The sequence below is a fragment of the Elephas maximus genome, chromosome 3 (genome assembly GCF_024166365.1).
Source record: "Elephas maximus indicus isolate mEleMax1 chromosome 3, mEleMax1 primary haplotype, whole genome shotgun sequence".
Taxonomy (NCBI): Eukaryota; Metazoa; Chordata; class Mammalia; order Proboscidea; family Elephantidae; genus Elephas; species Elephas maximus.
The window spans coordinates 198103228-198175316 of record NC_064821.1 but is presented as its reverse complement, the minus strand read 5'-3'; the positions used below and the strand labels follow the sequence as shown (position 1 = coordinate 198175316).

General features: G+C 39.7%; 2 protein-coding genes across 2 annotated transcripts; one reads left to right on the top strand and one right to left on the bottom strand.

Moving 5' to 3' along the window:
* Positions 1-7553: 7553 nt before the first annotated feature.
* On the bottom strand, positions 7554-8324 carry APCS (amyloid P component, serum). Its single transcript, XM_049880914.1, has 2 exons — positions 8261-8324; positions 7554-8161 (listed from the first exon to the last, which is right to left on the bottom strand). Exons 1-2 carry the CDS (start codon positions 8322-8324, stop codon positions 7554-7556), a joined length of 672 nt encoding a protein of 223 aa, XP_049736871.1.
* Positions 8325-55850: 47526 nt separating this feature from the next.
* LOC126071524 (olfactory receptor 10J5) lies at positions 55851-56780 on the top strand. Its single transcript, XM_049875712.1, has one exon. The coding sequence runs from the start codon at positions 55851-55853 to the stop codon at positions 56778-56780; it is 930 nt and encodes a 309-aa protein (XP_049731669.1).
* Positions 56781-72089: the final 15309 nt, after the last annotated feature.

The following is a 72089-nucleotide window of genomic DNA, read 5'->3' as shown; positions in this document are numbered from 1 at the left end:
CGTTTTTGAGTCTTTGCCCAGCAGAAGTGACTGCAGCTGGGCACAATAGCAACAGCCCTTCTACCGCCCAAATCTGTCCCCCTCTGTATCTGAACCCTAAGGGTGGTTCTTTGTAGGGAACACAGCAGTAGATAATCTCTCAAGCACAGCACAGAACAGAAAAGAGCTTTCAAAATGATTTATACATTCCAGAAGGATAAAAACCCTGTGGGAGAGTAAGAACACTGAAATGTGCTCATGCATCAAAATCTTAGTCATGAAGCTAATATTTCTACAAGAGGAAAAAAGAAAAAGTGAAGGAAGAAGAACACAATTTGAGGATGCCGAAGAAACACCGCTTGCAAAGGGAAGAAATTGTGACAAAAATCATGGATTCTTACAAATACTTAAATCTTTATAAGCAAAATCTGTGTCTAGAAACAGAATCTGTGTTTTCAAAAATTATAATAAGACAAGGTAGGCTAAACGCCTCAGTAACTATATTTTGTGTGTCAAGGAATTGTGCTGTTAAAATTATTAATAAAAACTTGTCTTTTTGCCAGTTTTCTTCCTTCCAGCTTTCCCCATTCTTTCTTTCTTTCCTTCCTTTTTTTCCTATCTGTCTTCCTTTCATTTTTTTAAACAAAATTATCTAAGGAGCCAGGGATAGAGGGGTTGACTTCTTAATAAACAGACGGTTATGTGAACATTAAAATCAGTAAGAGGATGGTGACTTTTCTTTGGAACGGAAGTCTCATCAGGGCCAGAAAGAACCTACTCACCTTCTTAAGTCTGCGGAATCTGTCTGTGCTTTTTTTTCTGGCTTTAGAAAATATTGAAAAGTTGCAACTTATTTATTATTTAATAACTGCAAAGCCAAGAAATCTGATTGTCATTGTTTGGTAAAAGAAATGACAGAATCTTGGTGTCTTTCAAAGCGCAGCCTTATCAGGTTCTAGGTCAGCCTTATCAGATTATAGGTCACTTACGTTTCTCTGGACTCTGGCTGAAGCACAAGGTGACACATTCACAAAGAGCCCTTCTAGTGGCCTGGTGGGCTTTGCCTTTAGAGCAGCTGCCCCTTTAAATCCTATGATTGGGAAGGGACTCTCAGGGGAGAAGTTCTGTTTTCTGCCTTCTGTCTCCTGGGTTAATTTGCCAAGAGACTATGCATCCCATGGGTCTGCATGGAGTCAGAATCCAGGAATGATCCAGGGTATATCATTACAAATGGAGCACATAAGGGATGCTGGGTAAACTTTGCTCCCACAAATCCTGGAACTTACCTTTCTTCTAGGGAAAAAAATGGCTCAACTCAGATGAAGGACATTTTGAATGTCACATGGTACCATGCCAGGTCTTTTGAACCCCTGTTAATGTTTGTCATTGTTTAGTTACTATCAGTGAAAATAAACCTGTATGCAAGTCAAATGTGGTGCCCCTCTGGGTGTATAGAAAGAGCTTACCTCATTTCTCCTACTAGCAGGGAATATGCATGGATTTGGGTGGCGCAAATGGTCTGCCCTTGACTACTAACATAAAAGTTGGCAGTTAGAACCCACCCAGTGGCCATGGAAGAAAGGCCTGGCAATTTGCTTCAGTAAATATTACAGTCAAGAAAACCCTATGGAGTAGTTCTACTCTGTAACACAAGGGGTTGCCATGAATTGGAATTGACTTGACAGAAATAGATTTGTTTTTTTGTTTTTTTGGTCAGGTAAGCTTTCAGTTTGGGGGCAGGTATTAAAACGGAACATGAGTATTTCCTTTTTATTTGCAGGAATATATCAAGAAGTTAAGGCAGTTCACTTAAAGCTTTAGGTAATCATCCTCTTCCTCGTCAGAACTAACACTCGCTGATCTCTTACAATGTGCCAGAACATGTACTGAGTAGGTGCTTTGCATGTATTATCACATATAATCCTCACAGGAACCCCACGAGTTGCAATGAGGAGAGAAGCTGCTACAGTAGCTGGAGCTCTAGTTGAAGTTCTTTGCATTTGCCTTTGGTCTGTCGCCCTAGCTACAGCTGTATGAACCTCTTGTAGACTAGGTCTCGGTGCACTATATTAACAAGAATGGATTAGCTTTGCTTCTGGGTCCTGTGGTTGTGTATGACATGATGCAAATGCTTTTTGACACTGCTCGAACTCTATGGTGGTGCCTCTAAGCATCTCTCCTATTGGACTTACAGAAGAAAGGCCATAGCCAGACAAAGAATGATTGGAAAATCCTGGTGCCCAAATAGAGTTTAGATTTTAAGCTAATCAGCTATTCAGGCCTGTAAAGATAAGGATTAAAGGTGAATTTTTTTTTTTTTTTTAAGTCATGTTGTGCTTTTCCTTCTGTTCTTTGAATGGTCTTGGACACTTATTTTTCTGAACAATAGACAGTCCCATGACTTCCTAAAAAGCCTCCATGTTGTCTTCCACATGTGACTACACATTGGTCCTCTCTAGTCCAGATTAGAGAAAATATCTTTTTTCATCCCAACTCCAACTCATACCTGAGCTAAGTCATATCCTAAGCTCAAGGAGACCTCACTGCTGTAACCTCAGGCCCTCCACAGAGTTTTCCATATAAAACCCAGACAGAACGTAAATCCTTCTCACCCAGGAAAATGTATGGACTTCTTAGGTAAAACCAGTTTTGGAGTTGGAACATGTAGCTAATATTTCTCTGTATCCAGGAGACCCGATCCTTACTTTTACAAGATAGAGGCTCGAAAGTTGCTTTTTGCGTTAGAGATGACTTCTGGTTTTAGCCGCTCATTGTGTATTTTGTGAACTCCTTGTTCCCTAAGTTCTACCAGCCTAGTGACAACGACAGGGGGGGTGGTAATTATCATGATCTTTGACGTTGAATCAGTACCCAGTCATATTCCTCAGTCATCATACCTTCCAGGTCCTTCCATTTTCCTTATGGTTTCTGAATGACTCAAGTCATTTTCTCTGACATTTGTTGTTCTCATTGTTGTGACTAACAATGTACCTGTGAAAACTCCCAAAGCAAGTCACCAGAAATCCCAGCTCTATTTTAAAAAAAAAAATGTAGGATTGGAACTCTTCTTTGCTCAGTTTTGATTTGATATGCCATTGATATGAGAGATACGAGAATATAAAAAGAGTATTTTATGAGATAGACCCACCCATTTGCAGAATTTACAAAGAAAATGATTAAGAACCAGCTTAATAACTCTTGCATCCCTCAGCCAGGACAAGGTGTGTAGAGTGTAGGGGTGGGAAATAATTTTGTGTAAAAACTTCTTTAGAGAGAGCTCTTGGTTTGCTACAAGAGAGAGGTAGTGTTCCTGCTATTCTGAAAGGACTAGTGGTGGTCTTTCTAATTCTACCACCTCAAGCCCAATGAGTGGCCTATATGGAATCAAGAGATCTTGAAATATACTCCTTGCTATTGGGATACTCAGAGGACATGAGGAAACTAAAGCCACCTTGGCAACAGCAAAGTGGTGTCTACATTCAAATCAGCCTGAACTCTTTGAATTTATAGGGACAAAGGTTGTGGTGCATGAGTGTTTCATATGGACAAGTAGGGGGCCACATAAAAGAAAGAGCTGACGCCCGGTCATCTTGGGTTATTTCCAAAACAGGCATCTCAAGGGGCAAAGGGCTCCCAAGACCAAGAAACAAGACATTAATACCAATCCTAATGGCCATGGAAGAAGTTGTAACTGATCACCAAGAATAAATGATACTCTAACTCGGGTGGGGTTGAGGTGTGTAGGATATAAACTTGAGGTAGAAGAAGGACTAAAGATGTGAGGCAGGGTAGGCAGGCACCAGGTTATGGAGGGCAATAAACAATGTTAAGGGGTTTAAATTATATCCTGTAAAAAAAAAAAAAAAGTTTTTTTTTTTTTTTTAAGCTATGGGGACTCAAATAGCCGTAGAGGAGTAGTGGTTAAGCACCCGGCTGCTAACCAAAAGGTTGGCAGTTTGAATCTACCAGCTGCTCTGTGGAAGAAAATAGTGGCAATCTGCTTCTGTAAAGATTACAGCCTTGGAAACCCTATGGGGCAATTTTACTCTGTCTTATAGGATAACTATGAGTCTGAATAGACTCAATGGCAACAGCTCATGGGGAGCCATGGAAGCTATTTAAACAGGGGATTCACAGGAAAAAAATTCAGAATATAATATTACAGCCTGGGTGACAACCCAGGCTGATTATTGTTAGAAATAATCCGTCTTTATATGACACGGGTTTATTAGAGTATAAATTCCAAGTAGGAAAACAGTTTGTTTCACTCAATGTTGTATTTTCAGCATCTGACATAGTACTTGGCACAGAGTAATTGCTCAATAAATAATTAGATGAATGAAAGATACCACTTGAGAGTACCCTGGCCTTATTCCTGAAAATTTAAGTTCCTTGGCAGAGGGGGCTGTTAAAACAAAATAGGTGGTAGTGTACCACTGGACAATGTTTCGGCAGACATTATATTCACATGTTTTTGGTGGAAATACCTGTTATACAAGGATGTTGTTGTTAGGTGCCATCGAATCAGTTCTGATGCCATCGTCACAACTGTTGCTATGTTTGAGCCCATTTTTGCAGTCACTGTGGAGAGTTTCCAAGGAGCTCGACGGCAGCGGGGGTGGGGGGTGGGTGTCAATCTATCTTGTTGAACATCTTCCTTTTATTCTCTGACCCTCTACTTTACCAAGCATGATGTCCTTCTCCAGGGACTGATCCCTCCTGATAACATGTCTAAAATATGTAAGACGAAGTCTCACCATCCTGGCTTCTAATGAGCATTCTGGCTGTACTTCTTCCAAGACAGACTTGTTAGTTCTTTTGTGTAGTCCATGGTATATTCAATATTCTTCACCAGCACTGTAACTCAAAGGCATCAATTCTTCTTTGGTCTTCCTTATTCATTGTCCAGCTTTCACATGTGTATGAGAAAACTGAAAATATCATGGCTTGGGTCAGGCACACCTTAGTCCTTAAAGTGACATCTTTGATTTTTAACACTTTAAAGAGATCTTTTGCAGCAGATTTGCCCAGTGCAATACGTCATTTGATTTTTTGACTGCTGCTTCTGTAGGTATTGAGTGTGGATCCAAGTAAGATGAAATTTTTGACAACTTCAATACTTTCTCCATTTATCATGATGTTGCTTATTGGTCCAGTTATGAGGATTATACAAAAATCGGTCTTTCTAATAGTCATAGTACAAGTTTATGAAAAGAGTGTTAATACTAAGAAATCATAAAGCAAGCTTTAAATCATGAGATAGCAATTGGAAACAAAAAATTTCCCACATTGCTAAAATCTCTGTTAAACAACTTACTGTCCTTAATGATTTCTACCTTTCCAGAGATGAAATTGGAATGTTCTGAAGAATAACAAGGGATAAAGATAACAACATATTAATCAGTAAAATCGCTAACAAAGTCAAGCAAGGCACAAGGTAAGGAAATCTAGGGGAGACTTGTTCTGCAGTCTTGGATGGAAGTTGTGTACTTTCGTGATGTTCATCTATTTCTGGGGTACAGAGGCCTCAAGTAAGTTTGAATTTTAAGTCAGATATTTGTTTACAGGACTGTACTTGGGAGGGGGGCCTCTTTAATTGGGAGATGTGTACTAAGGGGTTTATTCCTTTTAATTTGGGTTTTATTTGTGTGGTCAGGTAGGATCTGGAATGAATCCTGTCCAGTGTGATTGGAGGGCTGATTTTCCCTGACATCTTCTAAGGCACTGGGTCTAGAAGATACAATGTGTTTTTTCTCAGAAGCGGGTCCTGGAGGGCTGCTTTTACCTGTTGAGAATAAGTTTGGGAATATTCCATTAAACCTTGGCAGTACTGAATCAGGTCAGTCTTTATGTAAGGGCAGGGTCTGTATAAGGTACAGATATTAAATGGATGGGGCCTCCTATTACAATTTTATAAGGTGGTAGCCGATGCTTCCTTGATGATGTTGATTGAATAGTTCTGATTGCTAGAAAGAGAACTTTTGGTGATGGCAAGTTCAGTGACTGAAAGTTTGGCTAGTTTTTTTTTTAACATTTCATTAATTCTTTCTATTTTGCCAGATCGCTGGGGGTGATATGGACAGTACGACTATTGCCAAATAGGCAGAACATGGCAAATTTTTAAATAAACTTTTCCATGAAGTGATCTCTGGAAAATTCATAGGGCATACCCAAAGAGGAGATATTTGTTCTAACAATTTTTTGGCCATTGTGGTATCATCTGCCTTGTTGTCTCCCTGGCTTAATATCAGACCTCATATTGATTGATTTATACCTGGAAATCCCAATAGAAGAATTTTTATCCCAATTCTACACACGTTTTGAATTGTTAATAAAATGATTATTTATGGGAGTTATTTATTAGATCTTTTAAGTGTTATCAGTGCTCCACTCATTGAGTGGTCTGGTTTGTGATATATCTTTTTAGTTACTTTAAAGTTTCCATCCCCATACTTTGTTGTTTTTAGTTGCTGCCAAGTTGGCTCCAACTCACAATGACTGTTATCGACTGAATAGTGCCTCCCTCCACCCCAAACTATCTACTGAAATCCTGGCCATCTGATGTTACGATTTAATCATGAAATTAAATTAGTTGCCCTTGGGTAGAGATTACCTTCCACAATGCAACCTAGTGTGATGCAATCAATAAATCAATCAGTCAAGGTCATATTAACATAGGGTATGCCTTAAACCTAATCACTCCTGAGTTATAAAAAGAGCAGTGTAGACACACGACATGCACGCACTGGGCAAGACAGATGCCATATGCCATATGAAGACTGCCAAGGAACCAAGGGTTGCCTGGGGCATCTAACAAAGAAGGAATTGTGGCCAAAACCATGTTTTGGACTCCCAGCCTCCAGAACTGTGAGAAAATAAATTTCTATTCTTTAAAGCCATTAATTTGAGGTATTTCTGTTACAGCAGCTCTGGATAACTGAGACAGAGACCCTCCCTCCATGTATGATAGATCAAACTATCATCTGGTCGTGTGTCATCTTCACAATCATTGGTATGCTCAAGTCCATTGTTGCGGCCATAGTGTATTTTGATTGACTTCCAAGTTAGGTGGCTCATCTTCTAGCACTGTGTTGGACAGTATTGTATTGTAATCCATAGAGTTTTCATTGGCTAATTTTTGGAAGTGTATCACCAGGCCTCTCTTTCTAGTCTGTCTTATTCTAGAAGCTCCACTGAAACCTATCCACCATGAGTAAACCTGCTGGTACTTGAAATAGCAGCAGCATAGCTTCCAACCCCACAGCAATGCTCAAACCACCACAGGATGACAAACTGACAGACAGGTGGTGGCCCCATACTTTACAATCTGATTTTTCTGGATAATAAAACACCAATTACCAAATATGTAGATGTAAGGCAAAGTGTTTGGCTTTATGACAGGCACTAAACAATTGCAGATGGCATAACACAATATTTTGTTTATTACATAGACATATAGTCAGGGAATTCAAAGAAGAGAGACATCAGACACAGGATCTGGTATCCAGTTGCCTTGAACAGGTCTCTTCCATATTGGTCATTTAATTTGCAAGTGATTTTGTTGGTTCAGGACCTCAGCTCCACACCAGGGGCTTGATGATGACATATGCTTTCACCTCATAGTTCAGATCCTTCCAGCTCAGGATATTAGGATTGAGGGGATTGCCCTTGTATGTAAGCTGGATCTCTTCTGGAGACAGCACGGAATCCCACATGTACAAATCCCCGATTTCTCCCACAAAAGACTGGTTCTTATCAAACCCACCCCCATAGGTGTCCTGCTCCTGTCCCAGGATAATCTTGGGGTGAGCCCCCACAGAGTATCCCTGCTTCAGACCCTTCCTCACCAAAGGCTTCCCATTGACCCAGAGCTCGGCAATGCCCGAGGAGGACTCCCAGCTGGCACAGACGTGTGCTGGGGCAGGGAACAGCTCAAGAACTTTAGCAGTAACTTTGGTGCCTCCAATGTACAGACTGTACTCTCCAACTTTACTTTTAAAAATTAGTAGCTCATTATCCTTGCCCTGGATGTTGTACGAGAAGAGGCTGTAGGGTCGGAAGAGGTCACTATAGGCTCGAAAACAAACGGTAAAGTTCAGCAGAGGTTTCTCCAGTTTTGTGATCAAGCTCACGTGGTCACTAGAGGATTCTCTAGGAAACACAAACACTTTCCCACTGAGGTCTGCAGGGGGAAAAGAAGAATATAAATGCCGGGAAGAAAAAACACAGATTGAATCTCTTTTCTCACTCCATGCTCCTTGACCATCTCTGACCTCCCTACCTGTTTGAGCAAAGGCTTCCGGGAGAGTGATGAGGACAGAGACCCAAAGCAGCAGCTTGTCCATGTTTTTGGCTTGAGGCTGTTACAGCAGTAGCAGTGACCAGGATGAGGGTAGCAGATAGCACAGTGGCTATGTCCACTGGGGTTCTGAGCCAGTTATGTAGGAATTCGCATTCTTGGACTTCAGACTTTCCAAGGTTTACATACACATATGGGTGAGGGGGAAGGATGGTGAGCACCAGTAATATGTGAGTGAATTTCAGGCCTGCCTCCCTGGTACTAGCAATCAGAGCTGCTGAAGGGAAAGGAGGGTGAGGCTGTGGGCTGGGAAATCAATGGGAGTTACTTATTAGAAAGATGTCAGTAACTGCCAGAGTTACAAACCCTGTGACCCAGAGTCTAGTGCTGGGGCCAAGGGTCAGGAAGACAGTGGTTCCAGAGTGCATATCAGGGGGGCCTGGCTGCACTCTCCAGGGTCCCTCTGTCTGATGACCCTGTGCTTTGCCAGGAGCTCCTCAGCCATGCAGCAGAGCTTCCTGACTCAGGCATCTACTGGCTTTTGGGTGCACTTAATGTTTTTGAAAATAGTCTCCTGTTTGTAGGACACCCTGGAATTCTGTTTTCTGCTGAAAATACTGAAAAATCCCTTTACCTTTGATTAATTTATTATCGAGTAATATGTCCATGCATTGCTAAAGGGAAAGAGGGAACTGGAGTACACATTTTCTCTATCCTTGAAGCTTAGTATTTTTCTGTTACTATTCCTCAACTCTTTTTCTTCTTTTAAGTGTCATGGCATTCAATTATCCTAGGTTTTCCCATTTTTCATTATGATATATTTTTCCTGGGTGACCTGCCTACTCCTGGTGACTTCTCCTTAAATGTCAGCAGCTCATTCAGTTATCTTCTCCACTTCTTTGGGTCCCTGGTCATTGAAGGTGGACTTAAAGCCATCTTTGGTGTTGGCCAAATTAATACCTTACACTCATATTTATTTAATTATCCCAAGGCACTAAGTTAGATGCTGAGGGCTTATGGTAACTTGCTTCGGTGCAACTCCTGTGATCTCATTCTCTAATTCCTCTGCTACCACTGGGAATATCATACTTTATTAACCATCACTCAAATCTGCTTTGCCTTCAAGATATCAAACTGAAGTTCCTCTTTCTAATCACCTTTTTTCCTTCTCTTCCATTCCCTAAATTCTGTGGACGCTTCCTTCTTCTCCTACTGTCCAGTCTCTTGATCATTGCCTCTTCTCTCAGTTCACCCCAGACCTTATGATCAGCTTTTTCGATGACGCAATAACTGCCATCAAGAATTCTTTTTGTCTTCTATTCAAATTTTCCTTATGATCCCCAGGTCTGGACAGTTTCCGTGCTCTAATTTTTTTCTAATTTGACTGTCAGGTTCTAAAGCCTTATCTAGCTTCTTGGGCAGTAAGGGTTAGTGTTCGAGTTAGGATTATATACTCTGTTACTGCCTTTAAACAAGGATCCCTGGTGGTGCAATGGTTAATGCTAACAGAAAGGCCAGCAGTTCGAACCTACCGCTTTGAACCCACCAGCCACTCCTTGGGAGAAAAGACCCAGCAACCTGCTCCAGTAAAGAGTACAGCCTACGAAGCCTTGTAGAGTCACTGTGAGTCAGAATCCACTAGAAGGCACACAACAAAAACTTCTTTTAAATGCAAATTCTTCAGCCTGGAAGCCATTTACAATCTGGCTCCAACCTGGCCTTAGCCTCTTAAACAAATCTTATCCTTTAGTCACATTATTGTTCTTTAATTATTAGCCTTTAATTATTGTTCTGTACATAGGCATGGCTATTGCTTCTATTTATTGCCTTCTTTCTCACTTGAATTTCTTGCTTATCCATCTCTGTTTCTCAAAATCCTAACCATTTTTCAAAATCAATTTCAAAAATGATCCACTTCATGAATACTTTCTTGATGTCCCAACTCAACATTATGTTCACCTCTTCTGAACTTCTCATAAGGGTTAAGAGCTAAGACTTCGGGGTAGAATTCCAGCGTTGCCGTTAACTAGTGGTTAACTATTGTGCAATGCACTAAACTCCTCTGAACCTTGTTTTTTTCATTCTCTGCAAAAGAAGGATAAAACAATCCACTCTTGTATTTTTGTGGGGAATCAATGAAATATTACTATGTGTGTGTGTATGTATATATATATGCGTGTGTGTATACACACACATGCACACACACACACTCACACACAAAAGAACTTATTGCTATTGAGTTGATTCTGACTCATAGTGACCCTAGAGAACAGAGTAGAGCTGCCTCATAGGATTTCCAAGGGGAGCTGGTGGATTCCAACTGCCAATCTTTTGTTTAGCAGCCGAGTTCTTAACCACTACACCACCAGGGCTCCATATAGACACATAAAAAGTATGTGCATAAAAAAAGTTTATTTATAAAACAGAGGTTTTGGAAGCACTGGAACCCTCATTCATTGCTGGTAAGAATGTTAAAACAGTGCATCCACTGTGGAAAACGGTCTGGAGGTTTCTCAAAAAGTTGAACGTAGAACTACCATATGACTTGGCAATCCCAATTCTAGGTATACATCCAGAAGTGAAAGGAGGAATGCAAACAGAAACCTGTGCGCCAATGTTTACTGCTGCACTTTTCACAATAACCAAAATGTAGAAACAACTGAAATGCCCATCAACAGATGAATGTGTTATGTGTATATATAACGGAATATCACTCAGCCGTAAAAAGAAATGAAGTCCTGATGCGTGCCACAACGTGGATGAACCTTGAATACGTTGTTGTTAGGTGCCATCGAGGTGCTTCCGCCTCACAGCGACCCTATGTATAACAGAATAAAACCCTGCCCAGTGCTGCGCCATCCCCACAATAGTTACTATGCTTGAGCCCATTGTTGCAGCTACAGTGTCATTCCATCTCATTGAGGGTCTTCCTCTCTTTCCCTGACCCTCCACTTTACCAAGCATGATGTCCTTCTTCAGGGACTGGTCCCTCCTGATAACACGCCCAAAGTATGTGAGAAGAAGTCTCACCATCCTCATTTCTAAGGAGCATTCTGGCTGTACCTCTTCCAAGACAGATTTGTTCGTTCTTCTGGCAGTCCATGCTATATTCAACATTATTCTCCAACGTCATGATTCAAAGGCATCAAATCTTCTGTCTTCCGTATTCATTGTCCAGCTTCCACATGCATATGAGGTGATTGAAAACACCATGACTGGGGTCAGGTGAACCGTAGTCCTTAAACATTATGCTGAGCAAAATAAATCAATTGCAAAAGGACAAATAAGTGTGTTCTCATTTATATGAAATTATCAAATATATAGAAACCAAAGATTATTAATGGTTACCAGGGTGGAAAGAAGGGGAAAAGAGGAAGTTTTTGCTTCGGGGACTCTGAGTTAATATTAATGGTGATGGAATAATTTGGAAAAGGATAGTGATAACGGTTGCACAAGAAGAATGTAATCAATGTCACCGAAATATACATGTAGAAATTGTTGAATTGGCAAAGTTTTGTTGTGTATATTTTCACCCCCCCCAAAAAAAAAGTATAATGAAGTGTCTGAAACATAGAACCATTCAATAAAGGGTTGTGTTTATCGTTACTATTATTATGATTTTGAAGTCTTTTATGGCCATTACTCTCGTCTGTATAATATTATAGATATTAGCAGATTTGTCTCTTATTGTCTGCAGATGGAAAGTTCTATGAAGGGTATTAGGACTTACATTTGAGTCATGTATTTTATCTAACAATTTTTAATAGACATAAAAGGAGCCCAGTATATATTTTTAAATGAAAAGAATTCAAGGGGGGGAGGACTTTTTACATAAAACAGTTAAGTAGCAATAAAAAGTAGACTACAACTGAGTAATATGAGCAGGCGATGAGGGAAGTAGGAGTTGGGAGGTAACCTTTTCTGGGAACCCAGGTACTCTGCAATTCCCTTTCCCAGGTGTTAATTAATGAGTGCCATAAAATTAACAGAACAAAACTTTCACCAGCTGCTTCCATTTTTCATCATAAATGATTCTGTTAACAACAACAGAACGCTTTGGAGATCAAAGTGAAAAAGAGTCTCTTTTAATGGGAGAAGAGGTTGTGGAGCTGGGCCAGGGTGGGTCAGCCTGGAGAGGTTAGAGGTAAGGGGGTTTATGGTGTTGTTGGGGCCAAGGGCCAGGGCTAATAGTTGAACATGAAAATGTTATATTCAGACACGGAAGAGTTCAGCCTGATTGGAAGTTCCCATTCACAGCTGAATGGGAAAAGGGGAGGGAAGGTGTGATGACTCCATTTTGGTCTTTAATTTCCATCTCTGGAATAAGTTTCTCAGGACTTGGTCCTTCAGGAGGCATCAAAGAGGGAACTGAGGATTCTTTTTATTGCAGAAAAGGAGGCTCTGACTTCAGAATGTAGGAAAATGGATTCTGGGTCTTCAAGACTGCATGGAATTTTCAAGGTGAACCAATTTCTGTTTTTGCTGAAAGATTTTTGGGTGCCTCCCTGCCAGTGACAGTTCAGAGAGATCATGTTTCCTGTTTGAGTACCTCTGAAAGGGGTGAGAGTGGGGAAGGAAAGATGACAATATGTTGGATAGAGGCAGGGCCACCTCTGTGTCTCAAGCAGGGTTGTCTTCATTATATTAGCTGACATTCAATAAAGTCTGCTTTAGGATAGGATGGGGAAGATGGCATTGGCAGTGCTGGAAAGAGGGCCTGACATGAGCTCAGAGCTGGAGAAATGCAGAGGTATGAGATCTAACTGAAGATTTCCTGTGAGATTAAAAATATCTTAGAGATTCCTCCTAAGGCTTTAGGTGTTTATGGAAGACATGATGGCCACAATAACCTTTGGGGAAAAAACTGGACATGAAGAAACTGAAGTAGACCATGAGGTAGAACAGAGTTTTGGTGACAATTAAGAATTCTTTGCCATGTGTTCTCTTAACTGTAAAGAAATTTAAGAACGTTTATTTGTAATAGATGAAACAGGCAATGGAAACATAGTCTTTGATTGTCACTCCTGATGCTGTGTGGTTGTATAAAATCAAAGATACACAATCCTAGGCTGATGAAGGGGTATAATGGCAAAGGAAGAAAAGACAAAGATGAGATTTTAAAAAAATGTATATATAGAATAGGGAACCAAATTAGATTTGGCTCAAATTTCTGATTACTTATGATTTGGAAAAATACAGAGGTACTGCTGCAGATAGAACAATTGAGAGGAAGTTAATTTGGAGGAGGTGGGGGGTAGGTAATAAGCTTGGTTCCCAAAATGCTAAATTTGAGATGATATCGTGACCTGCACATAGAAAAGGCCAGTGGAGAATTTGAAATATGTGAGTGCCAGCTGGGATTAGAAATATAGATTTCAGAGGAATCAACATATAAATGATAATGAAACAAAGATGGATTATCTCTTTCAGTGGAAGAGAGATGAGGGAAAAGGTCAGGGAGCCAAGCACTGACTTAAGGGAGCATTCATGTTCGTGGACTTGGACAGAAGAGAAGAGTCAGTAAAGGAGGCAAAAAATAATGTTTGGCAGAGAGAAGATAGTGTATGCAGTGTCATGGAAACCAAATTAGAATAAGTTTCCAGAAGGCAGTGTCCACTGGTATTAAATGCATCAGAGAAATCTAAGTAGAAAGGATGCTAGATTTAGCAATAAAAACTACATCAGTGACCTTTGAAAGAGCAATTTCAGTAAAGTGAGCGTGGCAGAAGCCAGGTTGCAAAGGAAGAAAGAGGAAGGGCGTCTGTTTCCGAAGGTTCAGTAATTCTGATAAGAGAGAAAAGGAGAGAAACAAGATCCTCCGTAAGGGACTCAGGATCCAATCTGTTTCCCACACAGATTACAGATTGTCTCTTCCTGGCGTAGAGGCTCTTGTGTCTCTGCTTCCTGCGCTATAACATTTTACCCAACAACAGAGAAAAACCAGAGTCCGCCTGAGATTATGACTGACCTTTCTACCAAAATAGCTATTTCAGACTCTAAATGCCAGGCTCCAGGCCGCTGGCAGCCTCCTCCTTTCCTTTTCCAATTCTGTCTTGGTCACAAATTGGCCTATCCCTTTCCAGGTCCTTTTGACCTGGAGTCTTTCCTTGACCTGAGTTCTCTGTTTCTAATTGCAGAGTTCATTTATAAAAGAAAATTTCTTGCTAAATTTGTCATCTTCTGCTTCTGGATTCAATCACATATTTAGAACACATTACCTAAACTGAAATCTAATTTCTGAATTCAGAATTCAGGAAAAACTACTCTCTAGGATGTTGTCATTGTTAGGTGCCGTGGAGTTGATTCCAACTCAGCAACTCTGTGTACAACGTAACAAAACACTGTCCGGTCCTGTTCCATCCTCACAATATTTGTTATGTTTGAGCCCATTATTGCAGCCCCTGTGTCAATCCATCTCATTGAAGGTCTTCCTCTGTTCTGCTGACCCTCTACTTTACCAAGCATGATGTCCTTCTCCAGGGAGTGGTCCCATCTGATAACATGTTCAAAGTACGTAAGATGAAGTCTTGCCATCCTCACTTCTAAGGAGCATTCTGGCTGCACTTCCTCCAAGACAGATTTGTTCGTTCTTCTGGCAGTCCATAATTCAAATGCAACAATTTTTCTTTGGTCTTCCTTACTCATTGTCCAGCTTTCGAATGCATATAAGGCCATTGAAAATACCATGGATTGGATCAGGTGCACCTTGTCCTCAAGGTGACATCTTTGCTTTTTAACACTTTAATAAAGTAGTCTTTTGCAGCAGATTTGCCCAGTGCAGTAAGTCGTTTGATTTCTTGACTGCAGCTTCCATAGGCATTGATTGTGGATCCAAGTACAGTGAAATCCTTGAGAACTTCAATGTTTTCTTCTTTTATCATAACGTTGCTTCTTGGTCCAGTTGTGAGGACTTTATGTTAAGGTGTAATCCATACTGAAGGCTGTGGTCTTTGATCTTCATCAGTAAATACTTCAAGTCATCTTCATTTTCTGAGAGCAAGGTTGTGTCATCTGCATGTAGCAGGTTGTTAATGAGTCTTCCACCAATCCTGATGCCACGTTTTTCTTCAAATAGTCCAACTTCTCAGGTTATCTGCTCAGCATACAGATTAAGTATAGTGAAAGGACACAACCCTGATGCACACCTTTCTTGATTTTAAACCACGCAGTGTTCACTTGTTCTGTTCCAATGACTGCCTCTTTTTCTACGTACAGGTTCCACGTGAACACAATTAAGTGTTCTGGAATTTCCATTCTTTGTAATGTCATCTATAATTTGTTATGATCCATATAGTCAAATGACTTTTTTTAGTCAACAAAACACAGGTAAACATCTTTCTGGTATTCTCTGCTTTCAACCAACAGCCATCTGACATCAGCAATGACATCCTTTGTTCTAAATCTGGCTTGAATTTCTGGCAGCTCCCTGTCTAGGGACTGCTGCAACTGTTTTTGAATTATCGTCAGCATAATTTTACTTGCATGTGATAGTAATAATATTGTTTCATAATTTCTGAATTCCATTGAATCACCTTTCTTCTTTGGAATAAGCATGTATATCTATCTCTTCCATTTAGTTGGCCAGGTAGCTGTCTTCCAAATTTCTTGGCATAGATGAGTGAGCACTTCCAGCATTGCATTCATTTCTTGAGACATCAGAGTTGGTATTCCATCAGTTCCTGGAGCATTGTTTTTTGCCAGTGCCTTCAGGGGAGCTTGGACTTCTTCCTTCAGTGCCATTGGTTCTTGATCATATGCTACCTCCAGAAATGGTTGAACCTCGACCACTTGTTTTTGGTACAGTGACTGTGTATTCCTTCCATCGTCTTTTGATCTTTCCGGCATCATATAATGCTATGTCCACAGAATCCTTCAATATTGCAACTCCAGGCTTCAATTTTTTCTTTAATTCTTTCAGCTTGAGAAATGCCGAGTGTGTTCTTCCATTTTGGCTTTCTAACTCCAGATCCTTGCACATTTCATTATATTACTTTACTTTGTGTTCTTGAGCCACTCTTTGAACTGTTCTGTTCAGCTTTTGCTTCATCATTTCTTCCATTTTCTTTAGCTACTCTATGTTCAAAAGCAAGCTTCACAGTCTCTTCTGACATCCATTTTACGCTTTTCTTTCTTTCCTCCCTTTTCAATGACTTTTTGCTTTCTTCATGCATGATATACTTGCTGTCATCCCACAAGTGATATGGTCTTCAGTCATTAGTGTTCAGTGCATCAGACCTATTCTTGAGATGGTCTCTAAATTCAGGTGGGATGTACTCAAGGCTGTACTTTGGCTTTCATGGACCTGTGTTCATTTTCTTCAACCTCAACTTGAATTTGATAGTCTGTTTGAGAGTCAGCCCCTGGCCTTGTTCTGAGTGATGGTATTGAGCTTCTCCATTGTCTCTTTCCAGAGATGTAGTCAATTTGACTCCTGTGTATTCCATTAAGAAAGGCCCACTTGTAAAGTTGCCACATATGTTGTTGAAAAAGGTATTTGCAATGAATAAGTCATTGGTCTTACAAAATTCTATCATGGGATCTGTCTTAGTTATCTGGTGCTGCTGTAACAGAAATACCACAAGTGTATGGCTTCAACAAACAGAAGTTTATTCTCTCACAGTCTAGGAGGCTAGAAGGCTGAGTTTAGGATGCCAGCTCCAGGAGAACTCTTTCTCATTTTGTCAGCTCTGGAAAAAGGTCCTTGTCATCAATCTTCCCTGGTTGAGGAGCTTCTCAGATCAGGGACCCTGGGTCCAAAGGAAGTGCTATTCTTCTGCTCTTGCTTCTTGGTGGTATGAGATCCCCCTATCTGTCTGCTCACTTCTCTCTTTTTATCTCAAAAGAGATTGTCTTAAAACACAACCTAATTTTGTAGATTGAATCCCACCTAATTAACATAACTGCTGCTAATCTCATTTTATTAACATCATAGAGATAGGATTTACAACACATAGGAAAATCACTTCAGATGACAAAATGGTGGACAATCACCCAATACCAGGAATCATGGCCTAGCCAAGTTGACAAATATTTTTGGGGGACACAATTCAAACCATGACAGGATCTCTGACATTGTTTCTGTCACAAAGGCCACATTTTCCAAATCCTGATCCATCTTTGCTTCCAACTTTCGAATTCCAATCAGCGTAATTATCAATGCATCTTGGTTGCATATTTGATCAATTTCAGACTGCAGAAGTTGGTAAAAATCTTCAATTTATTCATTTCTGGCATTAGTGGTTGGTAGGTAATTTTGAATGATAGTCGTATTAACTGGTCTTCCTTTTACGTGTTTGTATATTATCCTATCACTGACAGCATTGCACTTAAAGGCAGATCTTGAAATGTTCTTTTTGACTAAGAACGCGATGCTGTTCCTCTTAATTTGTCATCCCTGGGATAGTAGACCATCTGATTGTCTCATTCAAAATGGCCAATACTAGTCCATTTCAGCTCACAAATGCCTAGTATATCGATCTTTAGGCATTCCATTTCATTTCAACAACTTCCAATTTTCTTAGATTCTTACTTCTTACATTCCACATTTCAATTATTAATGGATGTTTGCAGCTGTTTCTTCTCATTTTAAGCATGCCACATCAGCAAATGAAGGTCCCTAAAGCTTGACTCCATCAGTGTCATTAAGATAGACTCCACTTTGAAGAGGCAGATCTTCCCCAGTTGCCTTTTGAGTGCCTTCCAATCTGAGGGGCTCATCTCTTGGCACTGTATCAGACAATGTTCCACTCTGCTATTCATAATATTTTCACTGGCTATTTTTTTCAGAAATAGATTTCCAGGTCCTTCTTCCTGGTCTGTCTTAGTCTGGAAACTCTGCTGAAACCTGTCCACCAAGGGTTACTCTGCTGGTATTTGAAATACCAGTGGCATAGCTTCCAGTATCACAGCAACATGCAAGCCACCACAGTCAGACAATATATATACTTCTTAGTCTTTATCTTTTTATACATCCCTAAATGTCTCAGTTATCTAGTACTGTTATAACAGAAATTCCACAAGTGGATGATTTTAACATACTGAAATTCATTCTATCACAACTTAGGAGGCTAGAAGTCTGAATTCAGGGGGCCAGCTCCAGGGGGAAGACTTCCTCTCACTGTCAACTCTGAGGTAAGGTCCTTGTCATCAATCTTCTCCTGGTTCTAGGAGTTTCTAAGCATAGGGACTCCTGGTCCAAAGATGTGGTTGCCTTCCAACTCTTCTCCCTTGGTGGTAGTAGGTCCCTTTCTCTCTGCTGGCATCTCTTTTCTTTTATCTCATGTAAGATAAAATGTGATGCAGGTGACACCCCAAGGAAACTCCCCTAATATCTCATCAGGGCTGCGACCTGAGTAAGGGTGTTGCATCCCACTCTAATCCTCTTTAACATAACCTAATCTTGCCTCACTAACTATAGGCAGAGATGAGAATTTACAACACTTAGGAAAATTACTTCAGATAACAAAATGGAGGACAACCACACAATACTAGGAATCATGGCCTAGCCAAGTTGAAAAATATTTTGGGGGGAAACAATTCAATCCATGACACCAAACTATAAGTCATTTCTTTTTGAACCACTTATTTTCATTTTTTTTTAAATTGTGGTGAAAATGTAACAAAACATTCATTATCACAACAATTTCTATATGTAAAATTTAGTGACATTGATTACATTTTTCAAGTTGTGCAACCATTCTCCCTATCCTTTTCCAAATCATTCTACCATCATTAACAAACATTAGACAACAATCTCCCCCCCAAAAAATGTAGAACAAAATTCAAATTCACCAAAAAAGGCCAGACTTTCTGCTCTGATAAAGACTGATGGAACCTCAGAGACTATGGCCCATGGACACCCTGCTAACTCAGAGCTGAAGCGACTCCCAAAGTCCACCTTTCAGGCAAAGATTAGACAGCCCTATAAAACAAACCATAACACATGTGAGGGATGTGCTTCTTAGTTCAATCAAGTATAGAAGACCAAATGGGTGACACCTGCCCAAAAGCAAAGATAAGAAGGCAGGAAGGACAGGAAACCTGACAAACGGACATGGAGAACCCAGGGTGGAAAGGGAAAGGGGGAGAGTGCTGACACTTTGCTGAAATTGCAGCCAATGTCACAAAACAATTTGTGTATAAATTTTTAAATGAAAAACTAATTTGCACTGTAAACTTTCACCTGAAACAATAAAATTAAAAAAAAAAAGTAATACTGAAAGGGTTAAATAAAAAACCTATAGCCCTGGAAAAAAAAACTCCCCCCTCCCTCTTTAGTCCCTATCACCCCAATATGTTAGCTTAATTCACGTAAGTGAGATCATACAATATCTGTTTATTTGCAACTGACTTTACTTCGATTAGCATGGTGCTTTCAACATCACCCATGTAGTGGCATGAATTAGGATTTCATTTGTCTTCATGGCTGAGTAGTATTCCATTGTATGTATACACCATATTTTGTTATCTGTTCATCTGTTGATGGGAATTTTGGCTGGTTCACTTTTTTTTTTTAACAAACTTTACCTTTCATGGGAACCCACTGACAACAACCATCTCCCTTGCTGTTTATGGTACTTTCCTGTTATCAGTATCTGGGAGAGGAGATGTGCAAAGAAGAAAAAAATATATATATAATGGGGGGAGGGCTCAGTTAATTCTGTGTCTTGAATATGTTGAAGAGAAAAGCTCCCTTCTCTAGGTATGGAAAAAATATGACTCAGTCTACAGTGACAGGGAATACTTGCATTGAAGAAGTGTGGGTGGATTTCTCACTTACATGAGTAGAAGGGGTCTTGGATAGGATCATCTTGCTTCAATCTTGCCATTTTGTCTTTCCCTATGCCGTATTTCTGCCCTTGATCTAGAGTTTGTTCAATACTAGAATTTTCCCATGCTGACTCTTTTCCTTGTTTTCTCTAAAACTGCATGATACAGAGAAAGAATCTCACAGAAGTGGAGAGGGTTCACCTTCCTAGGTGTCTGCAAGTTCTGTGAGTGTGTAGGCAATAGCTTAGCTTCAGCAGGGAATGCCATCATCCTGACTCTCATTCATATTGACCATATACTTCTTCCTGAGCATGCTGGCTGGATTAGATTGTGTATATACTTGTTGCCATTTGCTAATACTCTCCAGTTTCATAGTTCAGAACCAGCCCATCTTCTTTGTCTTTTTTGTTATCTTAACTACAACTAACTGCTATATGGTTGTCTGAAAATCCCCAAAGTACACAGTCTTTATGAATAAGAGGGTGCTTGCCAACTTGATGTCTGGGCATTGGCCTGGTTATGCCAGTTGTCCATATGATTGCCGTATTCAACTTGCACTTCTCTGATATTATGGCAGCTCACTTCTTCAGTGGTATCCATTGTGCATGAAATTCTTCTACATTGAGACTACCATTCATGAAGTAAATTTTTTTTTTTTTTTTTTTTTTACCCATCACACATAAGTTTAAGCATTCATGGCTTGATTTTCATTAATCAATATCCTTACCACTTCCACCTTTCTCAGGATTACCTCATCTAGGACCTGGAAGAAGACCCTTGTCACCTCTGCTTCCCACATCACTGTGGTCAATGTCTAGTATGGCTGTGCCTCTATTGACTACCCTAAGACCAAGCCAGTGGATTCAATATACAGTAGAACTCCCAATCCTAGAGACCTATATCAGCATCACTCTGCTGTTGAGCACTGTTGTTTACAGTTTGAGGAGCATGGAGGCCAAGGATGCCGTGTACAGAGCTGTGGACAGAAGCATTTCTTAGCAGATTGACTTATTTTATCAGGAGATTTTAGTGCCAGAAAATAACTTTTCTTGCTCACAAACATTTCACATCTCACAAGCAGACCAAATAGAAAGCTTTGTTTTGAATTAGTACAAGCATTTACATTGCTCTTCTACTTATACTCTTGAAAGAAGGCAGAAGCTAGGATTTCTGCTCATGGTGCATGTCATTGCCCTGGTGGGAATCACTGCAGGAGCACTTTGATAACTTATTCTATGTGTGAGCATTTTGATTGAAAAATCCTCCTGGCCCCACTTCACCTGGCCATTTTAAACTTGACTTTTGACTGTGAGTGGAGCAGGCCCAGCCATTACTATGGCAGCGGTGGCTTCAGTTAAAGAATTCCAGGGTGTGGGGAGGGAAGCACTTGAATCATTCCCCAGTTTCATGATTTAAGTTACACAGCCTTAACAGACATTTCAAAAAGGCTTTCCTTACCATTTTCTGATTGAAAACAAATAGTTTCAGCAAAGACAGGCTCTTCTTTTCGTGGATCTGGTCCCTTTGGCCACTTTTAGTAGTGTGTATTTAGGTGGAATACCCTTTACTTCCGCAGAGAGGAAGTAAAAATCTTTTTAAACTACATTATTGTTGTGGCCTGGGAAGCTGAGCAGAAGGAGAACTGATGGGTGACTCTTCTCAAGGGATAGTACCTTCATCTGGCAGTTCTCTAACACATTTAGCTCCTTGTCCCGTGTAATCTTCTGAGAATTGTTAATTCCATAGTGGCTACATGGGATTAAAATAGTTGGCGCAGATGCTGTTTCTACTGATTCCAGTGGCTATGGTAACTATTTGGCAAGCATGGTAGGAACTAATTCTGGGCAAGTGGATTTGATTGCTCTTCTCCAAGTGTGAACTGCAATTTTCAATAAATTAAGCTCAATAATGCCATTTTGTCACGTCTTTTCCAACTTGTTGTTAGTTTCTGTCAAGTGCATTCTGACTCAGGGTGACCTAGAGGCCTTTTTTTTGGTTTTTTTCCTGAAGAGCTCTTCTATGCTCATATACTATACTATTTTTTTTTTTCTTAGATGGGTGATTATGTGTTTAATTAACAAAACACCCTTGTATCTCTACTGTGAGACAGAGCTGGAAGATACATGGCAAAAGCCAAGGTATATCTTTATTGTTAGGTGCTGTTGAGTTGGCACCGACTCATCGCAACTGTGATGGTAAAGGATGGGTCATGATTCTCAGTGGTTTGGCAGCTATGTAATGATATAGTTTGGCAGTTACGTAATGATGTAGTTATCCTCTGTTTTGTGATATAATATAATCTCCTCCGTGATGTGATCTGATGTGATCAGCCAACTAGTTGTAAAGGGAATTTCTTTGAGGGTGTGGCCTGCATCCAATAGATACAGACATTTCTGGAAAAGCACGCTGGCTTTTCTTTCTCTAGATCCTGCGTCAGGTTTGTAATCATCTGACTTCTGGTTCTTGGGACTTGAGCTAGTGGCCTGCCATATTGCCTGCTGATCTTGGATTGGTCATTCTCCATAGCCCGTGAACCAATAGCCTGCTGTCTGACATGTAATCTTGGGTTTGTTAGCCCTTGCAGCTACATGAGTCAGGAGAAGCCTCCAGCCTGACATCTCACCCATGGACTTGGGACTTTCCAGCCTCTACAACCACATGAGACTTTTCCTTGAGATAAATCCCTCTCTTTCTCTATGTGTGTATATATTTATACACTTCACTGGCTTTCCTTCTGTACAGAACCCAGCCTAAGATAGCAACCTTATGGATAACAGAACAAAATATTCCTTGGTCCTACACCATCTTCATGATTGATGCTATATTTGAATCCATTGCTTTGGCTATTGTGTTAATCCATCTCATTGAGGGTTTTCATCATTTTTGCAGGTATATATAGTAGTATCTACTTTCACACACTCCCGTATTCTGGAAGTAAGTGACCCATTGTTATTTCAGCCCCAGGTTAGCTTATGTACATTTTCTGTCCTATACTTTTGTCATGTTTTTAACTACAAATGTAGGATTGAGGAACATTTTTGGTCACCTGTGATTTTCTCTCTCTCTCGTAAACTACTGGAGGTTGAGGGTCCTAGATGTATGTAATGGACACTTTGTCCCTGAATTCTCCTTTGTTTCACTTCAAATACTGTATAACTTAATAGCTGATGCATGTATCAATAGTGTTTTGTTGTTGTTGTTGAGTAATATTCCATGACATTGGTATACCACAGTTTATTTAGCCATTCCCCTATTGAGGGGCATTTTGGTTCTTCTCAGTTTTTGGCTATTATGCTTAAAGCTGCTATGAACAATCATATACCGGGCTTTGTGTAGACATAAGTTTTTGTTTCTCTGGGATCAATGCCTAGGTGTTCAATTGCGGGGCCATGTGGTAAGAGCACGTTTAGCTTTTAAGAAAATACCAAGCTATTTTCTAGAGGGGCTATATACCAGTTTACATTCTTACCAACATTGTATGAGAGACCCAGTGTCTCCAAATCCTCAGCAGCATTTGATGTTGTCACTATTTTTATTTTAGCTGTTCTAATAAATGAGTAGTGGTATCTCATCTGGCCTTCATTTGCATATTGTCAATGACTAATGATATTGAAAATCATTTCATGTGTTTATTTGCCATCTGTAGATCCTCTTTAAGGAAATATCTCTTTGAGTCTTTTGCCCATTTTCTAACTGGATTGTTTGTTTTTAATGTTGAGTTTTTGAAATATGTATTCCAGATATGCACACTTTGACAGATATGGGGTTTGCAAATATTTTTTGAAGTCTGTAGCTTGTTGTTTTGTCCTGTTAAAAGGGTGCTTCATAATAGCACCATTAAAAATTTTTTTTGATGAATTTCAATTTATCAACTTTTTTTTTCTTTTATGGATTGAGCTTTTTGTGCCATATCTAAGAACTCTTCCATAAGCCATGTGTCCTGAGGTTTTTCTCCTATGTTATCTTCTAAAAGTTTTAGAGTTTAAAAAGTTACATTTCAATTTATGTTAATTTTGAATTATTTCGTATAAGGTGTAAGGTTTATGTTGAAGTTAATTTTTTTTTTTTTTGCCTATGGATAGCTAATTGCTCCAGCACCATTTGTTGCAAAGATTTTCTTTTTCCCGTTGAATTACTTTTGCACCTTTGTCAAAAATCACTTGGCTATGCTAGTGTGTGGGCTGTTTCTGGGTTCTTTATTCTGTTCAATTGATTTATCTCTTTAAACTTTTGCCAGTACCACACAGTCTTGATTACTCTAACTATATTTAAAATTAGGTAGATGAATGCCTCGCACTTTATTTTTCTTTATCAGATTTGTTTTAACTATCTTAGCTCTTTTACCTTTCGAAATATATTTTAGAATTATCTTGTTGATAGTTACACATTTTTTTTTTCTGGGATTTTGATAGGAATTGCTGCAAACTTATATATCAATTTGGGGAGAATTGATATTTTTACTATGCTGAGTCTTCCAATTATCAATGCTCCCAATGTCTTTCCATTTATTCAGATCTTTTTGATTTCTTTCATCAGCATTTTGTGGTTTTCATCATATAGATCCTGTACAGGTTTTGTTAGATTTACATTCATTTCACTGGAGAAAATTTAAATCATATTGTATCATTTAATTTCAGATTCCTTGTATTCATTGCTAGTATGTAGAAATACAAATGAGGGTTGTATGCTGATCTTGTATTCTGTGATCTCACTTCCTAGTTTTTTTTTTCCCCCAATTTTAGGGTTCTTCAGTAGATTCCTTGGAATTTGTTACATAGACCACTATGCCATCTTAAAATAAGAACAGTTTTATTTCTTGTCTGATCTGTATGCCTTTCCCCCCTTTTCTTATTACACTGCTTAGAACTTCGTACAGAGTGATGTTGAAGTCTGAATAGCAATGGGAGGAGTTACCTCCTTATCTTGTTCCTGATCTGAGGTGGAAAACATTCAGTTTTTCCCCATTAGGCAGGATGTTAGCTGTAGGGGTTTTATGTAGATAATTTTTGTAAAGTTGAGGAAGCTTCCCTAAATTCCTGGTTTTCTAAGAGTTTTTATTAAGAATGGATGTTGAATTTCATCACATGCTATTTCTATGTCAATTGATACGCTCAAGATATTTTTCTTCTTTAGTCCTTTAATGTGTTGGATTGCATTGACTGATTTTGAATATTGAACTAGCATTGCTGGTCATGGAGTAAACCCCACTTGGTTGCATTTATAATTTTATATGTGTATATAATATTTGCCATCGAGTAGGCTCTGACTCATAGTGAGTGACCCTATAGGACAGAGTAGAACTGCCCCATAGGGTTTCCAAGGAGCAACTGGTAGATTCAAACTGCTGATCTTTTCTTTTGGTTAGCAGTCAGCAGTCAAGATTTTAACCAAGGCTATATATATATATATATATATATATGTAAGAGACCAATCCCTAGAGAAGGACATCGTGCTTGGTAAAGTAGAGGGGCAGCAAAAAAGAAGAAGAGCCTCAAAGAGATGGATTGATAGTGGCCGCAACAATGGGCTCAAGCATAACAAAGATTGTGAGGATGGTGGAGGACAGGGCAGTGTTTCATTCTGTTGTACATAGTGTCGCTTTAAGTCAGAACCAACTCAGCAGCACCTAACAAAAACATATATATATATATAGTCCCTGGGTAGTGCAAATGGTTAACACGCTCACCTGCTACTGCAATGTTGGAAGTTTGAATCCAACCAGAGGCACCTCAGAAGAAAGGCCTGTCAATCTACTCCCAAATAATCAGCTGTCGAAAACCCTATGAACCACAGTTCTACTCTGACACACATGGTGTCACCATGAGTTGGAATTGACTCCGTGGGAACTGTTTATATATATATATATATATACCTGTTGCCATCGAGTCAACTCTGATTCATAGCGACACTATAGGACAGAGTAGAACTGCCCCATAGAGTTTCCAAGGAGTGCCTGATGGATTCAAACTGCCGACCTTTTGGTTAGCAGCTGTAGCTCTTAACCACTACGCCAACAGGTTTCCAAGTATATGTATATACATATATATACGTGTATACATACACACACACACGTATGTTAAAAAAAAACAACCTTTTGCAGTTGAGTCAATTCCAATTCACAGTGACACTATGGGACAGAATCCAACTGCCCTATATGGTTTCCAAGGAGCAGCTGGTGGATCTGAACTGCTGACCTTTTGGTTAGCAGCCAGGCTCTTAACCACTGTGTCACCAAGACCTCATATATGTATATATATGTATATACACACACACACACACACACACACATATACATGTATGTATGCAGCTGGATTCTGGTTGGATTTTGTTAAGGATTTTTGCATCTATATTCATGAGTAATGCTGGTTGGTCTGTAGTTTTCTTGTACTGTCTTTGGTTTTGGTATCAGGGTAATAGTCTCCTACTAAAATGAATTAGGAAGTGTTCTCTCATCTTCTATTTTCCAAAAGAGATTGTGTAGAACTGATAAATTTTTTTTAAGGATTGGGTACCAATATTCAGTAAGTCATTTGGTGTTGGTTTTTTTTTTTTTTCCCCAGAAGGTTTTAAATTATGAGCTTAATTTCCTTACTAGTTATAACACTACTGAAATTATCTATTTCATATTGGGTGAGTTGTGTTAGCTTGTACTTTTTGTGAAATTGTTTCATTTAATCTAAAATGTCAAATCTATGTAAAGTAGTTCATAGTATTCTCCTATTATCCTTTTGATGTCTCCAGAGTCCATAGTGATATTCTCGGTTTCATTTTTCCTCCTCCCCTCTCTTTCTATATATGTATCAACCAAAAAACAAAAAACTCAAACCTATTGCCATTGAGTTGATTCCAACTCATGTTGACCCTACAGTGGTAAATTTGTTATGTGTACATATAACAAATTATTTTCCTTTTCAACATTCTTCCCGTGTACAATTCAATGACATTGATTCATAGTGACCCTATGTACAACAGAATGAAACAATGTCCAAACCTGCATCACCCTCACAATCATTGCTGTGTTTCAGCCCATCATTGCAGCCACTGTGTCAGTCCATCTCGTTGAGGGTCTTCTTCTTTTTTGCTGCCCCTCTACTTTACTAAACAGGATGTCCTTCTCCAGGGACTGGTCCCTCCTGACAACACGTCCAAAGTATGTGACATGTCTCTCCATCTAAGATGTCATCTTCTAAGAAATATTCTGACTGTACATCTTCCAAGACAGGTTTGTTCTTTCTTCTGGCAGTCTGTGGTATAATCAATATTCTTTGCCGACATCATAATTCAAATACGTTAATTCTTCTTCAGTCTTCCTTACTTATTGTTCAGCTTTTGCATGCATATGAGGTGATTTAAAAACACCATGGCTTGGGTCAGGTGCACCTTAGTCTTCAAGATGACATCTTTGCTTTTTAACACTTTACAGGGGTCTTTTGCAGCAGATTTGTCCAGTGCAATATGTCGTTTGATTTCTTGACTGCGGCTTCCATGGGTATTTATTGTGGATCCAAGTAAAATGATATCTTTGACAACTTCAATATTTCCTCCGTTTATCGTGATGTTGCTTGTTGGTCCAGTTGTGAAGATTTTTGCTGTCTTTAGGTTGAGACGTAATCTGTACTGAAGGCCATGGTCTTTGATCTTCATCAGTAAGTTCTTCAAGTCCTCTTCACTTTCAACAAGCAAGGTTGTATTATCTGCATTGTTAATGAGTCCTCCAGCAACCCCGATGCCATGTTCTTCATGTAGTTCAGCTTCTCAGATTATTTGCTCAGCATAGAGATTGAATGAGTATGGTGAAAGAGTGCAAGCCTGACGCACACTTTCCCTGATTTTAAACCATGCAGTATCACTCGTTTTGTTTTCAGCCAAGATCCATTGACATCAGCAATGATATCCCTTGTTCCACATCCTCTTCTGAATCCAGCTTGAATTTCTGGAAGTTCCCTGCCAATGCACTGCTGCAACAGTTTTTTAATTGTCTTCAACATAAGTTTACTTGCATGTGATATCAATGATATTGTTCAATATTAGATCACCTTTCTTTGGAATGGTCATGAATATATATCTCTTTCTTTTGGTTGATCAGGTCTTCCAATTTCTTGGCTTAGATGAATGAGTGCTTCCGGTATTGCATCTATTTGTTGAATATCTCAATTGATATTCCTTCAATTTCTGAAGCCTTGTTTTTTGCCATTCCCTTCATTGCATCTTGTACTTCTTCCTTCAGTACCATCAGTTCTTAATCATATTCTACCTCCTGAAATGGTTGAACATCGACCAATTCATTTTGGTACAGTAACTCCATGTATTCTTTCCATCTTCTTTTGATACTTCCTGTGTCATTAAATATTTTGCTCATAAAACAAACAAACAAAAACAAACCCATTGCCGTTGAGTCAATTTTGACTCATAGCGACCCTATTGGACAGAGTAGAACTGCTCCTTGGGGTTTCCAAGGAGCACCTGGTGGATTCAAATTGCTGACCTTGTGGTAAGCAGTCGTAGCTCTTAACCACTATGCCATCAGGGTTTCCATTTTGCCCGTAGAATCCTTCAATATTGCAACTTGAGACTTCAAGTTTTTCTTTAGTTCTTTAAGCTTGATAAATGCGTTCTTCCTTTTTGGTTTTCTAACTCCAGGTCTTTGCACATCTCATTATAATGCTTTACTTTGTGTTCTTGAGCCGCCCTTTGAAATCTGTTCATCTTTTACTTCATCAATTCTTCCATGGCTACTCTATGTTCAAGAGCAAATTTCAGTCTCTTTTGACATCCATTTTGGTCCTTTTTTTTTCTTTCCTGTTTTTTTTTAATGGTCTTTTGCTTTTATCATGTATTGTGTCCTTGATGTCATCCCACAACTGGTCTGGTTTTGCCCATTGGTGTTCAATGCATCAAATCTGTTCTTGAGATGGTGTCTAAATCCAGGTGGGATATACTCAAAGTTGTACTTTGGTTCTTGTGGACTTGTTTTAGTTTTTTTCAGCTTCGACCTGTACTTGCATATGAGCAATTGATGGTCTCTTCCACAGTCGGCTTGTGGCCTTGTTCTGGCTAATGGTATTGAGCTTCTCCTTTGTCTCTTTCCACAGATAGAGCCAATTTGATTTCTGTGTATTCCATCCAGGAAGTTTCACACCTATGGTTGCATTTTATGTTGTTGAAAAAAAGGTATTTCCAAGGAATAAGTCGTCAGTCTTACCAAAGTCAGTGACGTTAGTTATGTTTATCATTTTGTTCAACCGTTATCATTATCCCTTTCCCAGTTTTCCCATCATCCTTTATGGAAGATTAGTGTCCCATAAACAGGAAGTCCCTATTTTCTCCTCCCTCTCACCTGTCCCTGGTAATCAATAATAAACTTTGGGTTTATACAGTTACCTATCCAAGATATTTTATAAAAGTGGAATCATATAATACTTGTCTGTTATTTCATTCTTGATATTTGAAATATATACCTTCTTTTTTTTCCTTTGTCATTCTAGCTAGTGTTTTGTCTATTTTATTGACATTTGCAAAGAACTAGGTTTTTGTTCCAGCGATTTTTGTATTATTTTAAATAGTAAAAAGTTATTTCTTTTCTTTTACTTGCTTTTTCTTTTCTTTTGAAATAGGAGCTTAGATTATCGATTTGAGGCTTTTCCTCTTTTGTAATGTGAAAGCATTTAATGCTATGAATTTGTGTCTCACAAATTTTAATATGCTGTATTTTCATTTTCATTACATTGCAAGTATTATTTTTATTGCCCTTGAGTCTTCTTATTTGAGCCATGGTTTATTTAGAATTTTTTTTTTAAGTGTTTGTAGGTTTTCCTATTATCTTTCTGTTATTGATTTCTAATTTCATTGTAGTCAGAGAACATACTCTATATTATTTCAATGATTTTAAATTTGTTCAGATTTTTCTTATGGCCCAGGATATGGTCTATCCTGGTATATGTTCTTTGAGATCTTGAAAAGAACATATATACTGTTGTTGTGGGGTGGAATGTTTTATGAATGTTAATTAGGTCATGTGGTTTGATGGAGGTGAGTTTTATACAAGAGGCATTATTTCAACTGGATCTGGAGGGATGAATAAAAGGATAGGGAAGGAAGGGCGTTGTGGACAATTAGAGGGTACCGGAAGTCTATATGCAAGCCAGGTATGTTCAAGAACATGCAGAAGATGAAGAAAGTACAGAACATTTTTTGTTTGTTCTTAGAACATTTTAAGCCATGTGAAGAACTTTGGTTTTATCCTTGTTGGTATGGAAATATTTTTGAAGAGTTTTAGGTAGAGCAGGGAAATGATTAGAGGTGCATGCAGAGGTACATGTAAATTCAAGAACAGTGGCAGGAATGAGACAAATCATAGGCTGTAACTAGGAGGCTGTGGTATGACTTAAAGGCTTCATTCTCCATCAATTTAATTCATACATCTTTTGTTTAATTGTATGTTGTTCCTTGACTATTCCAAGTTTCTTCATGCTTCACATCTGTACTTTTTTCACATTACATTTTTTTTTTTTCTGTCAAAATCTGAAGGTGAGGGAGGACAGAGAGCTGAAGGACAGGGAAAGTGGTCTCAGGTTTCTGTTTTTGGCAACCAAGTGGTAAGAAATAGACTCTCTGGGTAAGTGGCATCAAGTTGAGATGTTTGTTATTAGAAATAAGAAAATGGGTCCAGAAAATGTAAGAAGGAAAAGTTTCTTTAGGAGCCAACCACTAGACCTTTTCCAAAGCAGAGTCTCATGGCAGCAGCAGAATGGCTTTCATGGTGTGTGGAAAAAAACAGAGCAAGAAGAACAGTACTTTTCAAAATGTATATCATTGTTCATTAGAGCAGTCAGCATAGGTCTGCTACACACTTCCATATGTGCCCATTACATTATCTTTAAATTAAAAAAAAAAAAAGTTGCCAGAAAAACAACAGATTTCTGAACTTTAAGAAACTTTCCCTGTGGAAGGAAGACTCTTCTAGACATCTTTGAGTTTTACTTTTTGAGAAGCAAAGTTTAAAAACCTGAGGATAGAAAAGTATTGATGTTAGCTGAGAACAATGTTTGCTGCTGCAACAGGCTTACCACAAAATCTTATGACTTAACTTTGTGGAAATTTATTTCTTGCTCATGTGAAATCTGATGGCAAAAGACTCTTCCCCAAGTCATGATTCAAGGACTTTACATCATATGGCTCTGCCATTCTTGGGACCTCAGTGTCCTCTGCTGAGTTGTGTTTCCAGGTGAAGATGGGGGGAAGGATGATGAAAAGATTCATCTGCTTCTTAACCTGATGACCTAAAAGTGGTGTGTGTCAATTCTGCACACATTTCATTGGTGGGAACTATTCATGGGGCCACACTTAGAAGCAAGAGGGCTGGGAAATATAGTTCTGGGCTGGGCAGATACTTCTTAAGAGTCGTGCTATTCTTTAGAAAAGGAACAAAAATCATTTTTGTGGAGGGCTATTCATCAATTTCTGCTACAGAATCCTAGTACCTTTAAAGTTAAGTGAGTTTTATGTTTGAATTTTAATTAGATTCATAATAATCTTATTTTTAGAATCAATGTTTAATTAAGGACGTTTCACTGAGTACATCTTCTACAATATGAATAAACTTTGCCTTCCTAATTTCATTTTCTAAAGCATGTGCAGTTGTCACTCTCTCCTCTGGTAGCACCTTCTTGAAGCTAGAAAGCATCTTGTTCCTGGCCGTTCTGACATTATGATTAGATTAGTGAGTGTTTTGATTAGGAGAAGGGACATCTCTTTCTTAGAGAAAATTAAGGCAGAGAGAGCTTTTCAAGTAGAAGGAAAAGAGAGGAGTTGGAAACCCCATTTAGATAGACCTGACCTTCTTTGGAAACCAAAAATTGAAGTCATCTGCCAGGATTGAGATGTGCTGGGTGAGAAGGTGCTTGAAGATAGGGAAAATAAAAATACTGAAACATGCCTGTGGAAGACTCAATGGAGGGTTGGGGATGGGAATTTGGATGGAACACAGGCATACAAGAAATAAATAAAAAGTCTTTCCAAACAGCCACATTTAGGATTCACCTGGCACTTGGCACAGCTGAAGGTGCACACAAGCTACAACTCCCTCATTTTGGACATCCATGTTTGCATGGGCTCTGAGTTGTAGGGATGAATGACAAAAAAATATTGTTCCATATTTCCATTTTGAGCATCAATGTACTCTGTGTCTTCAGGACCAGGACTTACATGTGCTTCAGTGAGTGTTCAAACAGATAATTCTTTAAGAAGAAAGGCTCTAACCCACATGCAATGTTGTAGCTCTTGAGGAAGACAAGAGAGGCTCATGGGATCTTAGAGGGCTATGACAACAAAGGTGCAGAGGATGAGTGTTGGGGGAGAAACTAAATGGCATGGCACGGATTTCAAGAGAGAAGAGGTAGCTTAGTGACTGAAGCAGAAAATTGATTGTTTCTAGAGAAAAGATATTAAGCCCTACTTTTTCAGTTCAGGAGGTATAGGGTAGAGGTAAAGCTCATGGACTCTGGCACCAGACGGCTGGCTTCCAACTCTGTCTGTGCTACTTGTCAGCTGAGTGACACCCATGGGTTATTTAGCCTCCCTATGCCTTTTTTTTTTTTTATGCCTTAGGTACCCATGTAGTACCTATCTCACTGGATTGTTGTGGTGTTTAAATAAGTCAAATATGCCTGAAGGATTCAGAACAATATCTATAATGCAGTAAATATTTTTAAAGTTTTAGCTATCATTATTATTTATATTCCACTCTGTACCGACCAGTTCTAGTAAAAATTTGGCAGCTCCAAAAAAGCAATATGAATAAATACAGAACAATTTAATAAATGAACAAATGGAAAAACCCTTTTTATACCTAGGAGTTTTTAAATGCGAATGTTAAAATTTATCAAATACTTAAAACTATTGAGACAGTTGTTTTAGTTACCAAGTGCTGCTGTAACACAAATAACACAAGTAGGTGGCTTTAAAAAACAGAAATTCATTTTCTCACCTTTCTGGAACCTAAAAGTCCGAACCAGTGTACCTTGGCAATGTAGATTCCTTCCTTGTTGGTGACGCTGGGCATTCCTTGATTCCTTGGCATTACCTGGCTTGTAGACAACAGTTACATGATGTCTGTCTTCCCCCTGTGTGTGTCTCTGTGTCTATTCTGGTCCTTTTTATAACTCAGAAGTGATTAGATGTAGGATACACCCTGCACTGGTATGACGTCATTTTTCCTGTTAGGTGATGTTGAGTCAGTTCTGGCTCATAGCAACCCTAGGTACAGCAGAATAAAACACTGCCCAGTCCTGTGCCATCCTCACAATCATTGCTATGTTTGAGCCATTGTTGCAACTATTGTGTCAATCCGTCTGGTGGAGGGTCGTCTTCTTTTTCGTTGAGCCTCTACTCTACCAAGCATAATGTCTTTCTCCAGGGACACTAATGCCAGAAAAAAAAAAAAAGAAAGAAAGAAATGGAGCACGTAAAGATTGATATCCTAGGCAGTAGTGAGTTGAGTGTCCTATAGGGTCACTATGAGTCAGAATCGACTCAACGGCAGTGGGTTTGGTTTTTTGGTTTAGTGAGCTGAGTATGGGCTGGAGTTCTAAAAAAAATAACTTTTAAAAAATAGAAACAAATGGAAAAAAGTGGAAATGATAGGAAACGACTTCAGAAATTGGGTCATAAAAAGCACTGCTGCTTTCTGCTTGCCCTGGCACCTGCTCTTGAGTAACTTATTCTGGAGAATGCCATCTGGTCACCCAGGAACTGGAGAGAAACTGAGGCCTTCTGCCAAGAGCCAGCAGGAAGCTTAGGCCTCTGCCAACAACTGCAAGTGAGCCATCTTGGAAGTAGCCCTGATGAAGCCTTCAGATAACCGTAGTGCCTAATGACATCTTGGTTGCAACTTCATCAGAGACCCTAAGCCAGAATCACCCAGCTAAGCTGCCCCTGGATTCCTGACACTCAGAAACTGTGTGAGATAATAAATGTTCGTGTTTTAAACTGCTAACTCATAGACTCTCTTGTTGTTGTTATTGTTAGGTGCCATCGAGCCGGTTCCAACTCACAGCGACCCTATGTACAACAGAATGAAATACTCCCTGGTCCTGTGCCATCATTACAATCGTTGTTATGGTTGAGCTCATTGTTGCAGCCACTGTGTCAATCCACCTCATTGAGGGTCTTCCTCTTTTCCACTGACCCCGAACTCTGCCAAGCATTATGTCCTTCTCCAGTGACTGATCCCTCCTGACAACATGTCCAAAGTACGTAAGATACAGTCTTGCCGTCCTTGCTTCTAAGGAACATTCTGGCATACTTCTTCCAAGACAGATTTGTTCCTTCTTTTGGCAGTCTGTGGTACATTCAATATTCTTCGCCAACACCACAATTCCATACAGCCTCTTAGAAACTATCTATTATTACTTAAGCATATTCCTTGGTGTTCTTATCCTCGTACATAAACACACTATAAGCACGTTGACATGTGCATGTACATGCACACACACACAGACACACACATCCCTCAATTAACTTCCGAAATATTTCTTCTAATCTGGTTTCTTAAATATAATTTTGCTCATCTTGTTATATTTCTAGTGCTATCTATGTGCCCTTTAGAATTGGCAATCTGGGCAACTACCTAGGTAACACATCCCTTAATCTGTTTCTGTATGAGGTCAAGGAACAATCTAATGCTGTTTTAGAATATAGGGCTCCATTCACCAAGATTGAGATGACCCTGGAAAGTAGTGGATTCCAGAGCTATGAAATGAGGCCCTATTGGATCCTGGGATAAGCCCCAATGTTTGCTTTCTTTGGTACTGTTATATTCTTATCCAGAAAGAAACTGGAGCAAACCACGTGCATTAAGTAAGAAGATGAAGAGGATAACATGCAGACAGTGGTGAGTGAGAATACCATCATTTCCAATGGCTTTGCCTTGGTTATTAAATGATGTTGGAGGCTGAGTGGGGAGTAGTTTCTGAGGTGTCAATATACATTCATTAATCCAACAGGTATTTATTGAGCATTCACTATATCTAGACACTGTTCTAGGTGTTGGGCACACAGTGGTAAATATATACACTTTCTCATTTTGGGAAGCTTTGAGCTTTGGGTCAGTTCCTTGCATCATGGCCCAGGCACAACTAACCGCCATCAACATACCGCTAAGGCAAGAAATCTTGGTACATCTCTCTAGCTCCACAATCCTTTTTTTTTTTTTTTTATTTTAAAGGTGACTCTGTGAAAGGAGAAATCCATTTATAAAGTCCAAATGAAATGCGTTTTATAGAGAAAGAGCTTCCAAAAGTGATTATAAATTCCAGAGGCTGAACATCTTGTGATGCATTCATGCATCAAAGTGTTGGTCCTGAAGTCATTTTACACAATGAAAGGCAAAGAAAAATAGAGAGGAAAAACCAAAACCTGAGGATGCAAAATAAGTGTCATTTGTTCAGGAAAGGATGTCAGAACCGTGGACACTTATAAAGATTCAGATCCTAATGATTAAGGCTGTGTCTGGAAAGTAAATATGTGTTCTCTCGTGGAGGCTCAGGGCAACTGAGGAAATTAGTTCTTGTTAGTTTCTTCTTGACAGGTCTGAGCAGAAGCTGAGGGCCCACAGAGCTCCCTCTCCACTTCACAGCCTGCTACAGGAGCAGTAGGCATGTTCATCAGTTAGCAGGAAGCAGGAACCATGTTCGCTATTGTAAACAGGAGGGCCTTTAAAAAGTAACATTTACTCTTTTAAAGAACTTTCTATATGGCATCAAATTGACAACAGCAACTCGAAAGGTTGGATAGGAAACTTAGGGGGCAATGAGTTTTTGTTAATGGGGGAGGAACGGTTCAGAAAAGGAGGGTAGAATGATTGCACAACTTGAAGAATATAATCAATGTCACTGAGTTGTACATGTAGAAATCGATGAATTGGTGTATGTTCTGCTGTGTATTTTTTCAACAACAAAAAAATAAAATACGTTATTAAATTTTTTTTTTTTTTTTTTTTTTAAAGTAAGTGTTGTTTACAAAATCATGGGAGAACTGCAGAGCAAACTCCAGGCTGCATCTCCAGAAATGACTCTCAGAAAAATTTTGTTAAACCAGTCCCCAAGGGATGCTTTTGTCCCTGTGAAAGCCAGAAAGGTGAGAGATCAGAAGGCCTTTCCTGGGCCTCTAGCGTATGAGAACACACAACTCTAACAGTGAGCCAGGGTTCAGGAAGCCATTGCTTTTGTTGAGGCAAAGGACTCTCAAGAGCACTGTAGCTCGTGGGCAGATACTGAAACACGCAGTTAACTTCCTGCCACTACTACCACAGCTGCCTCTTGAAACCCAGGAACCTGGACACTGGATACAGGAATGCTATTTCAGGGAAGTTCTACATTGCTTCAACCTCACTTGTCACTAGCTCTCCACTATCCCAGAATCTTTTTCATAGAGGTATCTACGTAATAACACAATTCTGGCTAATGAGATGTCGTGGGCTACTGAGTGGGATGGGGTACAGGAATTCTAGGAAAATTTTTCTTTTCTGGCAAAAAGATAAATATTTCTGGTGCAGCCCCTTATATCTTCTTCCTACCTAAAGCATGACCACAAGGACTAGAGCTGCAGAAGCCATTTTGTGACCTATGAGGTTAGAGCCAACATATTTTGGAAGAAGGCATTAAAACAGCAACATCCTAGACTGCCTACTTCTCAACTTCTTGGTATGAGAGACAGAAATAATATATTTGTTAGTTTGAGACACTTCATCCAGATGGAGTTTAGGTATGGATAGCTGAAAACATTGGAAATGAGTATAGCATCTTTCTCCCATCTATCCCTTCCTTCCTCTTCTTTCTCTCCCTCCCTCTCTCCTTTCCTTCTTTTTCCTCCTCCTCCTTCTCCTCTCTCTCTTTCTCTTTCTCCATCCCCCTTGCTATCTCTCTTTTTCCTCTATTTGTGGGATGGGAAGATGGTACCCAAGAGTCCACATTTAAGGAAGCCATTGCTGCAGAAGATTCTGTTTTCACTGTAGGGCATTTATCTCCTACAGACATATCTGAGTTGGTCCTTTATAGCCTATGGGCTTCATGCAATATATTAATTGTAATATATCTGTCAAGCTTGACTCCTGTGGTTGTATTTTCCCAGATGTACATGGTGTACTGTCCCAGCTGAGAGGCTGTACTTCTGGACATAGATTGGACCATGCAAAATTTCTAATGTTTCAACATTTTCATCATTTTGACTACAAAAACAGTAATAATTTCGTGTGGTGCAACCTAGGGTGCAAAGCTTTGGAGGGTAATGGAAAACTCCGAAGACCACATGAAGTCAATTTATAACCCAATGAGCTATTTCTTCTCTGAAGTCAATCGTTAAAAGGTCTGATTTCTCTATCCATGTCAGCATTGGGACATTGCCTTGGGCCACCTGAAAAGTTCAGTCTCACACTTCAAAGGGAACTAGTAATTGGCACTCCCAGGCCAAATCTTTCCCTTACTTTCATCCCAACCCAATCTGAAGCTAAATTTTACTGTAGACTCAAGTAGATTACTACTTACTCCAAGTGCTGGGTTCTACACTGAATTTCCCTAATTCTTTAGTGGTCTGCACTGGAAGACCTTATCTTGGAGCCTAAAAGCCCTCCATATAGGAAGCAGACCCTTCCACAGATGTGATAGAAGATCAAAAAAAGACTTTGGTGTGAGTGATGTCTGCTCTCTCACTGGGCATTAATCATAGGGCACTGAGTATACTATTGACCTACAGGCTGTTACTGGCCCTAGGACAACCAGAAGCCTCAGAAATTAACATGATCTCTGACACTGATGTCTTTCTCCTGTTATGTTTCTGGACCTCCATGCCTTCTAGATCCTTCCATTTTTCTGGTGAGTTTTTAATGGCACAAATATTTTCCCTAATAGAAATGTTCTTCTTTCTTTTTTGCTGCTGCCAAAGCACCTGCAAAAAGTATCCACGGAAGGTCTACAGAACTTCCATTTCAATTAAGACCACTATGTTTGCTGAAGAGTCCCTGAGTGGTGCAAATGATTAATGTGCTTGCTTGCTAGCTAAATGGTTGGAGGTTGAGTACACCCAGAGGCACCTTGGAAGAAAGGCCTGGTGATCTACTTCTGAAAAATCAGCCATTGAAAACCCTATGAAGCACAGTTCTACTCTGACACACATAGGGTTCACCAGGTCCGAATTGATTTGATGGCAACTGGTTACTGGTTTAAGTTTGCTGAAAAAAACTGACTATGGTTATTGTGATTTAAGACATTCCCAATGAGAATTAACACTTCTGAAAAACATTTACCTTTTCTCCAGAAGGTAAGGTTGGGAGGAAAGGTATAGCATTAACTGGAGGTTGGGGGAAAGTCAAAATTCAGAAGTCATTGTTTAGCACATTGGTTAATTCTTGACTTGGAGGAATTTGTTCCAGCAACAATATGCCTTGAGCAGGGATTTTGTTTGTTTTGCTCAGCCTTGTATCTCCTGTGCCTAACACAGGGTCTAGCACATACCAAAAACCAAACCAAACCCATTGCCGTCGAGTAGATTCCAACTCATAGCGACCCTACAGGACAGAGTCAAACTGTCCCATAGAGTTTCCAAGGAGAGCCTGGTGGGTTTGAACTGCCGACCTTTTGCTTAGAAGATGTAGCTCTTAACTACTAAGCCACTAGGGTTTCCAGCAAGTTTATTTGAAATAAATATCGGTTGAGAATAAATGGATGAATGGATAAAATGATTACGGAACATCACAGTTCTATGGCTAAGGTATGAAATCTTTTCCATGTTTCACAGGAAAGAGGATTGTAAGACAAAAACAGCTGTTATCGTTGTAAAACATCCTTGTCAACACACATTTCCACAAGTTCCAGTGGGAATATCTGTGTAGTGAGGCTAAGTATTTCACTCATACTGCAGCTCTCTAGTCTTCCTCATGAGCCATTATCCAGTAAGTAACAGTGAAAATGTTCTATTCAGTTTAAAACTTATTCTGAACTGGTAATTTAAGTCATCTCTTTAGATGATGGTCTTTTGGAATAATTGGTCAATATCTCCTGTTTCCTTCCCTTTCCCTGTACTTCCTAGGGATTACGACTATGTGTAGAGGGGGAATGATAGTGAAGGGATGTTAGTTCCTTTTGATGCCTATTCTGTCACCCGGGTGGGCTCCATGGCAGGCTTATTGACTTTCAACTCACATGCCTTCTGAACTTCTTTCATGGTATAGGTCTCATCATGACATTTAGAAACAGAGATCACAGATTAAGCTAAATTTCTAGATCCCACTCCCTAGCCAAGTTGAACCACCAAATTCACTTTGATGTGAGAATTCCTAGGTTGATATAGGGAGTCCAGAGAGGGCTTCCATCCTAACTGCTTCCTTTCTTTCTCTTCAGACTGCCTTTCTCTTCATACAAACCTTTATGGACAGACGAACAAATTTTACCATGATTCCTATCCTTCTTCTTCCCTTATCCAGCATTCAGTAGATAGATTAGGTAGGGGTTATGTGTCAGCGTTAACACTGGAATCTCAGTGGTTCAGCATAGTCTGGTACATACCCACTGCAAGTTGTTAGAGGGCCCTGCTATACACCATCACTCAGGGATCTGGCTGATGGAAGTGCCACCATTTGTAGCTGAAACAGAATGGATCATGTAGACTTACTGATTGCACAAAAAAGAGAGTACATGGAGATCTCACACCCACTCTTAAATACCTCAGCAAGGAAGTGACACATAACATTTCTCATTGGCAAAGAACTAGTAACAGGGCCCTAGCTTCTTGCAAAGGGGATTGGAAGTATGATCTTCCATGTGCCAAAAAGGAGAGGAGTACAAGATATTGAACACCGGTATTACCTACTACACTTGTTTGTGAGGTAATCTTTGATCTGCCACCAAATGATTTGTCTTATTCAAGTGAACTTACCTTTTCTTGCCCTGCAGCAATATCTCACATAGCTAAGTCCCAAAAAGAGCTGTTTTAAAGGAGAAACTGAAACACATTAATGTAATATTTACCAAAAAAACAAAACAAAACAAAAGAACAAAATATATTCATTAAATAGTCAGGGTTGTGTCTGTTCTTCTTTCCAGTATTCAAAATATAAAATTATGGAAAGTTGGATCATAAACAAAATATGCAGTTAAGTCAGGAGATGGTAAAGAGATTAAAAATGTCCCATATCAGCAACCCCTGCCTGACTGTCCTGGTTCATTTACATGTTCTCTTAACACTAGGTGGGGAGGTTGATGGGACCTGTAAAAAAACCTAAGCAGTTCTTCCTCAGGACTTCAGAAAATCTTCACAGGCTCAAATGGCAGCTTTCCATCTAACTTGATTGTTTCTGGAATCTTCTGTTTTCATATTGTACTGTGCCTGGTGTCTATGCCTTTCATCTGCTCTTACAAGCAGTTTTTTTGCTTGGTCTCAACTGTTTGTTTTGGTTAAACTCCTGGCTTCATAATCAATTCCATCTTTCTTTGCTTTATTGAGTCCATTTTGAGGTAACTGGTGGCCAAGCCTCTATGCCATGCTTAGTCTGGATCTCTCTTAACTCCAGCATCTTTGGCCATTTGTTATATGGCGTAGTGGGTAAGAGCTATGGCTGCTAATCAAAAGGTCAGCAGTTCGAATCCACCAGGCACTCCTTGCAAACCCTATGAGGCAGTTCTACTCTGCCCTATAGGGTCACTATGAGTCAGAATTGACTTGATGACAATGGGTTTATAGAGAAAGGAGTTCAAGGGATCCTTTTTTTGAAACCAACTCTCATTAAGCACTAAGAACAGAACAGCGTGTTATGTGGTTTACATAAAATAACAACAGCCATAATCACCATAAGAATTATTGTTATTATAGATGCTTATTACATCTCAGTCAGTATGCAGAATATTTTCCATGCAGTGTCTTCAGACAGCCAGTCAAATCTTGAATGGCCTGTTTTCTATGCCAAGATCTTTGGCTTCTGCTTTGTTACGTGCCTGGAAATATTTCAAGCATTGTAAGCAAAGGTGACACAAGTATTGTTCATAACGTAATATTTTCTTTATGACTTTGAGTCATTGTTATGATCATCAATTACTATTCAGTCTTCGTGGAGTTACTGGATGTGAAGAAGATTTGTCTTGGACTATGTGGCCTCAGAGCCCTGCTCTCCTAGTTTCTGGGCTTGCGTTTTAGTAGAAAAGGTCTGGGGATGTGCACACAGGAACAAACAACAAAAGCTCTTAATGAGCAGAACAATCTCAGACCTGTTCTAATTTTTTGTTTCTATTAACTGTGATCTTGAAAGTCAGTTTGGTAGGGCTTCAATTAAATTCCACACAAATAAATACTTGTGAGTAAAATAAGAATAAGCTCCATTGAGTGGAAAGCCTGAAAGCTTCTCTTATTAATCAAGTGTCAAATACTTTAACTTTTTTTCCTTATTCCAAATTTTGTTTGTGTTATACCCGGGTTGTTCCCGTTTTATGAATAATAGCAAAACTCAAAAATATGACCCTGACCCTCCCTGCCTCCCAAATGAGAGGTGTCTTGGGCCATGAAAAACACTGAACAAATGCTAGGGGGCATTGTACTTTTATTGTAAATTAAGCAGCTCAGTAGATAGAAAATTCAAAGAAAACAGAGCAACAGCCACAGGGCATGCAGTATAATTGCCTTCAGAGCCAGTCTTTCCTGTCAGTCATTTTCCCTTCCGGTAACTTTGTCCTGTTGGAGCAGAATTTCAACTCCATTTCTGGGGTTTGGTGGCCACATAAGCCTGCATCTCTGTAAAAGTGATGCGGTGGAGGCATCTGGCCTCTTCTAACTTCACAAGAGGGAAAGAGAATCAAGATCACCAGCCCAAGGCTGATTCCTATGAGGTGGTGGTGAGACATGCCTCCTCTCTCCACTGTTTTTTACCAATTCTGACAGCAACTGTCCCTTCCACGGCCCGCTCTATTTCTCTGCTGGGTTCAATAATTCATTGCAGTGGCCACACAGAACTAACTGACAATACTCACGATTATGGGGTGTATCAGGGAAGTCAAAGGTTACAATTCAGGTTCACAAAGACTCAAGATACAGTTAGTTCTTCCATCAGGACAGCCTCTTTTTGGCTGCATCTGCAGGTGTGCCTTTCTCTGGCACCTCAACCTCTGCCCTACTCAAGCAAGTGTTATAAAGCTCTTTTAGCTCTACCGATAAGTGCCATGAGGCACCACATTCCGCCAGTAAGCCTCGTTCCAAAGGCACTCAGCTTTTTTGCTCTGTGGGCAGGGAAACCCACTTTGCTGTCTCCTTCTAGTTTCTCCTGCTGGTCTCCCCTGCCTCTGTTCTCTGCCACTGCTTCTTACTGTTTTCAGTGTTACAGCTCTCCCTCTCTCTCTGTCTCTCTTTCTATCTCTCCCTGCCTCCTGGTTCCAGGAGTTTCTCAACACAGGGATCCCAGGACCAAGGATACATTCTGTTCTTGGCTATTCTTCCTTGGTGGTGGTGAGATCTGATCCTCTCTTTTCTGCCTCTGGGATGGCTCATTTTAAGCCCAGTGGGGTGGCAAAACTGACCAATCACCTTGGTGGGCCACAATTACCTCATCTGCATAGTCGTAACCAATCACCTGGGTGGAAGTTACAAGGCAAGAAAGGCCACATAAAAGCAATCCATCTCACCTTGATCTCATGGTTTGATGCATGCCAGTCCAAAATATTGGGTTCGATGTAGATACCCTGATGCACAAATTGGATCTTTTCTAGGGACAGCGCAGAATCCCACATGCAGAAATCCTCAATCTTTCCCATAAAGAATTGGCTCTTATCAAGCCCATCCCCATAGGAATCCTGCTATTGCCCTATGACAATCTTGAGGTAAGACCCCACAGAGGATCCATACCTCAAACCCTTCCTTACCAAAGGCTTCCCCTTGGCCCAGAGCTCCACAATGCCTGAGGAAGACCCCCAGCTGGCACAGACGTGCACTGGGGCGGGGAATTCCTTGTAGACCTTGAAGAAAATCTTATCACCTTTATGTTAAAATTGTACTCTTCAATTCTAGACTTAAAAATAATCACCTCAATGCTGTAGGCTGGGATGATGTAGGAGAAGAGGCTGTAAGCACAGGAGAGCTCAGGGTAAGCAGGAAGGCACGTGGTTAACTTCTGCAGACACTTCTCCAACTGTGTGATTAAGCTTGTATGAGCATTACTAGATTCTTAAGGAAAAATAAATGCCTTCCCCTTCGCGTCGGTGAGGGGAAAAAAGGAATAAAATAGTCTTCACCTAAATTGAGGAGTAGAAAAATTAAATCTGTGTTCAGAAGCCTCTTCTCTTTCCACCCCTTGCAGCCCCACCTCCTCTGCCACACATATTCCTATATCTCTCACCTCTCTACCTGTCTGAGCAAAGGCTTCTGGGAGACTGGTGAGAACAGAGACCCAGAGCAGCACCTTGTCCGTGTCCTTGGTCTAGGGCTGCTGCAGCAAGGTGGTGATTGGGAAGATAGCATAGTGGCTATGTCTACCTTGGTTCTGGCTCAGTTATGTGGGGCTTGAACCCCAGGCTTTCCAGGGTTTATATGGACATATGGGTGGGCATGGGGTTTGGAGAGCACCAATAATACATGAGTGACTTTTCAGGCCTGTCCCCTGGTGGCAGCAATCAGAGCTACTGAAGGGGAAGGAGGGGCGAGGTCCCGGGTTGGGAAATCAATGGGAGTTCCTTATTAGATGTCAGTGACTGCCAGAACTCTAACTCCTGTGATCCAGATTCTGGTGCTGGGGTCAGACAGTGATTGTTGGGTTACAGGAGAATGGATGGCACGAGAGGCCAGGGCAGTCGTGTTGGAAGGGCCTAGCTGCACTCTCATGCGGCCTCTTTGTCTGATAAGTCTAATGGTCCTCAGCTGTGGAGGGATCTGTACTGGACCATAATCTTTGAAGGTATCTAGTTCTTGAAAGACTGAGGCGTTGTTTTAGATTGAAGGAGATTAACAAGAGATGACAATAATGCAAAGCTTAATTCCGAACTGTAGTCTTTTGTTATAAAGGACATGATTGGGACATTTGGCAAATATTGAATGGGGTCTGAGGATTAGGTGGTAGTAGCGAATCAATGTTCATTTCCTCATTTTGATGGTTATATTGTGGTTAAGAGTGAGAATGTCCTTGTTGGTAAGAAATAAACAATAGTGTATTCAACAATGATGAGCCCTATATCATCAATTTACTCTTTAATCGTTCAAGAAAAAAAGTTCTTTGTACTGTACTTGCAACTTTTCTGTAAGTTTGGAAAAAAAATTTTAAAGAAAAAGGAAGAATTTGAATAGAAAAAGTGGCACTCAATCTTGCCTGGGAATAATCAATCAATCTTGCCTGGTAAAAAGGAAAGTAAGAGAAATTATTTGGGTTGTGGAAAAAATTGAGACGAGCATTTGTAGAGTTTCTAGATGGACATGTATTAGTCAATATGAAAGTGCTATCCTCTTTGGAAAGTAATATTCCTGATCTGGTGGAAGAGGAGAGGTAAAGAGAGGTAAGGCAAGCGGGGCTGTCTAATTCTCCTATACTTTGTTTTCTGCAATAAATATTTTTTTTTACCTCCAGGGTTTGAGTTCAAAAGAAATCGGAGAAGGAACAGGGTTCTTTCCATTTCAGAAAAGGAAGCATTGGAATTGTGATGTTGAATCCTGAACTTTGGATCTTAGTTTCTAACAGTTTTCTTCCAGGAAGTGTTTCGGTGGAAGGCAGTGGTACTCGACTCAATGTCTTTTTACTCACTGAAGTATTTAAGAGTAAAAGGCCTTATATCTCCAACTTACTCACAAATAAGGCAAAAGGGGCAAAACATTAAAAAAAAATTGGTAAATCTAGGTAAAGGATATGGAGGAGTTCATTGTCCTACACCTGCAAATTTTCTCCAAGTTTGAAATTTTATTAAAATAAAAATGTACAAAAAAAAATGTTGAGGAATCAGTGACAGCATTGCCCCTGTCAGATAAAAGAGCTGAGAGAAACAAGGCTAAGGGAAAGACAGATCTTGGAGATAACTAAAAATTAACTGAAGGATATGGGTATGTTTCAGATAACTTTTAAAATCTTGAGGTTTATGTAAGATATCAAAGTCACTATGAACGTGGGGAAAGACTGAATCAAGAGGCTACTGGAATTGAACCACAAGGCAAAACAGGATTTAGGGGCTACTCCAAAATTCCTTATTCCAAGTTCTATTGAGATGCCGTGGAGGTTAAGGACATTTATACTGTATGGAAACAGGAACCACAGTCAACATGACTGTTTGATTACGACCCTGGTGTGTATGTGTGTGTGTATTAAATATACACAGCCCTAGGCTGATGGAATGGTCTTATGGTACAAGGAAGTAAAAGTCCATTAAAGCCTTTATACCATTCCATAACTTCCATGTGGGAAAGAGAAGAATAAACATAGGTTAAATGGAAAAATCAAAACATCATTTGCTACAGTTTCAGAAGAACCTTGAGGGACACTAAGAGGAAAGGAACTTAGTCAAGGGGTGTTGGCATTGGGCAAAGGCAGGCAACTGTAGATGCCAGGAGCATGACAAACTCATTGGAAAGCCTCCCAGAAGGAGTCTAACTACCCATACTCAGGCGGTGATTTACTGAGAATATCTATTCTGTTGAAATGGAATTTATTAACAAATGGATGTCCTTGGGAAATCCTGAATCTTACTTACTCATATAAGTGCCTTCTGTCTTGGGAATTCTACAGAAACTAATCCCTCATCTTCTAAAGACAGCAATTCTTGCACACATGCTTGTGACACTCCCTCAATAAAGTCAAGATAGGAAAAAGAGAAAACACCTGAGAGGATGGCTCCAAGTGTCACAAAGCACCAACCACTGGGAAAAATAGAGAAGTCCCATTTTTAATGTCTGGAGTCTGACTCTACTGGTTCCCTTGAGATAATCAGGAAGATCTGAGGAAAAGAGACCCAGGAGAGGAGTAGTAGTCAACATGGCTTGTCCTCTGAGATGCTCCTCTTGATCTCTGAGTTTATACAGACTCCACCTCCTTCTATGGGCATAGCTTTCAGAGCTAAGGGGCCCAGTGTGAATGGCATTTCCCACTCTCTAATGTACAGTCCTATTTGGAGAAATGTAAGTGATTGTAAGATTTCGTATATATCCTTGAAGAGTTTTTCTTTTCTTTTTTTCTTTTTTGTAGAGATTGTAAGACCAGATTTGAGAGGTGTTGGGGGAATCCATGTATATCGTTCTTAGCTTAAGAAGGCTTTATTCTCATCTGCTCCTACATCCATCCAGGGCCACGATCTAGAGTTCTGAAATGGGCAATGTAGCACAGATATGTACGGTGGGCTCAAGTCCTAAAAACACAGCCTTGCAGGTTCTTTCCCATGTTTATAATACGATCCAGTGATTTTCTTCCCCTAGCTCCTTTAGGCAGCTGTAATTATCACAGATTTTTAAAGACATCACTTTTTTCATCCCTGGCATCTTAGAATTTGTTTTCAGTTCAAAGTCTCTGGAGAAGAGGCCATAACGTTTGTTTGTGTGTTTTCTGTAAGAATCATTTGCATGTAATACTAATTTTCAGGAGATTGGCCTAAGTTGCAGATTTTAAATCCTGTCTCTTTCACTCTCAGATTCACTTTCCATTCACAGATTTAAATAACAGAAATATGATTTCTTATAGGTGTCAATAAATTCTTTCATAGCTTTTTCCCTTAGAAATGCAATTCTTTTTGCATTTCCAAATTTTTCTTTCTTTTTTTTTTAAATTGAGTACGCAATATTCATGACAAAATATTTGCTGCATTAACTCCATTTTATTAGTCTATCTCAGTGTTCTTATTTTCCCAAGGGGATAACCATCTCTCTCTCTCTCTCTCTCTGTATCTCTCCATCTTGTCTTTTGTTATCTCGCACACTTTATTTTTGTTGTCTTTTAAAACAAATTCTCAGATCACATCTTTCTACTGCAGAATAGTATCAAGGACAATTTTAAGAGATAATGAGAATTGAACCTTTGTGTTAACTGCTTTGAAAGGATTATCTCATTTAATCCTCACAATATTCCCGTGAGGTTGGTGCTATTGTTACCCTATTTACAGATGAGGAGAATGGGGATTGTCAAGATTAAACAAGTTGCTCAAACTCACACGTTTCCTAAGGTGCTGGAGCTGAGAGTTGATTCAGACAACCTTATTCTAGAGCTAATGGCTTTTACATTTCTACAATAACAAGAAAAAGAGAGGAGCCTGGAGTGGTGGTAATATTGGCGAATAGGATACTTTGCTAACACTAATCAGTGGTTAAGAGCTTGGTTGCTAACTAAAAGGTCAGCAGTTCAAATCCACTCGCTGCACCTTGGAAACCCTATGGGGCAGTTCTACTCTGTCCTGTAGGGTTGCTATGAGTTGGAAAAAGCAAAATGCCTTTGGGATTCAGCCATATTATTTGCACAGGCATATCTCAGAGATATTTCAGGTTCAGTTCCAGACCACCACAATAAAGCGAATATGACAATGAAGCGAGTCACACATTTTTTTTCTCAGTGTGTATAAAAGTTATGTTTATACTATACTGTGTAGTCTATTAAGTGTGCAATAGCATTATGTCTAAAAAAACAGTATACATAACTTAATAAAAAATACTTCATTGTTAAGGAAACCCTGGTGGCACAGTGGTTAAGGGCTACAGCTGCTAATCAAAAGGTCGGTAGTTTGAATCCACCAGGTGCTCCTTGGAAGCCATATGGGACAGTTCTACTCTGTCCTATAGGGTCACTATGAGTCAAAATTGACTCAACAGCAAAGGTTTTGTTTTTTGGTTTGTTTTTACTGCTAAAAAATGCTAACTATTCTTTGAGCCTTTTGTGAGTCGTAATCTTTTTGCCAGTGGAGAGTCTTGCCTCCAAGTTGATGGCTGCTGACTGCTCAGGGTGGTGGTTGCTGAACGTTGGAGTGGCTGTAGCAATTTCTTAAACTAAGACAACAATGAAGTTTGCCACATCGATTGATTCTTCCTTTCACAAAAGATTTCTCTGTAGCATGTGATGCTGTTTGATAGCATTTTACCCAGAGTAGAACTTCTTTCAAAATTAGAGTTGATCCTCTCAAACCCTGCCACTGCTTTATCAACTAAAGTTTACGTAATATTCTAAATCCTTTGTTGTCATTTCAACAGTGTTCACAGCATCTTTACCAGGAGTAGATTCCATCTCAAGAAACCAGTTTCTTCGCTCTTCCATAAGAAGCAACTTCTCATCCATTAAAGTTTTACGGTGAGATTGCAGCAATTCACTCACATCTTAAGGCTCCAATTCTAATTCTAGTTGTTTTGCTGTTTCCACCACATCTGAACTTACTTCCTCCACTGTAGTCTTGAACCCCTCAAAGTCATCCATGAGGGCTGGAATCAGCTTCTTCCAAACTCCCGTTAATGTTGATATTTTGACCTACTCTTATGAGTCAGGAATGTTCTAAATGGGGTCTAGAATGGTGAATCTTTTTCAGAACGTTTTCAATTTACTTTGCCCAGATCCATCAGAGGAATCACTATCTATGGCAGCTATAGCCTTACAAAATGTATTTCTTAAATAATAAGACTTGAAAGTTGACATTATTCCTTGATCCACGGGCTGCAGAATGAAAGTTGTGTTAGCAGGCATGAAAACAACATTCGTCTCCCTGTACATCTCCATCAGAAAGAGCACTTGGGTGATCACGTGCATTGTCAAGGAGCAGTAATATTTTGAAAGAAATCTTTTTTTCTGGGCAGTTAGTTTCAACAGTGAGCTTAAACTATTCAGTAAACCAAGTTTTAAACAAGTGGGCTGTCATCCAGCCTTTGTTTTTCCATTTATAGAGCACAGGTAGAGTAGATTTAGCATAATTCCCAAGGGCCCCAGGATTTTTGGAATGGTAAATGAGCATTGGCTTCAACTTAAAGTTACCAGCTACATTAGATGCTAATAAGAGAGTCAGCCTGTCTTTTGAAGCTTTGAAGCTAAGCATTGACTTCTCCTCTCTAACTGTGAAAGTCTAAAATGGCACCTTCTAATATTAGACTGTTTCTCCTACTGTGAAAATCCGTTGTTCAGTGTAGCCACCGTCATCAATTCTCTTAGCTAGCTCTTCTGGATAACTTGCTGCAGCTCCTACATCAGTGCTTGCTATTTCACTTTGCATTTTTATGTTATAGAGACGGCTTCTTTCCTTAAACCTCGTGAACCAACGTCTGCTAACTTCGAACCTTTCTTCTGCAGCTTCCTCATCTCTTTCAGTCTTCACAGAATTGAAGAGAGTTAGGGCCTTGCGATGGATTCAGCTTTGGCTTAAGGGAATGTTGTGGCTGGTTTGATCTTCCATCCAGACCACTAAAACCTTTTCCTATCAGCAATAAGGTTGTTTGGCTTTCTTTTTATTTGTGTGTTTACTGTAGTAAAAAAAAAAAAACAACTTAATTTCCTTCAAGAACTTTTCCCTTGCATTCACAACTTGGCTAACTATTTGGCAAAAGAAGCCTAGCTTTTGGCCCATCTGGCTTTTGACAGGCCTTCCTCACTAGGCTCAATCATTTCTAGTGTTTGATTTAAAGTGAGAGATGCGCGACTTTTGCTTTCATTTTAACACTTAGAGGCCATTGCAGGGTTATTAATTGGCCTCATTTCAATATTGTCGTGTCTTAGGGAAGAGAGGCCAGTGAGAGGCACCGAGATGAGGGAACGGTCCGTCACTGGAGCAGTCAGAACACGTACAACATTTATTGATTAAGTTTGCTGTTTTATATGGGTGTGGTTTATGGCACCCCAAAACAATTACAATAGTAACGTCAAAGATCACTGATCGCAGATCACCATAACAGATATAAGAATAATGAAAAAGTTTGAAATATTGTAAGAATTACCAAATGTGACACAGAGAAGCGAAGTGAGTACATGCTGTTGGAAAAGTGGCACTGACAGACTTGCTCAATGCAGGGTTGCCACAAACCTTTGTTTGTGAAAAACACAGCATCAGCGAAGCGCGATAAAGTGAGCGCAATAAAATAAGGTATGCCTGTGTTAGTAATTTGCTCCTATTATCGCTGAATGGTATTCCATTTTATGACTACACTACAATTTGGACATTCAGTTGTTTCCAGTTTTTGGCTTTTAGGAATAAAGTTGCGAGGAACATTCACGTACATTTCTTTGTGTAGATGCATGTTTTCACTTTTCTTGGCTAAATACCTAGAAAATAATGCTGAGTAATACGATAAGTATATGTAACTTAAAAAAAAAAAACTGCCAAGTGCTTGAATTGGTTGTACCACTTTCATTCCCACTAGCAATGTTTAAGAGATTCAATTCTTCACTTCCATGTCAACGTTAGGTGTTGTCAGGCTTGTTAATTTTAGCCATTTGTGTGGGTGGCCGGTGGTATTTTATTGTGCTTTCATTTTTATATTTCTCTTTTGATTAGTGATGTTGAACATCCTTTCATGTGCTTATTGACTATTTGTATATCTTTTATGTAAAACATCTGTTCAAATATTTTTCTGATTTTTAAATCTTGTCTTCTTTTTATTGAGTTGTAGGAATTCTTTATATATTCTGGATCAAGTAATGAATGTTACCTCCCAGTCTGTGGTTAGCCTTTTCATTTTTCAAAAAATGTCTTTTGAAACGTAGAAGCTTTTAGTGTTTATAAAATTCAATTTGTGTTTTTCCTTTTCTGATTTATGCTTTTTGCTTTGTATATAAGAACTCTTTGCTTCTTCAAAGGTCGTGAAGAATTTCTCTCATATTTTTGTCTAGAATTTTTGTAGTTTTAGCTTTTATTTTTATGTCTATGATTCATTTTGAGTTTCTTCTTGCGTATGGCATAAGGTAAGCTTTGAAGCTTATTTCGCTTTTCTTTATGATATCCAGTTTTTTCCAGTACATTTGTTGAAAATGCTGTCATTGAGATACCTTAGAACTTTATTAGAAACTGATTAATCATGTATGTGTGGCTGTATTTTTGAATTTTCTGTTTTGTTCCATTGATTTGTATGTTCCTCTTATGCTAATACCATACTATCCAGGTTACTGTATTCCTAAAAGACAGTAATTTAGGTTCTTTAACTTTGTACTTTTTCTCAAAATTATTTTGGCTATTTTTGATTCTCTGAGTTTCCACAGAAATTTTGGAATGTGTTTGATTAACCTGGCTATAGGATTTGTTACTCTAATCTTAAGTAGGACATTGTGAATCCAGACAACTTGGCGAGATAGAAGACATACTTTAAGGAAAAATTCTACTGACTGTGATGTCAAAGTAGATTTGGCTCCAAACTGCTGACCCCATTTGGCTGGAATAATGGGGCTATTGAAGAAGACAGAAAAGTTGAGATGGAAAGCTTCATCAGACAATAAGAAGGATGTAGGTGTTCAGTTTGCTTTCAAAAATACAAAATTTATTATGATTGCAAAACCAAGAAGTAGAAGAGTCGAGAATGAATTGCGGACTTGGGAAAGAGATTGGTAACAGCTATAGAGTTTTGGGAACAATCAACATAGAAATTTGAAAAGGAGGGTGTGTTTCAATGAATTACTTAATACGGCCCTTCTAGCCATAGTCTTCGTAACGCTCACCAAATGAATGGGTGGCACTGTGCACATTAGGTGCTTGTGGTCCATCAAGGGATTTGGACAGCTTGCTAGTAGTGTAAATAAAGAGCATGACATCCTTTGGGGCTGTTGTTGTTGTTAGGTGCTGTAGAGTCTGTTCTGACTCATAGCGACCCTGTGCACAACAGAACAAAGCACTGCTCTGTCCTGCGCCATGCTCACGATTGTTCCTACGCATGAGTCCATTGTTGCAGCCATTGTGTTAATCCATCTCATGGAGGGTCTTCCTCTTTTTCCTGTGTATTCCATGTGGTGAAGTTCACGTGTATAGTCATCATTTATGTTGGTGACAAAAGGTATTTGCAATGTGGAAGTCATTGGTCTTGCAAAATTCTATCATGCGATCTCTGACATTATTTTTATCACCAAGGCCACGTTTTCCAACTGTCAATCCTTCTTTGTTTCAAGCTTTAGCATTCCAATTTACAGCAATTATCAATGCATACTGATTGTATGTTTGATCAATTTCAGACAGTAGAAGTTGGTAAAAATCTTCAATTTCTTCCTCTTTGGCTTTAGTGGTTGGTGTATAAATTTGAATAATAGTCGTATTGACTGGTCTTCCTAGGTGTATGAATATTATCCTATCACTGACAGCGTTGTACTTCAGGACAGACCTTGAAATGTTCTTTTTGACAATGAATGCAACTCCACTCCTCTTCAAGTTGTCATTCCCAGCATAGTAGACCATAAGATTGTCCAATTCAAAATTTCCAATGCCGGTCCATTTCAGCTCATTAATGCCTAGGATATTGATGTTTAGGCATTCCATTACATTTTTGGTCATTTCCAATTTTCGTAGATACTTCATACATTCCAGGTTCCAATTATTAAAGAATGTTTGCAGCTCTTTCTCTGCATTTTTAGTCATGCCACATCAGCAAATGAAGGTCCTGAAAGCTTGACTCCATCCACGTCATTAAGGTCGACTCTACTTTGAGGAGGCAGCTCTTCCCCAGTCATCTTTTGAGTACCCTCCAGCCTGAGGTGCTCATCTTCCAGCACTAAATTGGACAATTATCCACTGCTATTCACAAGGTTTTCACTGGCTAATTCTTTTCAGACGTAGGTGGCTGAGCCCTTCTTCCTAGTCTGTCTTAGTCTGGAACTCAGATAAAACCTGTCTGCCATGGGTGACCCTGCTGGTACCTGAATACTGGTGGCATAGCTTCCAGCATTGCAGCAACACACAAGCCCCCACAGTACAACAAACTGACAGACTGGTGGGGGTCTTTGGGGGTGGGACCATGCAAATAAGGTGTATAGATCCCTAATGAGGGCACTGGTCAGTTTTGCCATCCCACTGAGCTTAAAAAAGAACCAATTCCAAAGCAGAGGGAGGATCTCACCATGATCAAGAAAGAAGAGCCAGAAGTGGAGCACATCCTTTAGACCTGGAATTCCTGTGCAGAGAACCTCCTAGAGTCAAGAGACAGAGAGAAAGAATTATAACATCAGAGATGGTGAGAGACATCAAGAAGGAGCAGCAGCAAAATGGTGGCAATAGAGGCAATAGAACCAGAAGTCCGGCAGGAGACTGGTAGGAGACCAGTAGGAGATGGTACAGTGGGCTTCCTGGCCCACAGAGCAAGAAAGTTGAGCACCTTTGGGAAGGAAGCTTGCTGGCAGACTAGGATGCCTCTGGGCACTTACTGGCGGAGCTAAAAGAACTGTGTAACACTTGCCTGAGCAGGACAGAGGCCAAGCCAAGAGCCAGACAGAGACCTGCCTATGGGCATGGCTGAGAAGAGGCTGTCGTGATTGAATAACTGTAAATTGAGCATTCCACAACCTGAATTGTAACCTGTTACTTCCCATTGTTGTTGTTATTAGGTACCATCAAGTCTGTTCCAACTCACAGTGACCTTGTAGGACAGAGAAGAACTGCCCCATAGGGTTCCCAAGGAGTGGCTGGTGAATTTGAACCACCGACCTTTTGATTAGCAGCTGAGCTCTTAACAACTACGCCACCAGTTACTTCCCTAATAAACCTCATATTCGTAAGTATGGTCTGTGAGTTCTACGTGGCCATTGCAATGAATTACTGAACCCAGCAAAGAAGTAGAAAGTGCTGTGGGAGGGATGGTGGGTTTCAGAATCGACAAAAAGGTTAGGGGGTAGAGGAATGTCTGATCTCTGTCTCATAGAAACCAGCCTTGGCTGATGCTGATGGTGATTCTCGCTCCCCTTTGTGAAGTTACAGGAGGTCAGATACCCCTGCCATGCCATTTTTATAGTAAGTACATGGAGAGAAAAAAACAAGGGCCAGAGGTTGACCAGAGAACGGCACGCATGATTATGGTATAGATGGCAGGAGCAGATTCCTGGAAGGCAACTAAGTGAATGCTGGGAGAAGAGAGAAATAGTGTAATGTCATGAAAACCAAGGTCAGAGAATGTTTCCAGAAGGCAAGGATCAGAGTGTTAAATGAAGCTGAGAAGGAAAAAACAAAAGCTGACAGTTTTAGTGATGAAGACTTATTTGGCGACAGTTGAGAGAAGAGTTTCATTGGATTGGGCATGGCAGAAACCATCTCACAGGAAATTATGGAAGATGGGAGAGGAAGAGAGTCTATTTCAGCAGTTCTGAAAAAGAAAAGAGGGAGAACAATGAGATGGTCTCTATAGAGAGCCGGAGGATCAGCTGTATGCTTGCCACACAGACTTGGTATTCTCACTTATTGACAGAGGGAACTAGTGTGCTCTGCTTCCTATAATCATATTAGAGTCTGTGCTCACCAGATGTCTTAGTCATCTAGTGCGGCTATAACAGAAATACCATAAGTGGATGTTTTTAACAAAGAGAAATTTATTTTCTCACAGTCTAGTAGGCTAAAAAAAAAAAAAAAATTTTTTTTTTTTTTTAGTAGGCTAAAAGTACACTTTCAGGGCTTCAGCTCCTGGGGGAGGCTTTCTCTCTCTGTCAGCTCTGGAGGAAGGTCTTTGTCATCTATCTTCCCCTAGTCAAGAAGCTTCTCAGCACAGGGACCCACGGTCCAAAGGACCTACTCTGCTCCTGGCACTGCTTTCTTGGTGGTATGAGGTCCCTCACTATCTGCTGGCTTCCCTTTCCTTTTAGATAAAAGGTGGTGCAGGCCACACCCCAGGGAAACTCTCTTCACATTGGACCAGGTATGTGACCTTAGTAAGGGTGTTACAATTCCACCCTAATTCTCTTTTACATAATCTAATCTTGACTCATTAACCATAGGCAGAGATTAGGATTTACAACACATAGGAAAATTATAATTACAAAATGGAGGACAACCACACAATACTGGGAATCATGGCCTAACCAAGTTGACATATATTTTTGGGGGATACAATTCAATCCATGACACCAGAGTTTTTAAAAATAGATGAGCCAGTCAGGCTCAAGCATCTACCTCCTCCTCCCTCAACTCTGGTACTTACATTTCCTTGCTCATATCTCAAATTGTCCTCTTTTCTGTAGTAGTGGAAACTAAACAGTGTTATCTCAATGCCAGTTCTCTTTTTCAGATTTTACTTTTCAAAAGGACTACTGGAATCAGCAAAAAAACACTTCGGTGGGTCTTGAGTAGAGCGATCATGGCAAAAGTTGTTCTGCTTTGAGGGTACAATGACATGTTTGGACCATATTACCTCTCTGAAATCAGGCTCTAGATTTAGAAGTCAACTGAAACGCTGTAGAATGTCCTCTGTGACCTCGTTACCAAACCCAATGACCACATCTCAAAGTTTGTCTTCCTTGAATATAGTGCTGTTTTTTTTTTTTTTTTCCTAAAGTCTCATCTTTGTGATTTCCTTGATATGCATTTTACTAGTATTCACTTTTGTTAAGAGTTTGCTTTAGGCAGTGGATATCATTGATTGGGTCGCAGAGCATGCCCTTCACCTTGGCACTCTCTTCCCTTTCCTAACATCAACATAAAGTGTGAGAGGCAAGCATCTGCTCAGAATCCTGCTCTCTACAGTGGCAATGTTCACATGTATAAACCCCAAGGAGGTATAAATACTTTTCTTTCTTCAGGTGGAAGGGCCCTAAGCATGAGCTTTCTGGTTACAGAAGGAATTAGACTCACTCTATCAGTTCTTTGTCCCTTATTGTAAAGTCTGATTGCTAATGGGATTTTTTTTTTTTTTTTTGATGGCTGTCTTTACTGCTTGCAGCCACTGATATAGTAGAATGCACAGAAAGAACTTCACGGAAGTGACAGAATTCATCTTCCTGGGATTCTCTAGCTCTGGAAAGCACCAGATCACCCTCTTTGTGGTTTTCCTAATCGTCTATATTTTAACCCTGGCTAGTAACATCATCATTGTGACTGTTATCTGCACTGACCACCATCTCCACACTCCCATGTACTTCTACCTGAGCATGCTGGCCAGTTCAGAGACTGTGTACACACTGGCCATTGTCCCACGAATGCTTTCCAGTCTCATTTTTCATAAACAGCCCATCTCCCTGGCAGGCTGTGCAACTCAGATGTTCTTTTTTGTCATCATGGCCACTAACAATTGCTTCCTGCTCACAGCAATGGGCTATGATCGCTATGTGGCCATCTGCAAACCCCTGAGGTACACGGTCATCATGAGCAAAGGAATGTGTGCTCAGTTGGTATGTGGGTCCTTTGGCACTGGTCTGGTTATGGCAATTCTTCATGTGACAGCCATGTTCAATTTGCCCTTCTGTGGCACAGTGGTGGAACACTTTTTTTGTGACATTTACCCTGTCATGAAACTTTCTTGCATTGATACCACTGTCAATGAGATAATCAATTATAGTGTCAGTTCATTTGTGATTTTCATTCCCGTGTGCTTGAACTTTATCTCCTATGTTCTCATTATCTCCTCCATCCTCAAGATTGCCTCAGCTGAAGGTAGGAAGAAGGCCTTTACCACCTGTGCCTCCCACCTCACCGTGGTCATTGTCCACTATGGCTGTGCTTCCATTGCCTACCTCAAGCCCAAGTCAGAAAACTCTGTAGAAAAAGACCTTCTTCTCTCTGTGACTTACATCATCATCACTCCCCTGCTGAACCCTGTCATTTACACTCTGAGGAACAAGGAAGTCACGGATGCCCTACGGAGAGCTGTGGGCAAAAACGTTCCTTAACACATTGAATCATTTTTTTCAGGAGACCTTTAGCCCAGTGTAATGTGTGTCCACTCACAAACATACCACAATACACAAGTTCATCAAGTGCAATGTTTTCTCTAAATAATGTCAGAGATTAGAAATGCGCTTCTTTTTCATGGTCTAGACACAGGGCAAAAACCAGGGATTCTGCTCTGGTACATTTTATTACCAGATTCAAGAATAATCCCAAGCTGGATCAAAACTACTTGTGTCTGTGCCTGGGGATTTATGTTTGAAACCTCTTCTGGCCCTCACTTTACCTGGCTCCTCTCTGCCAGTCAAATCCTTGACCTAGTCTGATAAGGTGTTGTGGAGAAGAGGCAGTTGGAAGAGAGGTGGCAGCAGTCTTAGGAACATAAGCCGCAGAGACAGATTTCATTTTCAGGAATTAAATCATGTGCCTTGTAATAGGCATTTCATAAAGGGCTTCCTTAATTCTTGCTGATTCAAAAACGAATAGCTCTCCTACTCTGAGGGTGTGTTAGGGCTCCTCTTTCATTATCCAGCCACATTTCCTCCTTCAATAGTATTCATTTCTTTATGTATTTCTTCCTTCTGTGCAATCAAGTCAAAAATCTCTATTGCTCCCTAGAGCCTAAGCAGGAAGAGAGTGTATTGGTTGTTTTTCTATGCAACTGCATTTTCACTCAGATGTACTTTTTATGAAGACTTTTTTTCCTTTTCAACCTATGGAAACCTTTTAGATTTGAATTTGTATGTAGTAGCCACAATGGCCTTGAAACAGTTGTCTTAGATATTAATTGAACTGATTCTAGAATCTAAGGAAAATGCCATCAAATTAAATTCTTTCAGTAAACAATGCAAACTTCATACTTTGCCAAGTACTTATTTATATCAATATGAGCACAATCATGCTACATTTTTCTCCTATTCTTATCTCAGTGGGGAAGATTGTCAGAGTATTTTGTTTTATGGATCTTCCCACTGGAGTTATCTCTACTTTGAGACAGAGCTAGAAGTTGCTTTCTAAGAGACAGGGGTATAGAAACATCTCTTTTTTACACACCCCTGGCACACACTAGAGGAGCCCTCTTATGGATGTCAGGGATGTGTAAAAGTGGTTAAGTGCTCGGCTGCTAACCCAAAGTTTGGTGGTTTGAGTCCACCAGCCACTCTGTGGGAGAAAGATGTGACGGTCTGCTTCGGTAAAGATTTACAGCTCTGCAAACCGTACGGGGAAGTTCTACAGGCTCGCTATGAGTCGGAATCAAGTCCATACCAGTGGATTTTTTTGGTCCCCATTGTTACTCCATCTCCAAGTCAGTTTCTATCTCCTTTTTCTCTAGTTTCATTTACGTGTTCCAAAGCACAGAAATAGGACTGAGGTGACTTTCAGGTGACCCGTAATTATCTACAGATCTCTGTGTAAGCATGTCAAAAGCTGGAGGCTGAGGGTACCCTGTGCTCTCTTTAGAGTGGTCTTTTACCAGGCTATCACTGTTGGTCAGCTTAATAGCTGGTGTCGATGTCTCCCTGATTGCCAGCACCTGATGTGCTTACAGAAGAGCTGTCTTGAGGTTCACAGTTCCCTTGGAGGTGCTTGGATGGGCCTCAGAAACTATTGAAACTTGAAACTGTTCACTGAATTTTCAGTACAAGTGTACTTTCATCCCGTTCTTAAAGTTTGCTGTAGGGTAGGTGTCTCTTCCTTCAAGTTCTAGCAGAAATATGAGTGGATTCTCACATTTCCCTCCTTTATAGACCACTTGCTTCTCAATTTTCTTAACCTTTTTAGAGTAGAATTCTTTGACCCTGCTCATCTTTGTCTGTGTGGGCTGTGCCATGTTTTTCATTAAGTTCGGGAACATGGGTGGTTCTCTGCTCGGAGGTTGAGAGGTAGTGGGTGGTCAATGGATATTACAGGACAAAAGTGGTCAAGTGGTCTTCTTCAATGAGAACTTCACTGCTTCCTCGCATTCTTTTCCATCGTTCCCTAAGGGTTTAAAAATCATTCTTGTCCCCTCCCCCATGAATGAGTGAATACTCCATTAGTGTTAGGTTTTTTTTTTTTCTTTTAATTTTAAACAAACTTTTCATGGCTTTAGATTTACTGAAGGATGCAGCTTCTACAAAAGAAGTGTAAGAGTGGGTAGACATCAGTTGTCACAGGTCCTCCTAATAGGATGAGTCAGAGACAGTGAATCATTTTGTTGCTGCCTCCTATATTCTATTCATAGTACCAGATTGCTGCAGGATGTGGGCTATCTTCATTATCATTATTGTTTTTGTTATCATTATGATTCCCAACATCTCACTCTATGCTCCTTCACCTTTCCCCTACTGCTCCTTGCAAATACCTCTATTCACATAGTACTTACTTTTGTTTAGTTCTTCCATTCATCAGAAAAAATGTCTATAATATCATTTATATATATTCAGTCTATGCACATTTCTCAAGCACTATGTGTTAAACAGTTAACTAGCCCCAGGGTTACAATAATGAGAAAGATAAACCTTGTTCCAAGTTATTCATGGGCCAATGGGGAAGACAGAAAAAAAATAATAAGAAGTACAAAAACTTGCTATAGTCACATGTCCAGGATTGCTGTTTGGGGTCAAGTATGTTTTACAAAAGAAGGAACTGGTCACTTCTGTTTAGAAGGTCAGAAAAGCATTCATGGAGACATGATATTTAATTAACTTTTTTGTGACATTGGGCCAATTGAAGTCTGAGAGGGATGAGAGAGGGCAACCCAGGGAAAGGGAAGAGCCTAAGCAGAGACACAAAAGCCTGAAAAAACAGGTGTGCTAGGAGGGCAGGTGTTTTATTCACCTGTGTTATCCCATTGCCATGCTGAATATTAGCCTGCTTAATACCTTTGGATGGATGAATGAGTGAATATCTATGAAGTATAAGGTCTTGTCCAAGGATTTCCACTTATTTGTGCTTTGAACAGACACATCCTGTCATATTCTCTCTGTCTGCCTTATAAACTTCCCAGATCTAAATCAACTAACAGAGAAAATAACACAGTAGAGGTGAAAATCCTGAAAGCATACTTGGATTGATTACTAGTAGTTCTCACTCACTACATAAACTCAGTTGACAATTTATCATATACTTACACTAGTCACTCACTTAAAAAGCTGGGTTGGAAAAAAATCCTTCTTTTGAAAGAGATTGGATCAACACATAATATATCTTAACCATAACCAGAACAGTAACTTCAACAAATTTTTAAAAATGGAGACAGCATTAAAAACAGACATGATTGCTTGATAGCTTGACATATAAAACCAAGTGTTAAGGCATTTCAAAGTTTACCTTTTTGAAAAAATTATGAACCAGACTATTACGGATATTAAAACTTCTGAAATATGATTTCAAAGTGTTGGTTTATAGCTTCTCTGGAGAAAAAAACGATTTTTTTCCCCCTGAGGTCAGAGTTCCTGGATATCCCTCCACATTCCCTAGCTGCAATCCATGATAGATTAGAGGGAAAAATCAATCTCAATGATAAGCAGAATAAGACTTTTTCTTTTTTCTGGGGAAAGAAAGAAGAGTGAAGTAGGCAGAATAGATAAAGTTAAGCCAAAAGACAGACAGGTGGTATGCAGCACTTAGGGCTTCACTTTTAGAAAGACATATTTAAAGGGTGCAGATCAGTTTTATTGCTGCTGGTGCTGGAGTGTATGCAATGTGACAGAGTATGAGTGTGTGTGTGTGTAAAAAGAGAGAGTAGGTGTGTACGTGCATGTGTATAAACCAAAAAGCCAGTAGCCATTGATTACATTCCAACTTGTAGTGACTCTATAGGACAGAGTAGAACTGCCCCATGGGGTTTCCAAGGGGCAGCTGGTGGATTTGAACTACCAACCTTATGGTTAGCAGCTGAATGCTTAACCACTGAGCTACTAGGGCTCCATTTGTGTTTTTGTAGGAGAGGGAACTAACATTTGAGAGTTTTAGATATAATGAGCACTGTGGCAAGAGGGTACCTGGGTGATGGTACAAATGGTTAACACTCCTGGCCTGTGTCTAGGTCATCTAGTGCTGCTATAACAGAAATACCACAAGTGGATGGCTTTAACAAAGAGAAATTAGTTTTCTCACAGTCTAGTGGGTTGGACGTCTAAATTCAGGGCATCGGCTGGAGGAGAAGACTTTCTTTCTCTGTCAGCTCTACAGGAAGGTCCTTCTCATCAATCTTCAGCACTAGAAGCTTCTCTGTGAAGGAACCCCAGGCTCAAAGGGCATGCTCTGCTCACTGCTTTGCTTTCTCGGTTGTATGAGATCCCCCACTTTCTGCTCGCTTCCCTTTGCTTTTATCTCTTGTAAGATAAAAGGTGGTGCAGGCCACACCCCAGGGAAACTCCCTTTACATTGGATCAGGGATGTGATCTGAGCAACGCGTCACATTCCACCCTAATTCTCTTCAGCATAATCCAATCTTGCCTCATTAACCACAGGCAGATGTTAGGATTTACAACATGTAGGAAAATTTTATCCAACACAAAATGCAGGACAACCACACAATACTGAGAATCATGGCGTAGCCTAACCAGATTAATACACACTTTTGTGGGACACAATTCGATCCATGACAGCCCCTAACCAAAATGTTGGGGGTTAGAGTTCACCCAGGGGGGCCTCAGAAGAAAGGTCTAGTGATCTACTTAAAAAATCAGCCGTTGAAATCCTTATGGAGCACTGTTCTCCTATGACACACACGCGGTTGCCATGAGCTGGAATTGACACAATGGGAACTTTTTTTGTTTTGGTGACTGTATCTAAGTTTTTTGAGGAAGTGCCAAGATATTTTCCACAGTGACCACACCACTTTACATTTCCACCAGCAATGTTTGAGGAGTCCATTTTCTTGACATCCTTAACACTTGTTATTGTCTTAAAATTTTTTTTTTTTTATTATATTCATTCTATTGGGTAGAAAGTTGTATCTTATTGTGGTTTGATTTTCATTTCCCTAATGCTTAAGGATGTTGAAAATGTTCTCATGTTCTTATTAACCATTTATACATCTTTTTTTTTTATGCCTATTCAAATGTTTTATCCTCTTTTTCTTTTTTTTTAAATTTGGTTATTTGTTTTTTTTATTTTTGAGTTGTAATAGTTTATATATATATGTATATATATAAATGTATATATATGTGTGTGTGTATATATATATGTGCTGATGAAGATCAAAGACTATAGCCTTCAGCAGGGATTGCATCTCAACATAAAGAAAACAAAAATCCTCATAACTAGACCAGTAAGCAACATCGTGATAAACAGAGAAAATATTGAAGTTGTCAAAAGGTTTCATTTTACTTGGATCCACAATCAACACTCATGGAAGCAGCAGTCAAGAAATCAAAAGACGCATTGCATTGGGCAAATCTGCTGCAAAAGACCTGTTTAAAGAGTTAAAAAGCAAAGATGTTACCTTGAAGACTAAGGTGCGCCTGACCCAAGCCATGGTGTTTTCAATCGCCTCATACACATGTGAAAGCTGGGCAATGAATAAGGAAGCCTGAAGAAGAACTGACGTCTTTGAGTTATGACATTGGTGAAGAATATTGAATATACCATGGACTGCTAAAAGAATAAACAAATCTATCTTGGAGAAAGTACAGCCAGAATGCTCCTTAGAAGCGAGGATAGTGAGATTTGCCTCAAGTACTTTGGACGTGTTATCAAGAGGGACAAGTCCCTGGCATACATCATGCTTGGTAAAGTAGAGGGTCAGTGAAAAAGAGGAAGACCCTCAATGAGGTGGATTGACATAGTGGCTGCAGCAATGGACTCAAGCATAACAAAGACTGTGATTATGGTGCAGGACCCAGCAGTGTTTTGCTCTGTTGTACATAGGGTTGCTATGAGTAGGAAGTGACTCAATGGTACCTAACAGCAACAATATATTCTGGATACTAGACCCTTATCGGATATAAGATTTACAAATATTTTCCTCATTCTATGGGTTGTCTTTTCACTTTATTGATAGTGTTCTTTTCAGTTTTGAAAAGTCCAACTTATTTATTATTTTTGTGGCTTGCTTGAGTTTCAGGTGTCATTTCTAAAAAAAAATGTCTAATCTAAAATCTCAAATATGTACCTATATATTTTCTTCTCAGAGTTTTGTAGTTTTAGATGTTACATTTAGGTCTTTGATAACACTTTAATTTTTATATGTGGTATGAGTAGGGGTTCAACTTCTTTCTTTTGCATGTGGGTATTCTGTTGTCCCAATACCACTTGTAGAAAAGGCTATTCTTTTGCTATTGTCTTATCACTCTTTCCAAAAAATAAGTAGCTGATAAGCTTATGGGTTTATTTCTGGACTCTCAATTCCATTCCATTGATTTGTATGTCTATCTTTATGCCAATACCACACAGTCTTGGTTTCTGCAACTTTGTAATAAGCTCTGAAATTATGAAGTGTGAGTCCTCCAAATTTGCTCTTCTTTTTCAAGATTATTTTGCCCTTTTGACTAGAAAAAAATTAATAGACTTTCTTTTATAGGGAGCCCTAGTGGTGCAGTGGTTAAGAGCTTGGCTGCTAACCAAAAGGTTGGCAGTTAGAATCCACCAGCTGCTCCTTGGAAACCCTAAGAGACAGTTCTACTCTGTCCTATAGGGTTGCTGTAAGTTGGAACTGACTCGATGGCAATGTTTTTTTTCTTTTTTTCCCTTTTATACAGCAATTTTAGGTTTTTAGAAAAGTTGAGCAGAAAATACAGAGAGTACTTATTCATTGACTTTTTAAAAAAGAGAACAAATTGTGTAAAGCTAAAAAAAATCCAACATATTATGGGTTTTGTTATGGGTTGAATTATGCCCCTCAAAAAGACATGTTGAAGCAGTCTGCTTCCATAAAGATTACAGCTTTTGAAACTCTATGAGACAGTTGTACTCTATCCTGTAGGGTTGCTATGTGTTGGAATCGGACTCAATGGCAACAGATTTGGGGTATATATATACATATATATGTATATGTATATAGATATATATATATCTCAGACAAATCAGACTTCAGGATTAGGAATATTAACAGAGTTACAGTTAAACAGGGATATTTCAGAATGTTAAAAAGGTCAATTCATCAAGAAGACCCAACAATCTTAAATGTGTATGCATCTAATATTAGAGCTTGAAAATAAATGAAGCAGAAACACTGATAGAACTAAAAAGAGAAACAGACAAATCCTCAGTTATAGTTGGATATTTCAACACTTCTTTATCAATAATTGATGTAACAAGTAGGCAGAAAGTTAATAAAAACATAGAATACTTGAACTACAGTTTCAACCACCTTGACCTAATCACCATGTATAGAACACCTCATCTACCAAGAGAAGAGTACACATTCTTTTCAAGTGTTCATGGGACATTCACCAAGACGTACCATTTTCTGGGCCTTAAGACAAGTCTTAATAAATTTAAAATGATTAAAATAATACAGACTATCTTCTGTGATCATAACCATTACCAGTTGCCATGGAGTTGATCCTGACTCATGGCAACCCCGTGTCTGTCAGAAATAGAAAGGGAATTAAATTAGAAATCAACTATAGGAAGATATCTGGAAAAATCCTTAAAAACTTGGAAACTAAACAACAAACACACTTCTAAATAACTCATGGATAAAAGAAGAAATCAAAAAGAAAGTTAAAACATATTTTGAATTCATTGAAAATGAAAACACAAGATATAAAAACTTGTGAGAAGAAACTAAAGCAGTACTTAGGGAGAAACTATTGTATTAGATTTTTATGTGTGATTAGAAAAACGATAAAATCAATTATCTGTATTTCTATCTTAAGAAGCTAGATAAAGACGAATGACTAAACCCAATGTTAGTAAAACCCTTGAAGCTGTTGCTTGTATCAGTACCTTATTCTTTTTTTATTGCTGAGTAATATTCCACACAGGGTCACCATGAGTTGGAATCAACTCAATGGCAACTAACAGCAATAAGTATTCCATGGTATTGGTGTATTTTTGCCTATTTTTAATTGGATTATTTGTTCTTACTTTTGAATTTTGAGGTTTTTTTTTTTTTTAATTTTCCTAGGAGTCCACTGCAATTACCCTCAAAATTCGCACCAAGATTAGATTCTTGTGGCAGCAGTGGAAGGAACTCTGATGCAGTAAGAAGAGGAAGAAGCAATAATCTCTAAGTAAGAACCATTCGTGAGTTAGAACAGCCTGTCCAGTTTAGCCACACAATTACAATCATGCTGATTTAGTTCATTTTTAAATATTTGATATTTTGATTAGAAAAGAAAAATGTGCTGGCACTTAGGAAAGATTTGTCTCCCTAAGAAATTTATTGAGCACCTATCATATGCAAATTTATGTTGGGCATCTATAAGTCTTTATTGGCTTATCAAAAGCAAGATTTTAAACTGGAGAACTTCTGTTCTCAGGAACTTCATTAAATTTAAACTATGAAAGTTAGGATGATAGGGAACATTATTCCCAGAATTAGCCACTCATTGAGTGAGTTTTTTCCCTGACATGATTCTGACTCCACAGCCTCATTTATGAAACAAGAGCAGTTTCCACGTCTTCCTCAGACTGCATCCTGTGAAGCAGAAATTATTTGTGGTGCTGTTTTTCCTTAGCTTTGTGTTTGAGGCAGCATTAGGGATATTTTTTTCTCCAGAGAATACTACGGCAGAGAGGAAGGGTTAAGGTATAGAACTTTTGGTTCAGAGTGGAAAGAGTGCTTAGATCTCTGGAAAAATAGGAGGTGAAATAATTCTGCCGGAAGTAGACTTGGAGTGCTGAAGTTACTTGAACACTGTGGTCCTGGAAAATAGCGATGGTTAAAGAAATCCCCCACTCTTTGTATTCAGGACAATGGCTTATTACAAAGAATCATCCTTTCTCATATATGAGACCCAAGGACTCCCCTTGTTTACCTATGACAAGGCCAGATACCCATAAAGAACCCATTGCCATTGTGTCGATTCCAACTCATAATGACCCTATAACCCAAACCCAGTGCCAGAGTATATCTAGCCCATAGGATTTCTAAGGAGTGGCTGGTGGATTTGAACTTCCAACCTTTTGGTTATCAGCTGAGCTCTTAACCACTGAGCCACGAGGGTTTCATACAGACCAGACACAGACCCTGCAAATTCCTATTCTTTGCCTTACAAAAGGTTAGCTGAAATGCAAAAAAAAAAAAAAAAAAATTATTTTTTTACTGGTAAATAACAAAATGCTTGTTAACCAAATTTTGATTAAGCTTTTCTCCTTCTGCATGTTCTTGAACTTTGGCCCACTCTCAACCTAAGCCGGCATACAGCCCCTCATTAAGAGCCCTTTATATTAATAGGCTGTCCTCAGCCTAAGATATTCTTTGATTTACTATCCAGTCATGACATCCTTTCAGCCCACTTTTCTATAATTGGTTCTTTCTAGTCTTGTTTATCCTCAGCTCTATGAAAGAAAAAGTCTTTTTGCCTAACTCTTGAGATGCTTGCTAATCTTACGGTCAGGACATTCTCCCTATTGCAATAGTCCTCTCAACCCCATCCCCTTGCAATAATCCTTTTGAATAAAGTCTCTCCCTTATTACTTCTAGATTTTTTTTTTTTTTTTTTTGACAGAGTGTTGAGTGAGGTTGGGGTCTAAGTACAGGAGAGACTGGGAAAACCCCAAGGATGATGTGATGGAGAAGGGGTCAAACAAATAAATCAAAGGGTAACGTACAGTATAGTGAGGGCAGGCCTGCTCAAGGCTCTGCCTGGGACCGGTGACACAGGAAAGAGTAACCAATCACACATGGCAGTGACTAATCACACATTTACACCCAGAGCATCCGGTGTGCTCTGAGTCCTCAGCATCCCAATTCAGATGTGAATGAGTGAGACATCATAGCCAGTAATGCTACAGTGAAACTTTACAGTGGCAAAGGAAGCACGATTCTGAGCTTGATATATTAGCTCTTAGGAAAAGACAGGGAGGTTCTTAGAGGTCTGTAAAGACTGTACTGAAGGCTGCAATGAAGGACATGGCAGGAATGTCATGAGAGGATTTATAGTTAACTGATAGTGGCAGAAGAATTGCAAGTTTTCAGAGACCAGAGATAGGGTCATACATTTCTGCATCCAGCAATTCTTAGATATATACTGAACACTCAAAGAGCACTATGAAAAAAGAAAGGAAGAGAGGAAGGCAAAAAGGGAGAGAGGAAGAAAGCAAGATGGAGGTCATTGGTCTGGGAAGGGATTATTCTAAGCAAGACAAAGGAAATGAACTTGCATGCCCTAAGCTTCTGTCCTGTATCCCACAGGGCTAGAGACCAGAGAGCCTCTTGCCTTGGCTAAGGACAACATGGCAGTGACAATGGGAAGGTTGAGCAGAACTGTCCTTTGAAAGTGAAACAAGGACCTCCAAACTTGTGTTCCTGGGGCTCTGAGGTTTCACCTGTTTCCTCTTTCCTCTATCCTGGTACTTTCTGACCTTGAATGCTTTCAAATGATTCTGGGCCTGGCCCTCATTAAGGAAATCTGGGCCACAGAAGTTGGGATGCAGGCAGTTGCTGATATCTTTAATAATTAACTACCATGATTTCTCAGCCAGGGGTCATTCCCTTGCTCTCTTTCAGCACTTCTGACTCTTGGCATGTGTGTACAGAAGTGGAAGATCCTTCACACTTTCTTGATACTCTGCAACACCCTCAACCACCATCGATACATACCACCCATGGATGCAAAGCCTGGGCTCCTCTCATCATGAGATGCTTAGCACGTCATGAGGGTGCTGCCACATCTGCCTCCACTGTTGCATGAGCCTTGGACTTTGTTCAGACAGGTAGAAGAGGTTGTGTGTGGGCTGGAGGACATGTGGTAAAGGGAGGAAAGAAATCACTAATAAAAGGGTTCAATTGGTTGTGCCCTACCAAACATTTTTGGTAAAGGATTTTCTGCTTCTCTCTTTCTCAGACCAACATGGTAAGAAGGGGTTGATGTTCCCTAGGGAATCTACTGCTTGCTATACTCAAGCTGGATTGTTCAGGTTGAGAAACTTCTGCAGAAATTTACTCTTTATCTCTCAGCCTTCCTGACTTCTCCCATACCTACAACTCCTCTTTCCTAGTATCTAGTGCAAGGACAGTGAATTAGTTCTCGCTGGGCTGGCAATTGGAGAATGCAGTTGGTATATGTTGCCTCTGCGGTCATCCAGGCCTTCACCACTCAGTGCTCATCAGTCCTAGTCTTGGGAGCAGCCTTTTGGGGTATACAGGAAGCCCTTTTTGCAGAAGGGTTTGCAGCAGGGATACTTCCCCAAGACTGTCCTGGGGGTAGGAGCAGGATTCCTATGGGAATGTGTTCTATAAGGGCCAGTTTTTTTTTTTGCAGAAGTAATTGGAGATTTGGATATCTGAGATTCTGTGCTTTGTGTGCATATGAAATATATTTCCAGCCCTGATACCCTAGGCTAGTGGGAGAGGGTTAGCCATGAACTCTGGGGTGAAATGTTTTGTGGTCACAAGGCTCCATCCAAGAAATGGAAAATAAGTCTGACTGGCACTTGAATGGCATTGTTACTAGAATCTCATCTTTATATTCCTGCTACTTTTGCATTGCTTATGCTCCAAGCTGCCTGTTCAATACACAGAACATTTTTGAAATGCCTTGTCGAGCTTGTGAAACTTTTTTTTTTTCCAAACAGGGGGCTTTCATTAAGCTCTTCATTAATCAGTTCTTTATTAGCCTGAGCAGCAGAGAACTGAGCAGTAAACCAAAATTTATTTTGAACAGCCTGAGTGATGACACAAAATGAACCTATGCTCAACAATGTAGTTGCAATGTTCTCTTCCGGTATTAGTTTGCTAAGAGTTTCATCAGGTCCAGATGTTGAATTTCATGGAATGCTTTTTCTGCACCTATTGAGATGCTTATATGTTTTTTCTTCTTATTTATGTAATTGTGGTGACTTGGAAACCCTGGTGGCGTAGTGGTTAAGTGCTATGGCTCCTAACCAAAGGGTTGGCAGTTTGAATCCACCAGGCGCTCCTTCGAAACTCTATGGGCAGTTCTACTATGTCCTATAGGGTTGCTATGAGTCGGAATCAACTCGATGGCACTGGGTTTGGTTTTTGGTGACTTAAATTAATTGACTTTAAAGGGTCAACCCAATCTTTTATTCCTGAAATAAATCTAACATGATTGTGAAGTGAGACCAGTTTTAAATATTGCTGGATAGGTTTTTATTTATTTTATTTTGTTGTTGAAAGTATACATAGCAAAAACTACACCAATTCAACAGTTTCTACATGTACGATTTAGTGACATTGATTACATTCTTCGAGTTGTGCAACCATTCTAACTCTCCTTTTCTGAATTGTTCCTCCCCCATTAACATCAATTCATTGTCTGCTAAGGTTCCAATTTAATCTTTCAAGTTGCTGTTGAAATATTTGATCCCATATAAGATAGTTCTTAAAAGAGCATAATTTTCAAGGCAGACAATTTTTTTTTTTTTACTAGTTAAGCTAAACTGTTGTTTGGTTTTAAGAAGACTTCAGGGATATTGCTGGATAGGTTTGCTTTGGTTCGGAATGTTCGCGCCTAATTTATATGTGAAATTAGTCTGAAATTTCCTTTCTCCTTTGTCCTTGTTAGGTATTTATATCAGGTTATGCTCTTATAAATTAAGTTGGGAAATGTTCCCTCATTTCTGTTATCTGGAGCAGTTTTCCTCAGATTGGAATTTGGTCGTAATCATCGGGACCAGGGTTTTCTTTGTAGAAAGATTCTCCAGTCAAGCAGCTAATTCTACGCAATTAAAAGAAATAGCTTTTTCTCATATTTCATTTAGCTGTATTATTTCTGAGAAAAATTCCACTTGTCTTCAATTAGCGCGATTATTTCAAAGCTAACTTTGCAAAAGGAACCAGCTGGATTACAGCTCTGCTAGAGAGGTGCTGAACCAGAAGGCATGTGAACCACACTCACACTCTTCCCTGGCTCTGAACCCTTTCCCCTCATGGGCCTGAAATGACTGAGTAGAAGAGGCAGGTGGCTTGAGTTTATAAGGTGTAAGAATGAACAAAGAGTGAAATCTCTTGTAGCAAGTGATGGAGCTTTTTTGAAACAGACAAAATTATAGTTGAATAAGCTGTTGAATGTAAGGGCGGGGAAGAGGTTAGAGAACAAGAAGGGCAGAAGTAGTGATACCAAACACAGGTGAAAAACCAGTTGCTGTCATACTGATGCCAACTCATGGCAACCCCATGTGTGTCACAGGGTTTCCAATGGTTGTCATCTTTTTTTTTCTATTAGAATTTTTTTAATTGTATTTTAATGAGCAAACTAGTTTCTCATTAAACAATTAATACACACATTGCTTAGTGACTGTCAACACTCTTCCCTTCTTGACCTTGGGTTCCCCATTACCAACTTTCCTGTCATCTCCTGCCTTCTAGTTCTTGCCCTTGGCTGGTGTGCTCAGTGAGTCTTGTTTTCTTTTATGGGCCTGCCTAATTTTTGGCTGAAGAGTGAACCTCAGGAATGACTTCAGTACTGAGCTAAAAGGGTGTCTGGGGGCCATACCTTTGGGGTTTCTCCAGTCTCTGTCACACCAGTGGCTGTGATCTTCCAGAAGTAGATCACCAGGCCTTACTTCCAAGGTGCCTCTGGATGGGTTTGAACTGCCAATCTTTCGGTTAGTGGATGAACACTTAATCATTTTGAGCCATTCACAGACTCCACCAAACACAGGTAATGGTCTTGATTTTCAATCTTTATTTCTCCTTTACCGTAACCCCCTTCTGACATTTGTTTGGTTTTGCGTTGAGAGTCTTCATATCTCATGTTGTAGTCCTTTGCATTTGCCTCATGGAGGCTGAGTGTGGACCTGCCTGATTGACCTCATTTTGTTGTGGAAAAGGTGTTAGCTCAGCATCGACCTCTTTAGATAGGCTACCCAGAAAAAAACCCAGTGCGTTGAGATAGGCTAAGACACTGCATTTTCTTTGGTTTTCTGCAGCATGGACAGCTCAGGAAGTGGGAGGTGCAGAGAAGGCCTCAGGCGCTAACATCACTAGGACTGAGCTTTTTACTGCTTCACAAGGCTGGGAAGTCTCCTCTGGCTCAGAAAAAGGAAGAGCCTTACCCTAGCACCTGGGACAAAGTGAAACCTGATCCTTCTAGCGGATGGGGCTTGTGGCATTAGCTCCCCAGGGAGGAAAAAAGCTGAGTGGCCCTCATGCCTCTGGAGGAGAAGCAGTGCAAACTTTCCTAACTCTTGGAAAGAGCTTGGGGGAGAGGAAGACAGGTAAGCTATGGCAGCAGTGGCCTCCTAGGAGAGGGAGGCAGCTCTGCTCTGGTTTACTGGGTTGCACTGGGAGGCAGCATTCCCAGAGAGGCTACTGTGGAGCAGGATTGCAGCAAAGGTACTCTTTCCCTGGGTAGTACAGCCCAGTCTTATAGGACTGCCCCAACCACAAAGATCCCCCAAGGGAACGGGCCCTTCTAATGTGTGGTAAAGGAGCCCTGGTGGTGCAATGGTTAAGCACTTGACTATTAACTGAAATGTCGAAGTTCTAATTCACCCAAAGGCACCTTTTATCTCAGCCTAGGGACTGAGATGTCTTTGCTCACTTAACTTGGAATATAATCTTATCTATTTTTCTTAGGGCGCATGATTGATTTTTCCCATCATTCCCTTTTCTAGAACATCCACCTTATTATTTTCTTCTAAATGCCAGCTCCTTTTCTTCTCCTTAGAAAAATGGGGAAGACTCATGTCTCAACTATTTTCCCTGTTGAAGGCAGCTGGTGGTTTTATAACAAAATTCTCGTTATAATCATAAGAAAGTGACTGGGGGTGGGTGTAGTACTGTGGTCTTCAAACATGCAATTATCTTTAAATTTTGTTGAGCCTATTCCTTAAATAGTTGTATGTTCAATTATTTGCAAGTTCCTGGGTAACAGTTAAGTGCTCAATTACTTGCTGAAAGGTTGGCAGATCAAACCCGTCCAGAGACACCTCAGAAGACAAGCCTGGTGATCTGCTTCTGAAAGGTCACAACCTTGAAATCTGTATGGAGCGGTTCTACTCTGAACACGTGGGGTTGCCATGAGTCAGAATCAATGGCAACTAACAACATCAACAATGGACATAGTTGACAGTACTAATACATACCTTTAAAACAAACACAGTGTCATGGATCGAATTGTGTCCCCCAAAAATATGTGTATCAATTTGGCTGTGCCATGATTCACAGTATTGTGTGATTGTCCACCATTTTGTCATCTGATATGATTTTCCTATGTGTTGTAAATTCTATCATTGAGATGGAT

What these genes read in the sequence shown, in the direction of transcription:
- APCS (XM_049880914.1), bottom strand. Translation starts at nt 8,324, where the DNA reads ATGGACAAGCTGCTGCTTTGGGTCTCTGTCCTCATCACTCTCCCGGAA. An exon ending in GGAAGCCTTTGCTCAAACAG is followed by an intron (nt 8,162 to 8,260) that starts GTAGGGAGGTCA and finishes TTCCCCCTGCAG; the next exon opens with ACCTCAGTGGGAAAGTGTTT.
- LOC126071524 (XM_049875712.1), top strand. Translation starts at nt 55,851, where the DNA reads ATGCACAGAAAGAACTTCACGGAAGTGACAGAATTCATCTTCCTGGGA.